At 39.4% G+C, this 72,089-nt stretch overlaps 3 protein-coding genes across 3 annotated transcripts in view; 2 read left to right on the top strand and 1 right to left on the bottom strand.

The window, feature by feature from the left end:
- Positions 1-1,427, bottom strand: part of LOC139717926 (alpha-1A adrenergic receptor-like) — a 7,427-nt gene extending 6,000 nt beyond the window's left edge. The window contains exon 1 of the mRNA XM_071629411.1: positions 452-1,427. Within this exon, the coding sequence (XP_071485512.1) occupies positions 452-1,427 (976 nt within the window). The remainder of the gene's footprint in view (positions 1-451) is intronic.
- A 40,390-nt stretch (positions 1,428-41,817) lies between these two features.
- LOC139717925 (galactose-3-O-sulfotransferase 2-like) lies at positions 41,818-64,426 on the top strand. The gene is made up of 3 exons (XM_071629410.1): positions 41,818-41,992; positions 59,636-60,458; positions 64,342-64,426. Exons 1-3 carry the CDS (start codon positions 41,818-41,820, stop codon positions 64,424-64,426), a joined length of 1,083 nt encoding a protein of 360 aa, XP_071485511.1.
- A 2,137-nt stretch (positions 64,427-66,563) lies between these two features.
- Positions 66,564-71,441, top strand: LOC139717924 (uncharacterized). The gene is made up of 2 exons (XM_071629409.1): positions 66,564-66,679; positions 67,448-71,441. The coding sequence occupies exons 1-2, from the start codon at positions 66,567-66,569 to the stop codon at positions 71,439-71,441; spliced, it is 4,107 nt and encodes a 1,368-aa protein (XP_071485510.1). The 5' UTR covers positions 66,564-66,566.
- The last annotated feature ends 648 nt before the right edge of the window (positions 71,442-72,089 follow it).

The raw sequence follows: 72,089 nt of genomic DNA, 5'->3' as shown, positions 1-72,089 counted from the left end.
ATTTCCAGAAACCTGTCGCACAAACGGTTAGAAAGCCGACTTCCAAAAACGCATTTGTACGAATACTTTCCTCGACGTTCGGAAATTTAGTCTTTTCGCAATGGAGAGTAATAATTTAAAACAGTAATACTAATTTGTATTTCAGTGCCTAGTCTCCGGCACACCAATGCATGGTGTCATTTCAGAAAACCATAAAAATAACAACATGCTTCATGAAAGGAGAAAAGTCTAGAATATAAAACTAATCGTTGATTTTCAAAGCTGGCCAGGGTTTGTTACAACATTAAACTTTTGTGTATTGTTTTTTTTTTCTTTTTGTTTTCTTAGCAAATATCCTTTCAATTTGATTCTATTTTAGAGTTTACAGGGCCTCAGCATTCGTCACTTTACGAGGGTTAGGTTGTGGTGGTAGTGGATCACAAGTTGGAAATGAAGAGAAAATCTCACTTACTGAGTGGAAGCAGGAAGAAGAAAGGGAACCAGCAGAGGAAGAAGACGCTAACCACGATCCCTAACGTTTTCGCGACTTTCTTCTCTCGGTTGAAAGTCACCGACCTCTGGGAAGCCGTCCTGGAGGATCGCATCAGGTTATTCGCAGAGTTCTGCCGTCGCACGAGCTGGTGACCCGGCGGCGTCTGCACACTTCCGCGATGCATCCGCAACACGATGCCATTGGGACTTCCCTTGTCCGAGCTGGAGGAGGGGGAACTGTGCAACTTCTCACCGTTTCTGCTCTTGTACTCACCGGACACGGTTTGGTAAATTCGAACGTAAAGCACTATGATGACAATCAGGGGAATATAAAAAGAGCCGGACACTGAGAAGAACACGTAATCTATGGAGTCCGAAAGGGGACATTCGTAGGGGTCATCTTTGACCGGCCGCCAACCGAACAGCGGTCCGACAGCGATGGCGAAGGACAGCACCCACACAAGCACGATTACCCAGAGCGCCCTCTTCGGCGTAACGATGAGTTTGTGCTTTAGGGGTCTCGTGACCCCAATATAGCGATCAATGCTTATAACGCAAAGACTGATGATCGACGCAGTGCAGCAGAGCACATCTACAGAGGCCCACACGTCGCAGAACTTTTGGCCAAACGGCCAATACCCGATCACCTGTAACGTTCCCGAGAATGGAAGCACGAGCGTTCCGAGGAACAAATCCGCAAAAGCTAGATTAAAAATAAAATAGTTTGTCACTGTTCTCAATTTTCTTTCCATGAGCACAGCTAGAAGCACGAGAATATTTCCAAATATCACCGCCATGATGATGATAAGCAGCAGCGCGCTGGATATGATGATCCGTGGTATATCGTAGATGGTGGAATTGCTGAAGGAGCTGGCATCGTACGACGGCAGGGAATCCGAGTAGTCGTCCCACGAGGGCGAAGTTAGCTGGGCTGTGTTGGCGAGGTTGGCGGTCATTGTTGGTTCACATTCCGGTGGGATGACCGATTAGCACATACTCCGTAGAATCATGCATTCAGAGTGCCCACCTGCAAAACCAAATAACAGAAATACCTTATGAAATGATATACCATCCGTTCAGTTTACATTAGCCACAATTTTACTCCATTGTAACGAAGATTTAATGATTAATAGCACTTGACATTGTGTAATAGAGGGAGGCCCTCCAGAAAAAATAACAACAATGACACCATAAGAAGGCTGGCTCAGATAGATTAGACTACGCTTGTATTGAACTTATTAAGTCTACCCCTCCCCATCTTTATTATCTTGCATGCATTATTTTCTATCAGTAAAAGTGTTTGCTTCAGGAGCGTAGGTGTGTGTGTTGTGGGTAATAAACTAGCATAGGATAGTGGAGGAAGGTTAAATAGGAAGAAATGGTTTTGGGTTGATTTTATTTAGACATGATCCGAGTGATGAATCGTTACTTTAGGCGTTGGTTAAACTGTACAATAATACCAACGTGAATCGTTTTTTTTTTTGTGTTTTTTTTTTTTGGTATATTTGAATGGAAGTGAAAAAAAATGGGAAAAAATAATGAGAAATAGAGATTATCTGTCTTACAATCCTACTTTTCTAAGCAGCTCTCAGCAGTCAAGCAGCAGCCCTAGAAGTTTTCTTTCAGGCTGATTTTTTTTCCCTTTCCATTCGTGTTAAATTGTATTCTGCCGTTGACAGTGAACGGTTTAAACGGAGTCGACCAATGGTATACGATAATGGGTGACGTGACAAATTGATCCTGCGACAATGGGTCAGCAATTACGGCAGGAGCAAATGTCATGGTACTACGATATAGTGGTATTCGCAGGTATATGATATTTTCTTTGGTCATTAATCTTATTGTAGGTTTCATGCATATCTAACTATAACAGATATCAAAATAACCACTTTAATATTATATAGTTATATATTTTCCTTATTCAGGTATGCGTTCTTGGAACTAATGTCTGTTGACAACCTATATATTGCACCTGTTTCATCCAATCCTACTTCTGTCGTCGGTGTTCATTCTGTCTACATCAATCTGTCGTTGGTATTCAAGAAAGCCTGGGGTTAAGTTCAGGCAAACTTTTGGGTTACCATGCCTAACCTTTAGAAGGAGGTACCGTATAATCTTTAAATGGGTTAATAAATTGCATGTCGCCCGAATCGGTGCGCTAAAGTGCAATTCTGCAACTCGTTCAATTGACTCTACTGAATTGAGTAAGATCTAATCCAAGGATAAGTTAAAAGTTTTATCGAAATCGTAGATAGCATATGAAAAGGATTACGCGGAATGTTAATTTTTTTTCTCTGTTTTCACCGAATTCATGAAAACTTCCATTAGCATGATTAGACAAAGGTAAAATCACTGCACAACTCTATTTTAATTGCACACAAACGCATTATTAAAATAACGTTTTTGTTAATAATTTGGCAAATGTTATACCTCCCCTAAAACAACAAATGTCATCAATTCTAGAGTATTTATGGGAATGTAAGTTCATGTAAAAAATAAGGACATCTCGCGAAGATTAATCTGCAGGTAAGTAGGAGAACTTTCGGGTGGCGACATCACCAGTGATCATTACTGAAAATTAGAGCATTTTTTGTTTAGATTTTTGTTTTGATTAGTGATATCTTATAAAGGAAAACAATAAATCCCATATACTTCATCCATTCATTTCATCTGATATGCTGTCTTCATTTAAAGCTATCATTTGATTATACAGCGGTGTTGAATTTCACTACAGTATACAAGGGGGTGGGGTTACCATTGACCCTTGACCAAATGTTTGATTCCGATAACATTGATTCAGCAACAAGAACTGGGTTTGGTGATCACGCATTTCTCTGTTTCCTTTTTGTATGTACAATATATTGTATATTGCAAATGGTGGGACCTACAATCTACAAGCATCGCTTTCTAGTGGGTCCCCCATCTCATTCCTCCAATTTATTCCTCACTAAAATACCTATCTCAAATCACAAATCACAAATGTAATCCCCCCTTTTTTTTTTTGCTTATGTTGATATTTCTTTACTTTCTTATACATTGTTCGCATATGTTATTGATTCTTTTCAGATGGAGAAAATAAAATGAACTTGAACTTGCACTTGAAATTGAACTTGACCCCCTGCCCACAGCACCCTTAGAAAAATAATCAAACGATCAAACACTACAAACAAACAAAAAGTTCCACGGCCCCAGTATAATCATTATATCCAGTATCTTGCGGTGACATGGGACAGTTCTTTTTTCGTGCATAATGGAGAGTGGGTGCATGAGAGTACCAAGAAAATTACTTACAGCTGTATTTCATCTTCGACTGAATGTTGACTCTCATGAGTGCAGTACAATACGTGGTCGGCATACAATAATACATAGCTCAACGGACATACAAACATACACACACAGGCTCACACACACACACACACACACACACACACACACACACACACACACACACACTATCAGGAACGTCTTTTACATCATTTTAGCCACTACAAATCGGTACTCTTTTTTGAAAGCTATACCACACAAACATCCTGTTAACAGTGATAGTGTGATAAAATATAGCCCATGAAAATTATGCGGAAGCATATCTGAAAGTTCATAATTTTTTTTTCAATTTCAATTTCAATAGTTTATTTATTTCCATCATCACAAAGAAAAGAAAAGAAAAAGTTGACATAATCCAAAGTGATACAATTTTTTTTTCATTTCTCTTACACTCGTCCGATAAAGGATTTTTTTTTCAATACAATATAAATTATACACGAATGATGTCGTAAAAAAGAAACAATGCACTTTGTCATGGCAACAAAAATAGTAAATAATCACAATGATGGAAAACAGTGTTCCACTAAAAAAGCCACGCTTGTAAAACGTGGAACACTGGAACAAAACAACAACAGCACCAATTTGAAATTCTGTAAATGATGTATAAAAGAATAGAAAGTTACCCTTTACCAGTTTAAGAAACAATTAGAATTATTCCCACGTCATATCAAGATAAAGTTTCTAGCTTGCAGACCCGCTCCCCACCCTCATCCAGAAAAAAAAGAATATTGAAGAAAAAATGACACCAAAGAACGCTCCTGACATAAGCAGACTGTCGAGAAAATATAAGCGATATTCAAGGCATCAAGGTTAGGCGAAAATTAAAGTTGCTTCGAGGGGCCAATTACGCCATGGCAGGAAGGCACATTTTCATGACGCAAATACTTCTCAGCAGCTTGGTTTGATTGAACTTCTTTTTTTTTTCAATGGTCCGCCAATATCCCTGATTACGAGCCGAGAGAAGCGGGAACGATATTTTGCCGATCAAGGTCACTAAGTGCATTTGCTAGCCTGGTTACAGCTTAACCCACGGAAATCCCTATCGTGTTCCCCCCACAATGTGATAAAACAACAGTGAAGAGTCTCTGGGAAACTAGTTTTTCCCATTGTCTGATGCGCGAAAGTAAAACCAGCACTTAAGGGCAATCCGCGGCGTTTCGCTGCATCCATCTTAATTGTCTACGCAAGTGGAGCTGCGCCCTGAAATATCGATCAGTGGGTACATCGAAGTAATCAGCAGAGCAATTTAAGACTTCGTCAAAAGCGTGCCGCATATATCCCGTGGCACGCCTGAAACACGTACCGTGTATACTGGAGGAGAACATGGCTCAACTGGTGGGATCTTCTCTAATATTACCGAACAGCTTGGGCCCATGATTTTAATGTGACCACATCTCCTCTTCTTCCCTTTCCTCTCAACCTATATTTTTCTATCTCCTCCGCCCAGCTTTCTGTCTCTTTCTATCTCCCTCTCTCCCTCCCTTTTCTCTGCATATATTTGTCTGTCTGTCTAGACATATCTATCTATCTACACGATCTATCTATCTATCGATCTGCGTATCCGTCACTGTAATATTATATCATGATTATCATGAAAAGACACAAGAGAATAACATAATTGTCTCTCTCTCTCTTTCTGCCTCTCTATTAAAATGTATTTGTAAGTGAGTCTCTATTTATGTTTTTTTCTCTCTCTCTAATAATGCATAAATATCTACTCACATAATCCTGTCCATGTATTATGTTTATCTATTTATCTCTCTGTTTGTCCATAGTTTATGGGTTCATAGTTTATTCTGTCTATTCAAGATATATACCTTCCACTCTCTAGTCCTTTATGTCGATCGCATACTATTATCCGTTTGCTTTAATTGTTATTTCTTTGTTCTGATCTCCCATCATCTACATTACATTCAATGCAACCACGGCCTAATGCTAAGCAGAACTATTCCTAAACATGTGCCTCTGCTAAGGTGCATTTTGATAATGGTGATAATGAAGTGGATATGTGTAAGCATGTCCATATGTTTATCTATTTATCTCTCTGCTTTGTCTATCACGATCATTGTTTTCTCTTTCTATTCCAGACAATCTACCTTCCACGCTTTAGTCATTTATGTCGATCGCATACTATTATCTTTTGCTTTATTGTTATTTCTTTGTTCTGATCTCCCATCATAATCATATTACATTGAATGCAACCACGGCATAATGCTAAGCAGACATATTCATAAACACGTGCCTCTGCGGACGTGCATTTTGATAATCGTGACAATGAAGTGGATATGCGTGTGTGCATTTGTGTCAGTGGCAGTGTGTGTGTGTGTGTGTGTGTGTGTGTGTATGTGTGTGCGTGTGTGCGTGTGTGTGTGTGTGTGTGTGTGTGTGTGTGTGTGTGTGTGTGTGTGTGTGTGTGTGTGTGAGTGAGTGAGTGTGCGCGCTACAGGCTGATCCAGATATTCACGACTTATTCAAGTTGATTGTCATCATTCAAACACAATCTGTTTTTGCGATATTTTGTTTTGTTTTGTCGCTTTTTTATTTTTTATTAGAGCAAAGGCAATGCCCTGGAAATCCATCCGTCCTGGCTTCTAGATCACTCACATCAATGCGTTTCAACGGCTCAAAAGCTGTTCTAATGTCCTGAGTGAATGACAACGTCCCCAGACTTTTCCCCCCTGGATAACAAAGCAGGCCGTTGTTTGTCTAATGCACATCGCTTCACATCTTAAGTGGATGAATGTCAAAAGCAGGCATCGCATCAGACGCGCCAATATTATGCGAGGCTGCCCTCTGGACAGATGCCGACAGCGCACCGCAGTAGTGTGAAAGGGTTCCCGAGATTGGCCCTAGGAGAAGCTAGACAATAAATCACAACTTCGATGCTTTTCCATAGGACACTCGGGACAACTGAAACAGAGCAAAAAAAAAAAAAAAAAAATCTTTAGACATTATGAAAACAACTCTCACATGCCCTTCAGCTACTACAGCTGTTTCTAAATGTGAAAGTGATACATAGGGCCTACAGACATTTCGTGCTGTCCGCATGTTACCTGCACAAAACCAGCAATACAAAAATAAATATAATTTCAAACTATTAAGCCCACTGCAGCTTTCAGTGAGTGCGTGGAATACGTGCATAGGACGGCACTCGTATTTTGAAGGTTATTTATCCAGCTGATAAGATATTGACATACACATGCACACACACACACTCACACACACACACACACTTACGCACACACGCACACATACACACACGCACACACACACACACACTATAATTCTTTATTACGAACTCTATCTTCAATACTGCAATTTCGAATGAACAAAAAAAAAAAGAACCTGTTTTCATTCAATGATTTACATGTTAATGTGACGAGAGGACGCAGGAAATAACAGATTGCCGCGTTTGGTTAATGATAAATATTTATACTAAAACATTCTCCTCAAAATGAATAAATAAAAGTAGCTATAGAACCGTCGGTTATAGGTTCTTCTTAGCTGAGGATTGTGTGCATTGCGGCACATTTTGTTTATAACTTGACCGCTCGCTTGAGATTCTTGCCACTTGTTCAGTAGGTGTTAACATGGACCTTGTCCACATCCGACTTGATGCCTTGCTAACTGGGGCATGCCGTAAACACCTTAATATTACAGGCACAAACAGAGTCACACTGCACTGTGTCCTGCACCTGGGCTCTTCCCAAGTCAAGCTCGAGAATATAAATCTCTTTGGCGGAGAGCCGACTTTAATAAACAACATCAACCCAATAACTACGTGATACACTCATTTTTATTAAACGATCAATCCCGAAGTGGGGAGCAGTGACGGAAAAGGTTATCAGTGCCAGCATCCGGGCGCATGACATTTATTTTGGCCATTCATTAAGAGAATCCTTCAAAGTGCATTCTCACAGCGACTTTTTCCCCCGACGGCGTGCCGGATCGGGGCATCTTTGTAACAACACGATGTTACAACGATTCGGTAGGTTTATACTGTCTTATCGTATTCCTTTGGGACGCACATCGATCGAACATTGTTGACCTGTTGGCATTTTATTGTACGAATTATAAGAAGATAATAACAAAATGAAGCCTAGGTGTGTCTATAAGTCATTTAAGGTAGCCTATTCAGTACGGGGTTTTGTTTTGTTTTTTCTCAAAGGAATCGCAACACCAAAATATGGCCGGGTACCTCTCTGCAACAATTAAATTTTCATTAGGATGTTCGCGCCAGACAAGATTCGAACCCATGATCTTCTGTTTGTTAACCCTCTGTTTTTCTTAAGCGTCGATTGGCGCATAAAGCCCTATGGCATTGTTCACATTGTCAAAAGTCCCTGGCGTAGAAAGAGTTAATACCTTTGTTTGCTTTCAGTGCCGAGTGGAGTAGACAACACCATAGTAAAAACTGTCAAAAGTCCTTGGGTACAGAAAGGGTTAAATCCATGGTCTTATCTAATATATTTACACTACTCTCCTCTGCATTTCATTGCCGCCACGGTTCTAAAACAACACGACCTCAAACGGCATGGAATTCTAATCAACAACTAGCTCAACTTGTTGTACATTGTAATGTATTCCCGTTGGGGTTACAAAATCATCAGCGTGAGACACAAGCTCCTTAACTTTTTAACGGACAAAAGAGACAAGAAGAAAAGAATAACGAAAGGGTAATTATCATCAGAGTATTATTCAAGCATAAGTGTGTGCCTTACAAACAGCCTTTGAAAATATCTTGATAAACGTAATTATATTAATTTTACGTGTTGCAATGTTACACAACGTAAATAAACATATTCATGAATAGACGAGGAGAATAAGGTATCATACGGACAAGACAGTAGACTATCCACATTCCACAGAATGAAAAAAACTCACATAAATTTTACCACGAAAGAGCTGTTTGTGAGAGCCAACCATGAATGTTTGATGACAAAACAGGGATATATATCTTACCGTCACCATGGTTACGATGGAAGATATTATAGAACCTCATACTGATATCACTGTGTTCTCAAACTCATATTACGTAGGCCGGAGACGACTAGACGAGAAATCGAAAGATATTTGTTTCAAATATCGGTTTATCTAAAATCATCTCATGATTCTAAACATTTATGACACGTGAATTTCTGGCATTTTATGATGAAATGCCAGATTGCCTGCGGAAACGGGTCTCGCAGACATTAATTTGAATGATCAAATATGAGAACGCTAAGTAAGTCTGATTGCCTCGTAATGCGGCAAAGCGTGAGAAATCGTCTTTAATAAACCTCGCAACCTGACATGCATATACTGACAGTTTCATCTCATGTTTCAGGGAGTATCCACTTTGCTGTTATTCTAGTTGTAGACATATTATGCAGAAGTTGTTCATAATGGTGATTTATCGATGCATGCCCCAGGTAGAGTCGTGCATTCCCGCCACCAGATCACAGATAGACAAGGCGAGAGAAGGAGACATTTCAGTGCGATTTAAAATCATAAATGAACCATCAATTTGTCGAACGATGTTACTTATTCCGAATGTTCGTTAATCCGAAAATGAAATGATGTTCGTTATTCTGTAACACATGAATTCCGTATACCTAGATGTTTGTTCATCCGAAAGTGGAAGAGGGTTCATTAATCTGATAATATTGGTATTGTTCGAAGAGTTCCTTACTCAGAAGGTTTGTTGATCCGAAAATGAAATACGGTTGGTTACTCTGATATTTCGTTAATCTGAAAATGAAATAAAATACGTGAATCAAAAATTGAAAGAAAGACATTTGCGTACTTCGCTGTACTTAGGAACCTCTGGAATAACGAACTTTATTTCGTTTTCGGATTAACACTTCTTCTGAATAGCGCACTTTCGGAAAAACGAGCTGCAACCATGTGGTCTATCCGTCGCTGCTCAACTACAGTTTTCAGCACCAATTCAAAGGGTCTAACAAAATTTGGTGTCTAGAAGGCAAGTAAACAGGTGATGTCTGATTCAGAAACGGCCGTTGTCGTTACTATACAACTGTATACGTGTATATGAAAGATGGTAAAATACCCCTCCCTTATAATTTTGGAAGGAATAAAAAAAAAAATCCCACCAAATTAATGTGCATGGTGCAGGTTGTATTTTCATAATTATGAGATGCATTCTTAACCCGTTACCAACGAGATTTGAAACTTTTTCAAAGTTTCAAGGAACATAGGGCCAATCCGGTTACAAAGACAATAATCAGATTATGTGTATCTGTTATCTGATGTACGTGTAAAGTGCCAAGACGTGTATCTTTGACAAATACTTCCCGTTTTCCTCTTCCCTTACTCCAATCCCGTCCCGGGGGAAAAAGACAGTGTGTGTGTGTGGGGGGGGGGGGGGGGAGGAGACAAAAGTGGACGTGCGTAAATTGATGCAGTGTGTTGTGGAAAATAAGAAAACAGGCGATTTTTTAAAATTATTTTTGTTGTTCTGAGATCATTACCCGAGGTTGTTGAATCTAGCACCAGTCGGATTAACCGTCAAAATGTCGTGGGAATGTCAGTTCGTCTACTTCATTGAAATGAGTGTCAGAGGCTGAACCTTGTTTTACCGTCCGCCAAGTGTTTTATGATTTTATGATGGTTTTATCCTATTTCAGGGGTGCCGAATTCTAATCTTGATGATGCAAATATCGCATCCTTGAGGGTTTTGAAATATTCAAATCGACGCCAAAATCTGAAATTTCTTTATTTTGTCTTATAAATGGTGAAATTCTTTTTATGAAGATTTTGCCTTTTGTTCTATGTGCTGAATCCGATTCTGAATGATGAACTCTTGTATCCCTGCAAGTTTTGAGATATTCAAGATGACGTAATTCACTTTTTTTCTGTTACACGCCATTATTCAACTACATGCATGTGTGTGTGTGTGTGTGTGTGCGTGTGTGTGCGCGTGTGTGTGTGCGTGTGTGTGTGCGTGTGTGTGTGTGTGTGTGTGTGTGTGTGTACATGTATGCGTGTGTGTGTGTGTGTGTGTGCGTGTGTGTATGCTTGTGTATAAGTGCGTATTACTAACTCACAGTGATAGAGGCGTGCTTAAGGCGCTTCATGACGAACATGTGGGAATCATGTTGCAGATGGTGGCGGCAGCGAGTGTAATACGATTATTATCACCCTCCACCGCCATGTCGCAAAAATCAAATATTCTCTTAGCAAGATTAGATTAGAGGGAAAAGCTTTTCCTTCCTTAAGTGACGAATAAGAGGAAGAAGAAGAAGTACAAATACAAGAAGAAGAAGAAGAAGAAGAAGAAGAAGGGGTGGAAAGGAAGAAGACAAAGCAGTCAACACTTTCTTCTTAGATGGAGTGTGGATAACCAGAATATTGCAGCATTTATCATTTCCTTTCGAGTATAAAAGGAAGTGACCGGGAAGGATCTGAAATCACTCTAATATATGCCTCGATGCCGCGTAACATTAGACCATTTGGACATGTAATCAAATAACATACAAACATGGTGTGGTTGACATGCATGTTCCGTTGGCAGGCTAGGAGAAAAGTAACAGTGACGATTTGAAACCACAAAGTACTCATGTTATAGAATCTGCGATATCGCACGCAGGTATGGGCATACATTTGCCCCTATCGAAGGCACTTGAGGAAGACATGAATATTATGCTCTTTTTTTCTATCAGCCTTGCGTGGAAAAAGGGAGACAATTATTCGTATACTCCAGCGTCATCCGGGCTGAAATAGGGAAAGGAAAGCAGATACCAAATGGAAGTATCATGAAATGACCGTGACACACATGGACAAGAGAAGAAAGAAAATAAGTATCTATGCAATCAGCACATTATAAGCTTAAATATATATACTGATATAGATAGACAGATAGATAGATAGATAGATAGATACATACATACATACATACATACATACATACATACATACATACATACAGCGCAGAACAGAGGTGAATATTATATTCCGTTTAGAAGGAACCACACACAACAAACACAACTTTTCCTCGATCTTTTCACCACATGTTTTGCGACTTCGGAAGCGCAGTCGTACTTGAGTTCGAACTCCGATATGCGACATCGTCCGTCGAAGTAGGGCGGGTAAAGGCGAAGTACACATGCCCACACATACACATACACACACACACACACACACACACACACTCACACTCACACACACACACACACACACACACAACACACACACACATACACACACACACACATACTATATTGAGCACACGCATACAGTACATAAACACATACTATACACCATAATCAATAGAATCTCTGTTACACGTGTTAACACACACACATAAAAAGAAAGGAAGTGTGTGTGCAAGGGCATTGAAAGGGGTCGCGCGTGCTGAGTGCGTGCCATTGGGATACAATTGCGACTTTGCTCTCGGCAGAAAAAAAGACTTATAAGTTACGGCATGGCTGTCGCAGCTCAATTGATACGGTATCATGACGAGTATTATGAAGTCAGATTTTGTATAAAGTGCAGAAAAAGGGAGGTGGGGAAATCTATAGAAAAGTGAAATATACACCCGCGTCTGTTTTTTTTTTCACAATCTTTATTGATAGTATAATAGCAATACTTACGTACCCATTTCCCCCTCATCCAGTCATCTACTAGTATCCATCCATCAATCCATCCATCCATCCATCCATCCTTACTTCACCCCACTCCTCTTCGGCGACAGGGGTATGTACTCTACGGTTCTTTCAGTTGCCACCGCCAAAACTGATTAAACGGCTCGAATGAACCTGTTGCCAATATCGGAGAGAAGAGTAATGTATCGCACCTAATTGTCGATGGACAAGGAGGGGGGGGGGGGGTGGGTGTCCAGTGGGATTTGATCAATTCGCAAGATGATGTCCGTGCAATAGAGGGGAAAGAGGGAACCCAATTTCGGGCCGCTGAAGAAGTTTTATATGCGAGCTCAAAACGTACCCAGAGCGGCCCTTGACCCAACAGCTGTTCAAACACCAGCTTCAAAGTAACAATGCTGACGACGAGCGTCGAGCCCTCTTCCTCCCTCAACTCAGGAGTCTCTTTATTTCTGGAAATTTTATGCAGTTTTATAGAATTCCCTTTCTGTTATCACCATCCACTCTGTCGTCGTCACAATCATTTTACAGAATGAAGAAAATTGTTGTCGTATGGTCCTTGTCTGTTTATAGCATGATGCATGACATCCGCATGATGACTAACGCAGTATATAGCATGTATGTGTTGTGCATACGTGTATAGACGTATGTGTGTGTGTGTGTGTGTGTGTGTGTGTGTGTGTGTGTGTGTGTGTGTGTATGCGAGCGGGAATGTCTGTATGTTTAGAAATCAACGATTCTGACAGAGCATATTCCGCCAAGAGTTTAGCCATAAACCTTTGGAAATCCTCCACCCCTTAAAAAACAAAAACTGAGAACAAAAGTACGAATAAGGATCAGATACAGCGATCACGTCCGAATATACGCCAATAATATGATTATGAAAGGCACATTATGCAATAACGACTATCTAACCTTCACAATTAAATTCCAAAAGACAATGTCCCTATTCCTTGGCACATCAGAATAGACGATACTTCGTTGTAGGTATAGAGTAAGGAATATTGCGAGTTAAAAACACACAACTCATGCTTATAAACTCTACTTTGTTTGGTTCAAGGTGGTATTTTTGGATGATATCATAGAATGAACCACATACTGCCCGTGTCAAAAGCTTTTTTTTATATAGTAACAAGACATTATTGCTCATATCAGCCAACACATGGCCGTCCAAGGAAAAACATCGTTTTGTACAAAGTCAATAAGAGATATTTTGTTATCTCATTATCATTCTTATTTGTCGTAACAAGGACAAAAACTCCCACATCACCGTGTTGATGCCATGGTGGATCCCAAGCAAAAGGCAAGGATTTTACGCACCTGTCTGCAGCTAATTTCCCGAGTAAGCTAGTGTGGCAGCTGCTAATTACTTCGGGTGGGGAGAGAATTATACCTGTTCGGATAATTACTCAAGAAAATTAGAAAAAGAGCATCACCAAAATTGTTAATGGCTATAGACAGCATTGACGGATGGTTGGGATACGGCAGGTGTTACTAACGATAACGGTGCACCGTGTGACATAAAAGCATATGTTTATCTGTATCGATATATCATTCTACATAATACATGTATTTATCTGTGTATGCATATACACGTAGAACTATATACATGTATTAATGACTTTGTCATGTTTTATCACACCTGTAACATATGTACCAAAGATGACTAAAGCCAACAGTGGATTATCATGATTATATCAGCATTTTAACACTGTCTGTTATATACACATTCATGTATACATGTTTATTATGATAATATATAAACTTGTCATGTCTTTTTTTCATCCTTAAGCGTATACTTAAAGATTTTCACGTAGTTTGATGAAATGGAACGCAGTGTGTACATGCAAAGTTCAGGAATTGAATACATTTAAGAGTTCAATACAACCACACAGATTAGCGATAAATGTAATGGGATAGAAGTTACACTTATGATCTTAAGTTGATTCAGGTCTTTGTTCTTTCTTATTTCTTCCAATCATGACTCCTCTTTGTACTGAACGCGTGATGTCTTTATACAATCAATAAAGTGACAGTCATCATGGTCGCACAGCAAAAAAAAAACTACAAAAATCTATCTAAAAATAAGCGACAATGCGGACAAAACCCCGAAGAATATCTTAACTGCATTTTTTTTTTTGTATTAGCCACAGCAAATGTTCATATTTCCATTTGACACTACGTATATGACTGTATATACCAATTTACAAACAGAAGTTTTAAAAGTACAAGGGGTTACGTGAGTTGATATGATATAGGCCTATGTATTATCTTCACTTCAGTTTGACACTTATTGATTTTTCCACTCGAAAGTATATATGAGCGTATCATGCTCGCAGCATGTCACGTGACCGATGTTGCGCTGCACTTTCGTAGATGCACCCTTCGAAAAAGTACAGCTCTTCTTAAATGTGACGACAAACCTTGTTGATGGGCTCTTGTCCCTGTGTTTAATCATCATGCCTTGCTTTAATGTAGAACACATATATTCTTTCGGATGGAAAGTGATATTATTTTGACAACTCATGTGTTTTAGTGAAAATGCCCCGTATAACAGTAGTGCACAAGCTCCAATATCTAGTCAGAATTTTCCACTGTTTTGGGGAAATACATTCAGTTTGTTGGTAGCGAAGTAAATTTTTTTTTTTCTGAAAATGTGCTCTTGTCTTGAACTGGGCTAAGAACGAATCAATGCCAATGTATTTATAGTCCTATTTCCTTATCGTCCAGGCTTTTACGAAGGTTTAAATTTGCCTTATTCCTACAAACGTTAGATCTCTCCCTTGATGTGCAGTAATCCAAGAAAGATTTATCAAACTTTCAAGAGAATATACTGCTGAAATGTATCTCGCACAGATATCTTGAAAGGATAGACATTTTGATTTCGTTCTGACTTGCCTCTTTCCACTATGAGAATATTTTCTCCTGATTCCTTTTGCGACTTTGTCGAAATTTTAAAATGAAGAAATCTATGGATCCGAAACCTTGCGGGCAAAAGAGAGGAAATATGTGCATATTTTCATATGCGAATGGAAAATTGATCTTTATGAATACACTCTGAAGTTATTTTAGCCGGTACTGTCCCAGTATGAATCCTGACTGCGACATAAACCGCCTTCCATTCGGAGCATTAGATTGAATATCTTCTCTAGGTAAGAGTTGAAGGATATATGCCTTGACCGGAAAAATAGTCACTGCACTTTCATCAAAAGTTCACCGAAGATACAAATATATATTGTTTGTAACGTAAGAGCACTGGCTTTCATGAGTTAAGCTACGAAAATGTTCGGTAAAGATGACAATAAGTGACCACACAAAAGCTGACTCAAGGGAGCAATTCCAAATGTTTCGACATGTACTGCACAAAAATATTTACACTTTTGACATTGTATCTACTGCTGCTCGGACATCAAGCAACAAGAAAAACAAATCAACAACTCCATAGTGGAGCCACTACACTAAAATTATGTTAACGAACAATGAGTGTAGAATAGAAACTTACAGTCTGGCTTCACAATGAAAGAATTGAGATAAAATGTGAAATGATTGGAAATACCTATCCATACCTCTATACCTATCACATTATACGCCCTCAAAAAAGAAGGGAAAAAAGAGCGGGAAGGTGGAGAAGAAGAAGAAAAAAAAAGAATCCTTTGAAAGTAATAGAAAATGGAATCTTCCCAATACACTCAGTATGTCTCACATGATACCATAATTAATGAAAACGTGCCCTCGCACCATAAAGAAGAGATAGAGATACAAAGAAAACAATGAATAAGTTGTGCCCAGTTTATTAGAGCCACACTCAAAATTTTATCAAAAGTTGCATGGAACTATGATGTTAAACTTTCTTTTTCAAAATATTACCAAACACTTTGATGTCTTATATGCAAAGGACCTATAGAGAAAACAGCCTGTTTGTAGGATTCATTTCTTCCCCTGTGGGGCAACCGATCGCCTAAAATAGAGTGACTAGACGCCTTGAAGTTGAATATGAAATTTCACGAAGAAAGCAAGTGCCTGGGCAATAATCCTAGATGGATTGCAGTCTCAATGTGTTGTTACAGCTCAGTGATTCATCTGGGCCAGGCTTGCTACCCGTCTTCCTTTATCAGTTCATCGTAAAACAGTGGGCATATTTTTTTGTGTCCTTGTTTGATTTCTTTTTGACTTCACAGAACTGTCCCAGACGTGATATCTTGCCTACACTGAAGAAAAGTGGGCGCTTTATCTTCCGAGATTCGCAGGAGAAGGTGCTATGGTACCGTCGCTTTTTCTCGCGATGATTAACCCACAGACTACCAACTGTTGGAGGGGTCCCTGCAAAGTGCACGGGGGATTTCACAATCTCGTGAGGACGGGGTTAAAGCGGAGTAGCTGTCAAGTGCCATCAAGAAAGACCTAAACGTGGATGTCTTGAGGGGGGCAACGACTCAAGCTGCTTTATAACTGCCTCGGGGGTTTGTCAATCCCCGTGATCCTTTGAAATAGCGCCAACCGTCGCTGCACTTGAAAATTTTCCTCTCAGCGATCTCCCCGATTTCCGCTTGGAATCTGTCGGTTTTAATTACAGTGCGGACTTCTTGCACATGGATGGACATCGAGGTATACTGCCCTGAGATAGCTTTTAATGTTAAACTACTGTTGAGACCCATTCCATCGAGTAGTTTGTCTATTGGTGTCCGTTTGCATAGTTCACGAGAGAACATAATAGCTCAACTCTCGTGAAAAAGTTAATCCGTAATTCCATTTGTCACGTGGATGGAGACGACTTTTTAACATACAAGTAGCATTATACACAATTTCATACACTGTAAAAACATCGGTGTTAGATTTAACACCACGGGTGTTTATTCTAACACCGATCAAACTTCAATAAAGGACCACACCCACAGGTGTTGAAAATGCACTGTGATGGTGTTGAAAAGTGTTCACCTGACACTTTGTGGTGTTAATTTGACACTGTTCCTGGTGTTATTTTGACACTGTACTGGTGTTAATTCAAAAATGACACCACATGGTGTTGATTTGATATTTGTTGGTGTTAATATCAATGGTTTAACACCCGTCCAGCTTCAATAAGAGACCACACCAGCTGGTGTTACTGTGGTGTAAATTTATTTTCACATTTTTTCAAAAATCTAATATTTTAATGTAAAATTCTTGATCGTCTTGTTTAAATTAAAAATCAACATGAAGTGGAGTTACTAAGAAACTCTTCAAAAAACAGTTTAAAATTTGGAAATGACACCCGGAGGTGTTAATTTAACACCAGAAATTAGCACCAAAAATTTAACACCAGCTCGGTGTTCACTATTTCACACCGTACTTTTTGCAGTGTACAATTCCCCCCATCATATCACAACATTGAAACTTGTAATCTAGATAGTCAACACTTCGGACAAACACAATCGAGAGATACATATTTTTGTTTTTGATTTTGATCCTGTTGCTGTTTTCACAGCTTTTTTCATTGTCCTTTTGCTGTTTTTCACAGCTTTTTTCATTGTCCTTTGGATATTTCAAAAAGAGAATAACCTTGTAATATGCCTCGTTATATCTTAGCTGTGTTGTCGTTGTTGTTGTACTATTTTTAATTTGTTTCACTTTTAGAATAGTTGTGTAGGTTCTGACATAATTATTATAATAAACATCACAATTTTTTTTTCTGATGATGTCTGGGAATCACAACAAAGCATTGGTACAAGTAAAAGTGACCACTGCATAATATGACCTGAAATAACGTAACAAACATGATAAGGGAACGCGACTATACTACATATAACGCAACGCTAAACAAAACATGTCAGGATCTTTCATTGAAGTTGAAGTTGAAGTTGATATATTTCATTTCCAACAAACAAATATTTAGAAATACAATGAAACTCTCGTATATACAAATGTCAGGAAATCAGTACCACAATGCGATGAACAGAACATGAACATTGCAAAAGAGATACACGTAAATTATCAACAGATATACAACTAACTGTTACGTCACTGTGGTAAAGGCAGAAACAAAATTGCTGGAAATGGAGGGCACTGCTAAAAAGCAGAGCTTGTAGAATGCAGTCCCCTCATCAAAAAAAAAAAAAAAAAAGAAGATGAAAAAAAATCTAATTGCCAAAAAGAAAATACAATTTTCCTAAGCGGTAGTAAAAAAAAAAGAAAAAAGACAGAGTAATACACACATAAAGTTTTAAAGGACGCACATTAAGATACACAAGGCGGCTCTCTTGTAAGGAAAAATTGATGAGAGGATAGAAAGATAGTAAGATAGTTGTGTAAGTAAACACGTCAAAAAAAATTGACGACGTGAGAAGAAAAGAAACAAACATCAGACGATACGAGGGAAATTAACGAATCAGCATCAGACATGTCACTAAAATAAATACAAATGAGTAATTCATATTGCAAATTAAAAACTAAATGGGGAAGAACAACGAGAGAGAGAGAAAAAAAGGAAATATCTTCTTCAGGAAAAAGGTAACTACGTAACCTGATTCCTCTTTCAAATTTGTCCTGAAAGGAAGAGTATGAAAAACTTTGAAAGGATTACAGCATGCTCTGGCGTCGATTTGCAGCGTTATCTACCCATAGATTTCGCCTCTGATGTTAAATCTCCGCTTCATCCCACTTGTGTAGGCGTGCAAAATGTGGTTTCGAATGCAAAGTTCACCCCAATCATTCCATGTCCAGGAATATCTTAACTACTCCTATCAGTTTCTGCCTCTTTGAAAGTATCGCTGACACCAAAAACAATCAATTCGGAACCTGGGAAGGAAATAAGACTAAATCAATTTCAAAACATGAGGACAGTGCGCCACCAACGCAATTTCCAGGTAAATAAAAAGTCAACTCTCTCGTCTATCAGTGTCAAAATAATATCTATGATTCCGTATCTATAACTCCGTAACTATAATTCAAATATCCTAGAATTAGCATTTTATGTAGATGTTGGCTTCTCTTTTCTCAGCACTCGATCGATCAGAAGGCACAGCTTATCATAGCCACTCTACATCTGAAAAAAAAAACCAAATCTTTTTCGCCCCACTGTAAACTGCATTCCGCGGCCCTGTCCTGACTGATATCCACGCAAAATAAGGTTAACACCGACCTCAAGAAAAATCTCAAACTGGGTGTCCGTTGATTGGAGCACCCAAGAGACCAGAGAGTAAACGCCCAAGTGTTGATGGACTGTCCATCACACACGAGTTAATGGTGTCGCTGATTCGCGTTGAGTTCAATTGGCTGTCTAGGGGACAGACCATGGTTTTCCCTGTCGCGATACTCTCTACACAGTTTGTATTTATTTATTTCTTTTGGGTAGGGGATGCTTGATAATAAAAAATACTTTATAGGAGAGGATTACTTGAGGACGGATCAGACGAGCTTCTTTCATGAAGTTAAATCCATGTACAGCTTACTCTGTCAGAAATTCCATTTTCGGAAACACGAGTGGGAAGGTATCCTAGAAAGTGAGGGTTGACATTTCAGTTTACAGACGAGTCGTATTGTCGGATTGTACTCGACTGCGTTACGCAAAAGAACTTAATTCCTCATGAGTTATTAGTCAGGACAAAAATCCTGACTGTTTACACACTGTGGACTATATTTGTCTCCTCGTAAATGGACGAATTCACTGAACGGACGCTCGTTTGTTAACACATTCAATAAAACGGATGCTTTCCCAAGTGTTTCAACCATACTGGTGACTTGGTCTACGCAAGTTCATACTATTGTTTGAACATGACTGATGATTCTGTGATTTAGTTTCTACTTCTGGCAAGCTTATGCATTATGTCGTTTTGAAAACGAGCGAAGCGCTTAACTACCGAGAAAAAGAAAGGTAATTAAGTTGTATCCGCGTGCACATTAGTAAACATCGAATTGGCTTATTATAAAAGGAAAATCACCGTATCCCGATCGACGACAGAGGGTTGATTTTCAACTGATAAAACATCACGATGGATGATAATCTGACATGTAAATAATGGTCTGGTCATTTATTTGATTTTACTTAATTTTTCCCAGATTCGCCCTCTCGTCTGCTTTTGATGCAGGAAGCGCACATTGCATTAAATCTACGACATTGTAAACCACATTCAGGCAAGGAAATTTGCGGCATTGCAGTTCAATAGGTTGCTTTCTTTATTTAACTATATGATCATTAATATAATTGATACTAATAGTGTTAATCAACACTTTCACTGGGCACATGAGGTATAAAGCTATTCTTTTTTTTAAGGTGAATTTTCTCTCCCACTTGTGATCATTATCTGTCTGACGAGAAATTGGAACTTGAAGAAATATCAACTGCAGAATCACGAGGATATTTGTTTCCCAAAGTTTAGACCTTAAATCTGTTTACATGCCCAATGAAATAAAAAAAAAATCGACGAGTTTTGTGTACAGTCGGAAGGTCTTCTAACGGCAAAGTGACTTGTGCATGGAGGTAATTAGATTGATTTGCAATTAATTGAATGAGAGATGCCACTCTCAGATCAAGTCCTACGAATAGAATAATTTCACAAACATTTGGAACTATTGGAAGGGAAAATACAAGGATCAGTGAACTCAAACGAAAGAAACCTTTGTTGGTTTCAAGATGAGAGAGTTGGCATAATATTACATGTATGTCGATTTGATTCGGCCAATCCTACGTAGCACCTCATAATGACACTACGATCTAAACGTAGCCGAAATTCTGAATGGTTATGATTCTCTTTAAAAATTTTAACCTGTGGTCACCAGCAAAATATCATGATGACCAGGATGCTTCACTCACTCCCTTATTATCTATTCTAGATTATCATCAGACATCTTTAAGTGGTTGAAATAAGAATCTTTTCCTAGATAGTGTGACACGCACATACATAGAACATGATTGCTTTCTATGTAAAGTTTCTTCAACTCAATACATGGAAATAAACATAATACACAAATACACACATTTGGTTAGTTCCTATGAACTGACCTGTCTGTACACTTTCCTGTTAAAATGTGTGGAAAAGTTGCAAATTCAAATTGGGTTGTCATGGCACAACAAGAGAGATTACTCAAAGCACACCGTTCCTTTCCAAGGCTTCCATTACCCGTGTTAAGTCGTAAGATTGTGGCAAAATATACTCCAGTCACGTGGCATAATTATGTCCTCGCTCTCCTCAAAATCTCGCAAGTCCTGCTTGCAACTGGACGTCACACTATAATAGTAAGAAACACATACTCTCGAATGTCGCGTACTATCAATTCTGTCATATCACCCCAAAAGGCACTGCACAGCAGAGGACGTATTTCACGCTGTTTTCTTGCAAGTTACCAAACGTTTCACAATATACAAAAAAAAGAAGCTCAGCTTAATCAGAAAGAAAACAAAAATCCGATTACGTCCTGACGTTTTACACCGTGTCGAATCCAAGTCACTCTAAAAGCGGATGAATTCATATGAAATCTCAAGCACCAAAAACACTGGGTTTTTTTTTAATTTGATTCCGGGGTTTTCTTTTAATCTCGTCTTGGTTTTTCTTTTTTCCCCACCGAGATTATTCCTAACATGAATAAAAGATTTCCTTTTTCTTACGGCAAGAACACAGTAGGTATACTCCATGAATTCAATTTCAATGTCAAAATTGAAAGCTTGCATTGTACATGTTCAGGTGAAAATCGGATGAAAGCGCGGTGGGTATGATGTCAATGATTTGGTTGGGATGGGCTTGAGCACGCGCGGCATGGGATAACCAGCCAGGATGTCGGCCGGGCTCTCGCCCCCAGTCAACGAAGACTGCATGGCGCTCCATCTGCTCAATGCCAGAGCCGAAGACGGCGCTGCGTCCATGGGCGATAGCGGGGGCAGCGTTGGACCTCTGCCGAAAACTCCTGGGGTGCCGTTCGATGTCGGTTCGCAGACATGCGAGGGGCAGCCGGCCAGACTCTGCAGGTGGCAAACGCACACGTTGCCGCCGCACGATACGGGGAAAGCGTGCCGATGACGGTCGTCGATTGTCGTGCCCGGCAGGGATAGTGGCAAGTGCGGGCGATAAGGCAAGTTTAGATTTAGAAACGGAGAAGAGGATGAGGTAGTCGGGTACAAGAACGGATTCTTCTCAGCTCCAAAAGGGCGCCCGAGTCCGAAGTCAAAGTCGAATCGTCCCGGCGATAACGGCGACGGGATAGGGAGTTTCAGCTGCCCGAAAAGACTTAGACCGGGATGATGAACGAACGATCGCGGCTGGCTGTCCATGCCGCCGTGATCGGTGGGTCGAATTTTGTGATTGTCGCTTTTCCCCTTCGGCTCCTGCCAGAAGGAGGCTGGTAGTCGTCGCTTTCTCAATGGTACGCTGTTCAGCCTCGTACCATCATCGTCATGGGAATCGTCTGGCATGATATTTCTGCTTTCATCGCTCTTTTCCGACCCCCTTTCACTCCCACTATTGCTATCGCACTCCGATGGCTGTCGCTCTTCATCTCTGCTTTGTTTACAATCCTTTTCCCGCAGCGAATCGACGTACCTGAACAGATCCAGACTTTTGAGCTCGTTTTCGCGGCGGTTTGCCGGCTCGTCGTTCATTTCCTGGCGCCCATCTCTTGGTCTGAGTTCGACATCTTTAGAACTGCTGTCGAATCTAAATTGGCGCTCAGACGATGGCTCGGACGGTGGTTGGTGTCGTTCATATTGCGGGAGAAAAACGTCTCGTGTATTGCGCGGTGGAGGAGCGTCACTTTTGTCAGCGTCTATGTCGTCACGGACATAGCTTTCCCGCTTGTGATGCTGGGGGCTCTGTCCGTGCTGATGATGAGGTTGATGAAGATAGCGCTTGTAGTGATGAGAAAGCATGCTCTCAGGTGAAAATCGTCGAATGGGTGACGGATCGTTTCTCACGACGTCTTGGCTGCCTGAATTTTTCTCCGAAGATAATGAGGTCGGAGAAAGCTGTTTACGTTGTCGATGTAAGTAGTTTCCCTGATCGAGGGCCGCCTTGATGTCGCAGGATGCGTGGTGGACGAACTGCAAAAGGGTCCGCGCGTCCTCCCCGCCGTGAGATTGGGATGCAGCGGGCCGTCGGGAAGGCGGAAGAAACACCTCCGTCGCCGCTAGTCCTTGAGGGGAGGGACCAGCTGGATCGGAACGGTGCGACAACTCGAGATTGCGCCGAAACTCTGCCGCCGCTGTCCCGTGACGATGTTCCTCTCCCTGCGTCATTTCTGGAGTGCTCGGAGGGAACGACTCTGTGTAATGGCTCACTGTTCTATCTTGTCACCGACGCATCAATATTTTTTCTTCTCCTAATGACTCCGAAACACACAGTCACAAATACGCCGAACACTATTCCGAGAAGTAATTCCACTGCACACTGCACAGTCGCGAAATGATTATTGAGGGCGAATCGCTGTCACGGTGTATACCCGGCGGTGCGAACGGAAAAAACTGCTGCAGTGCGATGCGAAACAATTCCTGGCTTCCCATTGGTTAAAAGGTCATCGCCTGAACTAACAACCTTATTTTTTCCCCTATTTGCTGCTGAGCGCGGATGTTGGTAAGTGTTGTGCAAAGCGCGTGTGGCGGTTAACCTCCCAAATCCTCAGCGAATGCCGGACGCTGGTTCTCCGGTTTTGTAATAGGCTCTGCTCTGACATGGGCTCTGGAAGAGGAGCTGCTCAATCGCTCTCCTATAAGAGAGGCGCACTTTTTGTCATGCTGCTTCTTTGCTTTAACACTCGCGAGCGATCAATCGCTCGAATACCTCCGACATTCATCACTTCTGCTGCCATGTATACATGTGCAGCGCTTGTCAAATGGCATTTAGGCTCACAACGGCAGACGACATCTGACAACGTTTGTGACTGTCCTCATCTCGTATCGCTACTGCGGCTCTAAAACGAAAATCCAGACGAGCTTCCCAGCGCGAGAAGGCAGAGGATTGAGATAGAATATCAATCAGGTCTATCATCATTATTGTAGTTGTAAATCTTTTCATCATCACTATCCAAATTATCATAATTGGTGTTGCTGCTGCTACCATTGGTATCAGTCTAACTGATGTTATTGGTCTTCCTGATATCCTTATCATCATGATATCTCTGAATTTAGGGTGGGTACTAGAGAGAGGAACTTGAATAGAGACTGCTGGACGGAGACTTTGCCAGAAAGACGGACAAACATGCGAGCAAACATAAAATTCTTGCTGTTAGCAAAATTTTAATAGTAATTTATATGTACAATCAAGGCGTGGAGGAAGAGTCGGAAATGTGTGAGGGGGTTTGTTCAGCCGTCAACTTGAGGAGACGTTAGATTGTTCTTACAATCATTAGCATGGGGTTGCTGTTGATCTACTGTATTTAGTCAGTTGAGATCAAGAATATCATCTGTGAACGTACTGCAGAACAGACAGTACTCTCTTTTTTTGCTGTTTTTGTATTACTTACTTTTATGATTTGATTTATTTCTTTTGTTTACAGTTTTGAGGTATGTTGTCTGGTTTGGTTTGTTCTTTCTCTTGTTATGTTCTGTTTTGGGTAGGTGGGATTCTAAAATTGGGTTTCCTTCGTCAGGTTTCATCTCAGTTTTGTTTTTTTTCCTGTTTTTCAAGCTTATGGTGCATTTGCATGCTCTACTGCAGGCTCTTATACAGACAATGTTTTAATATCAATGCGAGCACCTTGAATTTCCTTGATTGAATGATGACGTCCAAAAAGCAACATGATAATGATTAAAAGTGAGATGTTCCAAACTAAAGTTATGAAGTATATTTTAGGTCGAAATTCATTCATTTTTCTCACTCTCATCCTAACCTTTTGATTCCGGTCGAAAAAAGACAGAGTTCATCGCTGAATGTGTTTAAGAGAAAACTTGAGATTGCATGTTTTAAATCAGTATGCCGAAATTGTGTGATAAACTGTTCTCTTATAAAACATGTCAGTGTGTGTGTGTGTGCGCGCGCGCGTATGTATGTGTGTATTAATTCATAAAGAAATGTATTCAATCAATATTTTGATATTTTATTTATGAAATGTTATGGGGACAGGACTTTTATATAAGGTATAGCCTTTCTGTCTGTCTCCGAACACTTTCAAATGTATTGTATATTCGTAATGTTATACTGATGTTTATTGTGATTACTCTTTTCTTGTTATAGTATGGTGTTGTCAATTTTCTGTATTTTTCCTCTGTTTTTACTGAAAGTGTTGAATAAATCTGAATCTGAATCTGAAAAAAAAAAACTCCCGCTGCCATACGATAAATGATAAAATATCATTCAAACTATTGTGGTCTACGTATATACGTAGGCTACAAAGTAGTCAACAAAAGAACACCAAAGTACACTGAAGATTGCCTTGTTCGACATGTTCATTCAAGGTTCAGTTCAGTTCAGTTCAGTCCGATTTTGTTTCTGCATTTTTTTTTTCAAGGAAATCATATATGAAAATGACAAGTGTATCTGACAACAGAATAGAAAAACAAAACTTTTTACATTTATAGTATGATGATCACAACAAACTTTAAAGTTTAAACACAGCGACAATGAGATCAAAAGGAATCGACACTACACTAATTGTTTCCAGGTAAAGAGGAAGAAAAAATGCACGAGCCTACCAAATTCTAAGCAAGTGCTTGATGGTGATGGCAGCCTCAAGGAGTCTCAAGGAGTAAGTAGGAAACATGATTATACATGTATAATACAGATTGGGCATTTTCCCATTGAACTGTGCACCCATCTATAGAGTGCAGCTTCCTGTTCTACTGCTCTAGACAGGGCTCCCTTCGCATCTGAATATTCACTAACAGTCGAACCAATCAAACACAGAGTTCGAAACATATCTATACTAAAACACCATGCAACCATTAAATCTACACCGCCACTATGACCCAGTTGATCTGTTTCTAGCTTGACTCCAATGCTGACCCAATGGCGACATCTCAAAGCGCTTTGTATTCAGTGGAAAATGCTCTTGTAAACATCAACTATTCAGGGAAGCTTATTGCAGACTGCGCAAACTTCTCTGATTGTATTTTATGTTTTTGCTTCTTGTATATGTGGATTTTAAAAAATGACATTTTCTCCGTTTTTTTCTTCACAGTGTTGAAAAGTTGTAAATAACATGATTATGCAACCTTATTCTCTGTTACCAAAGAAAGTGAAATGTTTGTGTTCTTTTCGAAAAATGAAATAAAGTTTGAATTGAATTGAATTGAATTGAATTGAATTGAAATAATTGTGCAGTTTCCCCATCAGGCGCAAATCGCTTTATAAATCTTATCACAATTTCCTTGACGCCATTTAAAAAAAAAAGGAAATTGTAAACCATGAATGTAATTAAGGAATTTTCTGCTATGAGCATTGATGCTTTGTAATTATGTTTTGATATTTAGAAAACATGATATACGATGGATTCTGACGTAAGGCAATATCGGAGAGAGATACGTTACCCGGCAGTATTATTTCATGTTTCTGTGAGAATGCAAAGCTATAATTACTAGGTGGTTCCTCATACATAACATCATATTGTATGCCTCCAGATATGATATACCAATGGTGTAACAACAAGCATCCAACCTGTTTAAGATATTCTACGAGGACGCTCCATAGCAGACGTATTAAAGAATTACGGTATACGAAGAAAACTGATACCTTACCTCGGAATGATTGTGTATTATGGCACAGCTCGGCCTGTAATTGTAATCTATGCATCATGTAATGGTTTTAACTCTTGCAGAAAGAGCAGCTGTCTCTACCTTGTCGCCACTCTAAGTCTCTCGATTCATTCATTCCGAAGACGGAAAGAGAAATCGGACTTGTTAGACGCGAGCTCAAAAATCCGCCTTAGAAAGAAAAAAAAAAAGGACGCGAAGTCCCAAATATCCTGCCGCTTTGAACGATTCGGATTCATGTAAGAGAGTTAGAAGAAGCTTACGCAAAGCTACTTACTCGATCCTGCAGGACGAAAAAAAAAAAGAGAGAGAGGATGTGTGATTTTGTAGGTATGTAGCCAGTCATGTATGTATTCACATGTTTCGGTGTGCTCCGGTGGCTCTGATTACGGAATACAGAAGAAATCTCTTGCAACTGTTGGCGAATGACCTTCCTAATCGACGTGGTTCCAAATAATAGTCTTCACGAGGTTTATTGCTTTAGTCCCTGTTGATGTGCATCATTATGTATAATGATGATAGCAATGAAAATTATATTCATAATGATAATGATAATAATAATAATAATAATAATGATAATAATGATAATAATAATAATAATAATAATAATAATAATAATAATAATGATAATAATAATAGTAATAATAATAATAATAATAATAATATTAATAATAATAATAACGATAAGAAGAAGAAGAGGAAATACGATGGGGTACCAAGATGTTGAAATTAAGGGAGATAATGATATTAGTCACCGCCGCACTACCCTCTCCCCGCACACATAATATATGTCAAGACTGTTGAATCTCACGAATGTTTTGGGTCTATGCGTGCATATTGTAATTATTTGTTTGGTTATTTGTTCGTTTGTTTAGAGCACGATATGTTTTGGACATTTATACTTGTTGTTGAAAATGAAAATGAAAAAATGCAATGAAATGAAATGAAATGAAATGAAATGAAATGAAATGAAGTACACACATGAGACATACATTGAAGTAATCAAGCACCTGATCATACTTGAAACAGACAATAATCGCTGTTGTAGTTTGGTGGGTTTGTTTGTTTGTTTTGTCTGTATACAAGCAAGTTGGAGGAGGTGATGAGGTCATCATTTCTTTTCTCTCTCTTTGGTTTTGAACAGAAAACTTTTACTCAAATTCTGTTTCCCTTTCCACCCTTAAAGTCCACACTACTTGTTTATATAACTTGCTTAATCATTCCATCTCAGAAAGGGGGGTTAGTATTTAAAGAGCTTGCAAGCAAAAGGCTTTAAATCCATTGAAAAATTATGGATTTAAGCTCTTCATTTATGTATAGGTCAGTCGGAACTTTGTGTCATGATGACGTCATCACCTCTGCCTAACCTGAGTGTTATGCGAGTATACATACCCACGTACTGTATGCAGGCATGGGAGACACAAGATCCCATGACTTTCTCCTTTTAGGCCCAATTCTATCGAAACCTCCACCATCCAATTCCTTTGGTTTTTAGATTACTCTATTCATTAATGCCAACTTGAACAAGACGTAGGATTGTGCACTTTGAAGACATTTCCGTGAATTTGGTGTTTATTTCAGACAGTTCTGTACGTTTCTGGCCCTATATGCAAATATGACTGAAATCCAAAAGTCAGTCAATCTTTCGAGATACTAATCTCAACAGTCAGCACCATCTCGAGAATTGTCACTATCATTATCGTCATCATCATCATTATCATCATGTGTTTATTACTGTCACAGCTTCTGTTGGTTGGTTGGTACCCACGCTTAACAAGCTTGCGGTATGTTCCAACGTATTTCGCTAAAGCATTTTTATTTTGATAAAAATTCTTACACATCGACCATGTACCTATGGTTTATGTTAGTAATGTTTTATTGTGTATCCAAGCTGGACATTATGTATCAGCAATATTTTGTTACATTTCATGCATTTATCATTGAGAAATACGAAAATAAAATGAAATGTTATAATAGTTATTACTGTCACTTCAACATCATCCTAATATTTTCCTATCGATTTTCTTCATATGGTACATTCATCATCATCATCATCATCATCATCATCATCATCATCATCTTTATTTATTCTTCGCCCCCCCCCCCATATGACTAAAGGTATATTTCACCCAATTTGTAATGTAATGTAATTTGACTCCATCTTTTACAAAATCACACGAAATAAACACACACACACACACACACATGCAGAAACGATCCACTCTGGCTTCTAGTGGCACAAAATCGTTGAAAATAAAATGAGCAAAAGTCTTTGATAAGCAGCAATATAAAGAGAGATCGAGAAACAAACGACACAGGCGATATTCGCGGGAACGGGAACAGAAAAAGTTACATGGGACACGGCTAGGCAATAATAATTTGGAGCGTCATTTATATATAATGTTATGATTGCACGCTAATGCTACATAATCATTTATGATTGCTCTGAACACCACTCTCGCCGTGACCTATAGCAAGAAGTTATAAAGGTCTTTGCACACAAGAGGCCCTTGACTTAAATATAATTTTTTATTATATCCCTTTGTGGCTGAACCTTATTTTGAGAGTGCACACATTTTCATGTCTCGATAACGGAAGTGAAGAGCCATCTGCCGTAAATGATGACTTCCGGACCGGAAATTTTTAGGGGTGTATATCATGATGTTTGCAATGTTCTGACGCGCCCAGTTGTCCCGTTGAGTCTTTCTCGTCACGTGTTCGTGGTTAGAACTAAAATAGGTGTGAAAACTTGCACATTTTATTTTTTTTTTCAATCAACACGAGCAACATGAAACCATGGAACGCGGATTCCTGGGGAAGGGGCACAGGGGTAGGCAACAAAAACAGAGAAGAAATTGAGGCTAAGATGTGTTGTAGTAACATCATTTATTTTCTTTTTGATTAATCATGTGATTCCGTAGGTGGTGCGGTTAGTTCCCCTTTTAATATAAGGGATCGCGTACGTGTGTCCGTGTACATGTGTTCTTCCATAATCAGTGTACATTATTTTTGCCCACACGTGTATTATGTATGCTATTATTACGATGGTCAACTGTGTGATACCGCAAACTTGTAAGATCGCACTCTGGTGGTGTGGTTTTTCTTGTTCTTTTTTTTTAAGATTTGCAAGTGTGAAAGGCTTACCTGACCTCTACTGTCAAGTGCACAAATATAGCTTGAAACCATGCTATCAAAACGTTGGTTTACCGCTGGTTATATTTAGTTACTTTTTAGCTCTCCGTTTATACTCTTTATCTTTTCATTTATCTTTCCTTTAAAAAAGACAAATAGGCAAATTAGTTTCTGAAAATGCAGTCATATTTAATACTATCATTATACTTTTCAGGGCTGTCTTCATTATCGTCATTGTCTTCATCATCTACACCACTCGTCATCTGAGAATAACTCATCAAAATTTTCGCCATTATCACCACAGCCATTGTCATTATGGTTATCAATATTTAAGCATTTTTTTATCGTCGTTGTCTGCGGCCAGTAATCATTATGGTTGATGTCATCGTCGTAATCATTATCGTCATCTAAGTTACCGGCATTTTGCAGTGATTCTTCATTAGATTTTACGTCCTGTTCACCATCGTAATCGTTAGCTATTATTGTTATCATCAATTACCTGTCAATTACTGCTTCGATTCCCGCTTTCAATTCCCGCTGGTTCCTTTTCTTTTTTCTGTCATGTTTGGTAGATCAGCAAAATTCACTTGTACAGAAGGCAGACAAATTAAAGAAAACTCACACCTCATATCATATTTGCTGAATATTCTCTTGTTCTCAATCAACATCATTTACATAATCGTCATCATTATTATCGTCATCTTCATTATCGACATCGTCAATGCCATCTTCGTGACCAAAGGCATCATCGTCATCGTCGACATCGGCATTGTCGATCACGGTATCATTGGTTGCTTCGCTGTATATCTCCAACGCCGATTTCTTCCTCCTCACGTACGCATTCCAGTCATCTATTTCTCAACCCCCTCTACCACCATCACCTCTGATAGAGAGTTATATATTGCTCTCTTCTGTATCCTCCAAGCGTTCTTTTTTTAGATGAGTACAACACGCCACCATCGCACACCAATCTGTTTAATGGCGTAAATGAGGTAAAGGTAAAAAAAAAATTATCTTGACATACATCAAATAATTATAAAGGTCTCACACGTGAGATTATCCTTCAACAAAGATATGCGTTGTACAAGGAAGAACCTTGACTTTTTATAGTTCATGTTGACTTACTTGGAAAAGAAACTATAATTAGATATATATATATATATAGTAAAATATTACGATAATACAATAGTACAATAGACTGTGCAGCTAAGTCACCAATAAAGTAACTTTCCAACCTTCAACAGTGTATACTGTACTACATGAGCTCCTACAAAGTTGAGCATTGTCCGCCATTGCAGTCCATACTTTGCCCACGTGCTATATATATGTATATATATATATATATATATATATACATTCATATATATATATATATATATATATATATATATATATGTGTGTGTGTGTGCATGTGTGTGTGTGTGGTTGTGTGTGTGTGTGTGTGTGTGTGTGTGTTATACGTAAAGCAAGAAACAACGATTTGTTCACTAAAAAAGTGTGTTTTTCGTGTGCATCTCCAGCCAACAGAAGTATACTCAATCGAAATCTAAGTGTTTTCAGCCTCCAGAGTTAGTTGATTGAAATGTTATCATAATGCATCAAGGGCAAGGAGACATTACATAATTATGTGTATATATATATATATATATACATATACACACATATATATATTTATATATATATATATATATATATTCAATTCAATTCAATTCAAACTTCATTTCATTTTTCGAAAAGAACATAAACATTTCCCTTTCTTTGGTAACAGAGAATGAGGTTACATAATATGATCAAAACAAAGTAAATTGAGAAAACATAATTGTGGAACCTTGGGGTAACAAATATGTTGTAATGGAAATTGACTGAAGTGATATAAACGATATAACATTACACAAAACATAAATATATATATATATATATATATATATATATATATACATTTGTTCACAACAATCATCATTTAATGTGTCCTCATTTGGACTGTAAGCTTGGATTTGAAATAATTCTGTAGTTCTACATTTTCTACTTCTTTTCTTTATTTCTTTCTCTTGGACATATGCAAAATTTTTCCCAATTTGAATATGGAATTCCAGACAAGTCAATAGTGAGTTTGATAAGAAAGAGTGGAAATTTTATATGCACAACAGTGATATTTAGGTTTATTGACGTTGGCAATGATATCCAAATTCCTACACATTTCAATTTTCATAAACGCAATGCCAAGTCAAACGCTTTAAAGCCACCTCCCCCCCCCCCCCAATATGTTCCAGCCTGTTGAGGGTATAACGAATTTTTGGTGTTGTTGTTTCTGCTTTCATTAAAAACGACTTGCTCTTTGAGATGCTTGATAATTCACGGAGTATATAGGATAGAGTAACAAATGATTTGCATCTAGTCATACATATGGCGCTCCGGTTCGAGTTCGGTTGTGGACTGAAAATAGGGTTGGCGATTGGCAGTATGCGCTTTAACTACACTCGCAACCGGCACGAGCGAACGTTGACCTGCTGTTATGCCAGTGAATGTAGCGAAGCATCTGTTTGCGCAAACACTGTCGCTTTTGACATCATGTGAATGACAGGAGATATTAGTATTAAAAAAAGCGCTTTATACATTTCTTGGCAGATGCACCTTTACTCACTACAAGCGAAGCATCGCGAGGCTTGAGCGATACGTCACAGTTTAGTAAATCCCCTTCCAAGGCCCTCTCTGCGGTGAGCAGGAAGCTGCTTTTAAATGGATATTTAAAAATGCGTAATTTTAGATTTTCTAGCAAACTGTCTTAAAATCTATAACGGATATGGAAAAAGAAGGAGAAAAGAGGGAATTACTCCGCGCCTTTTTTTTTTCTTTTTAAAATTGAAGAGCTTACTGGAATTAGCCTCCGCGCATATATAGGCAAAAACAAAATGGACGTCGGTTGCATTTACTGCTTTAAGCTCGTAATGTTTCGTCTCATCATTGCTTATTAGCTGGCGTTGTTTTTTTAATTATATTTCCGACATCCGACATCCGATAGTCTACATAATCATAATCATAATCATAATCATAATCATAATCATAAGTTTGTCATCTTCAATCACGGAATCGCTCACTGTGACCAGTATCGTGACCGCTATCATCCTTCGTTGATTTTATTTTCATCTGCATTTAAATTTCTATTTTTATTACCATGAATACTATTCGTAGCGTTGATCTTCCGGTCAGACAGTATAAATGAAAGACAAATGTTTTAAAATCCCGTGTATACATATTGAACTTTACATAATAATTACAGGTACAGAATGTTCCTAAATCACTGATCAGCGTGCACTATATGCTTTGCATCTGAAAATTGAGACAATGTGTAGTGGAATTTAACCCACAGAAAAGCAGATGTTGTGGGATAGGTCCCTAGAAAAGAAGTCAACATACTCATTTTAATGATATTCTTCATTTGAATTTCATTTAACATTAGGCTTATTTTCACAATGAAACTGTTAGTCTGAACAAAACTAAGCAGCTGTATTCTTCTCACTTGTGCTCCTGAATCAGTTTTTTCACATTCAATGATATAGCAAATTCTACCACGTATACAAAAGTAATGTAAAATTCTGCATAAATCTCATAATACAAAAAAGCTATCTTGATCAACTTGATCAAACTAATCAACATCTGCTCCATTACACAAACCACACACTACAGCATTTTCACCTTCAGTAAACTCAATTAACAAATTAATCGAACGAAATTCATCACTTCTTTAAATCCTATCATCCAACTGCCTCCCATATGTAATTTTGTTATACAAACAAGAATAATCACATGTGCGTATTCTTACAGTATTTACCAAAACAAATCGTATCCCTACTCATACAAACACAAGCACACAAACACTCACACACATACACACACACACACACACACACACACACACGAACGCAAGGACATGAACAAGCGTGTGTGCAGTGCCCACACCAACACACATAATAGCTCATAATTATGTGAACCTATTCAAAAAACATGCCGAGAATTAATTAGTGCTACTATTTTTGAATAATTGTTCTATTTTATGCTGTCACCATTTAAAGTACTGTTAAAGTAATTCATGTCTAAGATTACGTATTATTGTATAAAAGTCGGGAGTTCATAGTAATGCAGGATCCAAAGAATTCAAAAGTTTTGGGGCCATTGTAGATGAAAGCATTGTGCAATACAAATATTTTAGTGTGGTTTGGATAAATTATACATGTCACACTGTCTAGTTGAACATTGCATTTCTTTATCTTATAGACTTCAAAACGTTCACTTATACAGTTATTCAGTTCAGTTGTTCATTTTGTGCATCAGACAGTCAAAGATTCAATGTTCGTTAAATACAAATCGTCAATAAGGGATTGTAAGAATACAATTTCTACCACGAAAAAAAAAAGTATGAGAAAGTAATTTTAACTGTAAATGCATCTTGAAGGCATTATTTACCATTTGGATGAAACGAAAACCCAGCTTGGTGCTTCAAGATAGTTCTAAAATGTGAGTTATGGATAGAAAGAACCAATATAAAAATGTTGATCAGTATAATCAATATAATGTTAAGTATTGTTGAATATACAATATGTAAACAATAGTTATAATAAAATTGGTTCTTATGGTTTATTAACAAGAATATTGATATCTCCTTATTTTTTAGGTTTTTTTTTTGCAAAATGTTAATAAGGTAGAATGTTTTATGATACAACTGACCTGTTGATATGCATCAAATGTGATAACTCGAACATTTTTTTTTAATCACTGCTCCCAATGGTTAACAGTACTTTTAACAATTCTCTTTTGATCACTGATATCTTATCAATAACGATCCTGTCTGAGATTCGCCATGAAAGTATTCCGTATACTCAATAGGTTAATATTGTTGATGAATATATGATATACTGCGTTGATAATGTTTTGAAATTATAAGGGACATACTAATACCGCCATCTTTTATTCTCTCTCTTAAGATTTATTCAGAACCAAGATGAAATAATTATGAATAAAAAAGAAAGATCGCGTTTAGTTACTTATTACGAGATCAAATCGTTTTCCGCTTCATATTGGACAACACATTTCTGTCACTTTCAAAATTTCTTCCCAAAACTTTAACGACTATAAAATGATGACTTCTTTGAAAACTCCGCCCCTAAAAAACCTGGGGGATAGCGCGCTCAGGTTTTTGCAACAGCACATCAACGAGGAATTAAATGATGACAGGAGATTATGTGATCAAAGACATTCAGCACCCGCCTTTATAGCACACGCTTCGAATCTTTTCACAAAGCCGCTTGCATATTATGACATTTATTTGAGCAGTAAAATGTGTAGCTCAAGCTGTATCCGGACTTGCTATGAAGTTATAAATAAGCACGTTCTCAAACATCACGTTGTTCTCAAGGGAAGCTTGTGCTAATCATCCTATTATGTTAATGCGTAGTATCAATCATTATTGGAAAATAACGCCTTGTTTTGGGTGGAGGGGTTTTCTTTTTGCGTTTAGTTTTTTTTTTTTAGCCCCAGCCTTAACCGGTCAAATATAATTCAATTAAGAGTTGACAAATCAATGAATTAGCCTATGTCCTCTTGCATTCATTTATCGATCTTTTGCTCATAAATGTCTTTACATTATTATAGTGTTAAGTTATACAACCCTCCCCCAAGTTTCAGGAATATGGGGCATGATGTAGGCTACCACAAATCTTATTTTACTGATTAAAAACAAAAACAAAAACAAAATAGAACTCGTGTAGATATATCCAAATATCCTAATACGTTCGTGTATAGCAAACTACTTTCTGCACGAAATAATAAAGTCAAAATGAGTTATTTAGGAGCGTATCCGGGCAATTACCCCCGAGGGCGAATACCCGGCGGCTAAATACTGGTAAGTGGAAACGTTAGAGTAAAGATTAGGGTTATGGTTAGGTTTCGGATTAGGAGTTTGGGTTAGGGTTAGGATTATGTTCAGGATTAGGATTAGGATTAAGGCCAGGGGAAGGGTCCGGGATAATTGCCCAGGGGGTAATTGCCCTAAACCCATTTAGGAGACCTCTGAACTGACCAAACACTCTCGTATGCTGATCTCTTCAAGTTTCAATTTTGTCTTCACAGCGTATATCTTCTTATACCAAATGTTTGCTTCCTTTCCATCCAAATCAAATAATGGACGAATGAGAAGGGTGTTTACTTTCAATTAGAAATCATGCATCATAAAGACTTTTCCGGACCAGAAACGCCTTCACAAGTACACACACCCACACACACACACACCCTCACACACACATACTGATACATACATCCCTGCATACACATTCACACTCACCCTCAAACAATCAAACGAAAAACCGACCCAAGAAATATCTTCCAAAACGTTGAGCACATGCCAGGACAGGGTATCGTGGTCATTTGAATGCCACGTTAGTCACCGAACGCGGCGTCCTCCAAAGAGGCATGTTGCAGAAGAGACGCACCTGTTGATCGGAAGGAGACACTGCACCTAATAACCCTTCCAATGCTTTGAGCGCCGATTGCCACAGGAAACCCCACGGCGTTGTACTCACTGTCCAAAGTCCCTGGCACTTAAAAGGGTTAAAGAAATCGATTCCAATGCGTTCTCACGTTTCTTCCACACACGGTCATCATCCTCGTCATCATATCCTGCGCAGTGTAGTTGATTAAGCGTCTGGACATGTCGAGGGGGCCCTTGGAACTGTCACTCAGGTATAATCTCTTCAAGAACATGACTCGTATCCAGTCACATGGAGTCGTCAAGAACTTGACACGGAATGAAACCGCCCTAAGGTTGCCCAACAAAAACAGAATGCGTCACCCGTTTTAATTGATGCACCACCAAAGTTTAATCCCTCACGAGGTCTAATTACAAAGACTGCCTCTCCTGTCAGAGAAAGCAACAACAAAAGTGAAATTACAAGGATTCTTCCGAGGACTGCAAACATTTCATCCTTTGGCTCACCTGTCTGAATCATTAATTTGGAGTGCCAAACATTTACGTGGAACCCTTTAACATGATCAGCCTCCAGGGTCTTGGATACTGGTATTAAAGGGCTGGTTGTCTATAACATTTCCAAAAGATAAGTTTGTATCGATACATGGTACTTGAAGCAGGAATGATATGGGGCTTTTAAAGTTGATTTACCACTGTACTGATTCATCAAGGGAAATTACCGGGTATTGAAATGCTTCTTGACCGCGGTCGTCACCATCTATATTATTTTCATACTTCGAAATCAAGGAAAGTGAAAAATCAAAGATCTTGTTAATATCGATGAGATATAAAATCATGCCTGGATCAATTTACTCAACATTCCTTCAATTTATCAAAAAGAGATTTAAAAAAATGCGTTTGGAACCTATGCTGATTTTTACAGGTTACCTATAGTCATCGTTTAGGATTCTTCTCTAGTGGAAACCAGAAGCAATTGTCTCAGTAATACCTTGCTGCTCTCAAGACCACCTTTAAACTTAGAAAAAGATTTCGATGACATGGTACATGTGTAAATGTTAGTGTACATTTCAGCATGATTTAATTGCCCTTTCTCCGTCTGTCATTTCAGGAACCTTTCAATAATCAGTAGCTGTCTTCTTTGATTTCACTTTTCTGGAATTCTTGACTTTCTTGTGAGATGTAATAAAGACCTAACTTTAAAGTCGACAGTTATACGGACTAAAAATTTATCATGTGACTGGAAGAAGTCTAGACTTGCTTTGTATTGTGAATTTATTGACATGATTGTGCTTGCGTCAGTTTATGACCTTACTTAAGTATCTTGTACTTAATCGAACAGCTATTTGTGTATCAAACTTCTTTATCGAGCAACTATTCATGTTCCTGCATGTATCAAACTTCAGACTGCCGTATAACCAGTTTGTATAGAAAATAGCTCTCTTTTTGCAGTTGTGCGAGAATCCCGAAATAAAATTGGATAACAAAGACAACGAGTGGATGATGCAGGTGCGTGCTTTATAAAACAAATAATGCACGCTTATTCAATAAGGCGTTGATAGTTAGAAGCACGCCTGGCTCTCAAATAACATACTAGCTGTTCCAATAATCGATTCTACCTTGATAAATAGGTATCCACGTAGCCATGGTATTACATATTTTGCATACGATCAAATTCTCACAAAATTCTAATGTCACGATCGGTACTGATCGTTAGTCACTGACGAACACTTGTCAAAACTCGAAGACTCGCGGATTGGCAACCCAAGGCTGAGAGGAAGCAGATAATAGAGTCGGTTCTTGTCGGGCTCTTCTTGTTAGGAGGTGACCTCAGGTAAAATTGACAAAGAAAGCTGGGTGGAATCATCGCGAAATTTGCAGCGGCTTGTTTTGCCTCGACTATTGACTCTATCAATTACCGCGTAAAATAGTTTGTTGTGGGGGAAAACGTCGTTCACAGAAGGCAATGAGCTTCCAATCGAACTACTACTTTGTACAAACCGTGTATAGCCCTTTTTGTTGACACGTGTGATTTCCGAAATAAGTTGAAATTCCTCTTGTATCAATGATTACTTTTCTTTTTTTTTTTAGTTCTGGTGGCTGTATCCACGGTGATAGTGATACTCTAAATTGATTATTTACTTATTGCTTGATTAATTATTGCCCCCCCCCCCAAAAAAAAAACCTGCGCCGTGCAGGTATATCTAAACACTTCTCATGCTTGTCTTGAACGTAAACCGGGTTTCGTTTCATTTGGTTGGTTTAGTGTGGTTTCATTTCTGTATTAATTCTTTCTCTTAAAACTGTTTATTAAATCATAACATACGAAAGAAACGGTGTGGCGTACTACTCTCTAAAAAAAATCGAGTGAAAATTTTCACTCTAAAAAGAGTGAATACAAAAAAGAGTGAATTTCGAGTGAAATTGGAGTGAATTTTGAGTGAAAATGTTCATTTTCACTCATTTTGGAGTGACGTCAGGGATCACTCCAAAATCTTAGAGTGATCCCTGACGTCACTCCAAAATGAGTGAAAATTAGCATTTTCACTCAAAATTCACTCCAATTTCACTCGAAATTCACTCTTTTTTGTATTCACTCTTTTTAGAGTGAAATTTTTCACTCGATTTTTTTTTAGAGAGTTAATCACAAGAGCGAGAAAACAACCAAAAGAGATCCCCATCATAGGCAGATCTTTATTTCGATGGGCCCCAACAATTAATCACAGAGAATAAGCAATGAAACGTCAATTACAATACCGGACAGGCGACAAATTTTGCTGCAATGATTTTTTGTCTGATTTGTCTGTGTAAGTATTGAAGTATGCTATGTCCAAAAAATATAATCGGATTTTTGCATTGATAACTTCCAATATAACTAAACTGTCTGAATGCTATTACACGATCCAAAAATATAACATCTTACCTATATTTTGCAGAAAATCCCATTTAATTTGATTAAGTTGACACAGAGAAATGTGAATCGTTGTGAAGTATGTCGTGAATGTAATTCTTCCAAGTTTAGCACTTGGATGCTCTTGGAACTGCATATTAATGTGTGAACACAATGGACAGAACTTGGAGGGAAGGGATTCCTGACATGCTCTACAAAAATCCTCATTTCTCTTTGACCACTGAAACAAATCGGATGAGGTTTTCTGCAAGATGTGGGTAATAAGTTATAATTTCACACCCTGAAATTGTATCTGGATTGATTCACTATTTTTAAAGTTATCATTGCGGAGAGTCCAGTTGTAATTTTCATTGGAACATACGGTGCAGTACAAGTGTAGAAAATGGGAGGATTACGCCGACCTCTCATGATTGGCCTCAGGTGACTAGCAATGGTCAGCAAACCTTATCAACGAGGCACATCGTGCCATAAGCTTGAATGAATGAATGAATGAATGAATGAATGAATGAATGAATGAATGAATGAATGAAGGAATGAATGAATGAATGAATGAATGAATGAATGAATAAATAAATAATTCAATAAATGAATGAATGAATGAATGAATGAATGAATGAATGAAAGAATGAATGAATGAATGAATGAATGAATGAATAAATGAATGAATGAATGAATGAATGAATGAATGAACTACAAGTGTAGATCCCAGATAGATGCATGTTTTTCGCGTAAACTTGGCGCCTGTGTGGCTGTGACGGTGCATGTATAATACGACAGTTGTCTTGATGTATTTAATCTTGATAAGGAGAAGAAGGGTATGGATGTCTCAAATCGGTGTAACATTTTTATCGCAGTTAAGGAGTGACCAAAACTTGCAAAACTTATGCGCAAAACAGAAGTGTTAGCTGGGTAAATATATTTCGACAGATACTTTTTCAGATCTGCTTCAAAAGACAACAGACACCTTTTTTCGACAACATCAGATGTGCCCTTGCCTTAAAGGAATCGTATAGTTTTGGTTGAGACCTAATTTCAGGTTTCTAACATTGTTTGGTGAGATAATGAGAAACCTCTTATGAAATATGAAAAAGCATGTAATTCCATGAGGAATTCAAAGTTTATTTGACGAAAATTGTTTTTGAAATGGCTGAGATATCCAAAACAGAGTGCTTCTAATAAGTGTGGGACCCACACTTCATTATGATCTCTTTGTTTTACTTTGTTTTTTTTGGATGTTTCAGTCATTCCAAACCCGCTTTTCATCAAATAAACTTTGAATTCCTCTTTAAGATGGTATGCTATGTACTATTTCCTAAGTGTTTTCTTGGTATCTCGCAAAAAGTTAAAAGCCAAATTTTCATCTCCACCAATACTGCACTGTCCCTTTAAACCATAACGCTTCTGCAACATTAGATTTTCTTCTCCTTTTTTTTTTAAAGTTATAAGCTACCTTTAATCACACTATAGAGAAGTACTTCTCGAGTTGATCTGGTAAAGGGTGCCAGATTTCCAGGCCGTAATGCTGGATTGAATTTTTGTTCAACACAGTTTTGGGGTTGACGAAGTGATATACCTTGAACAACGAGTTGGATATGTATACGCCGTGGAACAATGAGCAAAGTTGATTTGTTGTGTATTTGTACATGGATTTACCCGACTGTAAATATCAATGTATTCATTTGGATCTTTAGTGTTTAAGTGATGGCGCATTTTGAAAATCTTAACAATGAGATTAGATTATAATATACTTGCAGTAATACATTTTCCCCATTACAATATTCAAATACAAGCGGCATGTGGGGTATAGTTTTAGAGACTGTTACATTGTGTACGTAGAATGTCGAATTAACGTTATTTGAATTAAACGGTTTTTATTCTTTCGCAACATCATGGCAAATTTGGATTTTCTTTTTTGATTACGTGACTGAGGGCTCTTTCAATCGGATGTTTTGAGGAAAAATATCTCTCGAGATAACGTTGCATCACTTTGAGCCTATATGCAGGTGAATGAGCCAGAATTCAATGCACTTTCCTAGAGCACTTATCGATCAAAGTTGTCTGTCTGATTTGATTTGATTTGATGTATCACTAATCACTCGGAGAGGCCTGAGCGGGTTATTTGATGCTTGTAGTGACGTCCCAGTATAGCTTCCAAACGGTATAATATCCCCCGCATATAGGCTGTTTGTCCGTGAACTCTGCACTTCTCCGCCCGCACCACTGCGCCTATACGACAACAGCGCCGGGGTTGAGTCCGATGTCGTCAGCTGAAAAAGGTTATCCCAGTGGTATGGTGGCGGGAACCCCTCGACGGCTACGCTCAGGTGTCCCCCGCGGAATGCAACCAATGTCGAATTGTCTCCCCTCTCGACGAGCCGAGGATTCCGCTGCCGGCTCGGCCCGCCTTTTATCTCGGCCATACGACACCAGAGGTCTCGTGAAGCGATGAGCCGTACGATAACACGTCACGTCATATGGCGTATTATTGTCGGAGTTTTCATGGGAGGGTGTTTCATTCTTTCTTTCTTTCTTCCTTTCTTTCTTTTTCTTTCTTCCTTTCTTTTCCTTCCCTATTTATTATGCCAGCTAGACACAAGCTATCCTGAGATAAATAGATAGATTGAAAGGCAAGTTTGATTGTGTGTACTATGTATATTTGTATTAAAGGTTTTTGCTGCAATTCACTACCCACCCTATTTATGTTATTGATAAAATATGAAATCAACCACACAGAATGGTAGAGATATCATGTAATTCTGAACTGAAATAAGAATGTATAACATGTTGGTTTATTTATTTCCTATTTTAGCGCTTTGGGGTTGTTGTGTTTTTTGTTTGTTTGTTTCTTTTGATTTTTATAGAACAGTGAAATTAGTTTCAATTACATTGCCAATTGGACGAGGTGATGCTATTTTCATCTCAGAAGTGGAATTGTACTTTAAGCTTGGAGCGGGGGCGCTCAACCCAATCCTCACCCCATCCGTGCAGAGCAGCGGCGGCGTGGCATCTGTCGTAGGGTTGCGGGTTGCTTTTCCACCCCCTCGCTTTTGTTTTTGATTGTTTGTTGTGTTTTAAATGTTTGTTATTGCGTCTTCTTCCCTCGATTGTCATCATCAATGATGCTTCACGGGTCGAACGGGGTGCACGACAGCAATGACTGTTAATTGAATTAAGATCGAGGGAAATTTTGTCTGGCGTTGTGGCATAGTTTTGAGGCTACATGGCGGTCGCCGAGGCACCACACCATACGCTTTCCGGAGGAGATACGGAGGGGAGTACATAGCATCATTCATGTTAGAGGAACTCCCTTCGACGGCCGGGAGCGGTTAGCCGCGATTTCAGTCGCTCTGACTTGACGTGTTTGACCATAACAAGGGTGGTGACACCAATCAAGTACTTTATCTGATAAAGCTACTTTAATCTTCCTTACTGCATCAGAACCGAAGTAATGTTTCGGCTCGCAGTAATCAATCGTGGCAATTACACAGATGTTTGTTATGATGAAAATAGTTTGTTTATACGAAGATCACTTAAACTACCACTGCTGCTACTAGTATTATTGTTGCTGAAAATAATATTGCTATAGGCATTTCCTTCATTTTATTTATCTTCACTTCATTTACTCTTCGAACGTGATAAAACATATAAGAAATGTGGAAACGAAAATGGTGATATTCATTTTAATGATTCTTACGACGAGGTTGTTTTTATTGCAACTTATTGACAAATTGCCCTTCATCGACGTAAATACAAACGCAATTATCCAGTGTTAAGAGTAATAGTCTTGATAAAAATCGTGGCAATCGTGGGCAATCTTCTGATTGCTACACAGGCGTCATATCCAACAAACGATTAACCGAGCTTCAGCCCGATGACCAGTGATGGTTCTGATCCCTTGTAGCCAGAGGGTACTATTCAAATGAATTGCGTCGAGTTCTTTACGAACTTCTTTAAAAGAAGATAAAATGGAAGTAATCATAAATGTTCATTCAAACCTGTCGAACAGTTTATTGCATACTTCATTTTGTTACAAATGTCTCTCAGAGAAAAAAAAACAGATTGAGCTTAGTAACACAAATAAAAAAACAACAAGTAGAATTGCATTCAATGCAATGATATCACTGGAGTTGAAACGGGAATGTCGTTGGTATTTGACTGTCAGTCTCGAAGAGCGCTTCACGTGTTTTCCAGCTGCTTTGGAAGCGACACATTCTCGACTGGTATATTCCTGTCTCCATGACAACTGGTATAAAGAGGGGGATCACAGCGGCTTGAAACGCTCAGGGAAAGATGAAGAAGTTGACACTCTTTATGAATCATTTGCGTCTTTGTGGACAGATTGCTTCTACAGAGAATAGCGTGCAAGTATTTGTTGCCTAATTTCAGGAGGTTTAAAGAGATTTGACTTACCACTGCTCTTTGGAATACTGACCGGAGCGAAAAGGAAGTATAGCAAGGCCCAGAGGAGAAGGGACATTCACCGCGAGTTCAAACACCTCTCAAATTTTGCTCAACCTAACCCTTTTGCTCTTCAACAAAGTAATAAGAAAGAACGAGGTAGAGCTGATGCTGGCGATAATGTTTTCCCCTTTTCTGTCACCTGATGCAAACCAGGGGTATTGTTGAATGAAAACAAGAGGAGAGTTCAGGTTTGAGTTTCTTTTAGTTTGTCTCCCTCTACAAATGAAAATTTGTTAAGATCGCAACTGCTGATCTGTAGATTAACAAACATGTCGGGAAAAAAAAAATTACAGATCAGCAGTTGCGATCTTAACAAATGAGGGAGACAAACTGAAGAAACTCAAACCTGAGCCTTCACCCCTCTGAATAATATCTTTCTTTCAAGAGGCGAGTTGTTCTGTTTCCTTGCAGAATTTTTTTTTAAACTTTAGTATTTAAAGATCGCATTCTTTCTTCCTTGAATGCGACGGGAATAGTTACCAATAGTTAGCGATGTTAGCTATGGAACTTGATATTGCAGATATTTTCCAGGATCCAAGCTCAAAAATATGCTAATGTCATTCATTACATGGTAATAGCATGGACCTACAAGGTCCATGGTAATAGTAGTTTGTGTTTTGTGCGTATGGTTTTCGTACTTAATGAACCATGTACTCGCAAAAAATGAGATCTAAACTTGCATATATGGCACAGTTTCTTACATAATGTGCCGTCAGGAAACTTATCCGCAGTCTTAAGCAATCTCATTTCATGACCTGAAACGGGTTGTTCTGTGTGAAACACGTTGTCAAGAAGAACGAAACTGTACATTGAGTGGTTTCTTATTATAACAGATCTGAGTCATGGGGGGGGGGGGGCCTGGCTGCAACAAGTTTCACGAGTCTTCGGACACACGATGGTGACGCGTCATCTTGACAGCAAAGATTACACGCAGGATAATTATTATGACATTGCGACAATAAATGAAATACAAATACGAGGAAACAGGGAGTTTTCTTATGGCTCTCTTTTACTTGTGAATGTCAGTGCTGTGACCGTCTGCGCCCGGTGTGCCGTCTGGTGTACATTTCGTGCGTTTTCCTCGTCGCGTGATGCATACTTCTTCCAGGACCTTGTTGCCCGTGGCAACGGCGTGTTGTTGCTAATGGAGGCACGCCAAAGAGCCTATCGGAATGTAGCATGAGAGTCGATATTTTCAACGCAACAAACTGACGGGAAGGCTCTTTTTTTTTTGGGGGGGGGGGGGGGTTCTTTCTGGTAAAGGTATACTATTCTTCTTGAAAATGACAAGGTGACAGAATTTCCGCATACTATCTGCACCGCTCAAATGATATTTCTTTATCTTCTTTCTCTCCGATCTCTCTCTATCCCTCTTTTTTCTCTCTCTCTCTCTTTCTCACTAGCTTGGCATATTGAACATGGAATTGCTATATTACGAAATGACGCTATTGTAATGTATACAGAGATTACTAAGCCACTTTTGCATATATTTCATATAAATGTGCAACTTTAACACGACAGTATGTATCATATATAAAATTGTATATATAGAATTAACGTGTCTATATTATGGATATATTCTTTTCTATCTGAGTGAGATTACCGGAGGATGACCTTTCTGTATATGATTACCGGATGAAAAGTCATCAGCTGAGAATCGATTCCACGAATTCCATGAAGTTTGTAATGAGGATTACTTCTACTGGCTCTCTTCCAGCGAATTAACCGTCACTTTCGATGAACTTGCCAAGAGTGAAGGTCTTTTTTTTTCTTTCTCCGTTTTTTGTTTTTTTTAACTCTGCGATCATTACGCGGAAGGTCTCTGTTTCATATCATAATATGGGCATCATAACTATACATACGTATATTATAAAGATGGAAAACTTCGAGAACGAGAAAAAAAGTGACAATGTATAAGCCCTAAGAAATCATGAAGAAAACGACAAATAAGGACAACAACCTATGACATAGATAAACTACTCAGTGGCGTAACGTCACGCATGTTTTTAGAGAGGGAAATAAAAGGATGTCAGGTTCGTCGCGTGAGAAGCTCCGAAAGGGCACGAATGAAATTAATTACTTACTATCACAACGTTCACAATAAAGCGGAATCGTTTCACGCTTTTACTTTGCGCGCGTAAAATGCATCGCGATAACCTTGAACCTGTACAAGCGAGTTCATCGCGTGCGTATCAGTTACTTTAACAGACACCTTTATGACACATATGATTAACTTTCCCATATCAGGATGATCTGCTTGATACATTTTGTGGCTTGAGTATAAAGCATGTTCGCGCGTGCTTTCATGACAGAAGAAAACAAAAATAAAAATAAACAAAACAAACTCATTACCGAAAATAAAAAGGTCTCCAACTTCAAGTATTTATACCTGTGGCTAAAATGACACTCTGACGAAAGCATTGGATACACGCACAAAGAATAATAGCCTGTAGCAAACCATTCTTCATGAAAATTTAATTTACTGAAGTTCTTCCTGAGACAATCAGGCAGGATGAAACCAAGTTCCTTTTGAAACCTTCCTCAAAAGAAAGATCCAAAATCAGAAGCAAAACGGTGCAAAAAAGGAACAAAATAATAGAAATGTTGTGTTTTCCTTAATGAGTAGTATTACTAGGAGAATTCGAACACAAATAGAAGCACGTTTGATGGGCACTGAGGGAGTACATTCCGAAGCAATATAATTCGCACTTCGCGTGTGCGGCTTTACATGCACGTGTCTTGGTTAATTTCTTTATTAGGTGATCCGAGTATCCTCTCGGATCACCTTCTGTTTTTGTACGGATTCTTTCTTCTTCTTCTTCTTCTTCTTCTTCTTCTTCTTCTTATTTCTCCTCAAAAGTTGTGTAGAGGTTAGCTCAGAAAGTCCTCTGCCTATCAATTTCAAACTTATACCATATATGTATCATGTCCCAAAGACGACAGATCTAGTTATGTCTGATTTCGTTTGTTTGCTTACTTGCTTGCTTGTTTGTTGTGTTCTGTTGTTGTTGGTGTGGATTTTTGTGTTGTTGTTGTTGTCGTCGTCGTCGTCGTCGTCTTCGTCGTTGTTGTTGGCTGGCAGGTGTAGGCTGGGGAGTAGGTTTCTTAATTTTTAAAGCAAACGATAGCCCCCGTTCCACTATCACGATCTGGACCCCGGCAAAAGCGTACGGGGATCGGAAGCATCGTAGTTGCAACGTTTGGAAGTCGGGGTTGGAGCGGGAAGAAACTTTGAACCTGTTCAAAATTTCTTCCCGATCTCCCCAATCAAAATTGACCTATTTTGAATCGTATGGCAAGCGGTGAGAGCGTAGTGACAGCGTAAACACCGCGGGATGAGCGTAACAAGGTCTTTCTGAGCGTAATAACATCGGCACAAGAACGGGAAGTAATCCAAAGCCCCTGTCCCACTATGCCGTTCTCGCTACGATTTGACGATTTTCTCAGATCGGGAAGGATCGGGTAAAACCTGAGCCGATCTGGACACAGTACGATGTTAGAACGCTCTATGTACGCTGCAGTTACGACTACCACGTGTTTTCTACGCTCTTACTATACGATGATGGGGAATGAGGCATTACAATCTCTGCCGCTGCAGTTACGCTTTAGAACGATGTAGCTACGCTGTCAGTGCGATGTTGCCGATGTTATCCGATCGATGCACGCTGTATCTACGCTCTGAACGATCTACACGATCTTGTCACGCTGTCACCCCGTTCAGAGAGCTGAAAAGTGCACGATGTGCCCCGATGTGCCCCGATTCGACTGTCGATCTGCAGTCAGTCAACTTATTAGCATGCAGAACCGAAGAAATATACTGTGGACCTCGAAGAGGCTCCTCAACTCACGGTTCTTTTGCAGCAATGCATTGTTATAAACAAAGTGGTGCTGATTTTCCAAGGCTTTTTCTTGATGTCCTTGCTTTTATAGTCCGTCTTCCTCCAGTTGTAGATGATTTCTTTCTTTTAACAAAACGTAACCAAAATGACAAAGGAGCGATATACTATAACATACTTATCATAAGACATTTATGTTTGCATATGAAATGAATCTATATGAGCCTTGTTTTTTGATTCTCACGTACATTGTAGATATTCCACCAGTCCAATTGCCCACTTACTGCTATGCGGCTTTGCTCTTTTAACCCATCATATGTGGGGAAATGTTGATGCAGAAATGCTCATCTTATCATCATTAAATCGGCAACTCTTGATTTTACTGCATTACATCTTAAATTGGAGAAAGTTTTGATGAAAGTGGTTAAGTTCATCAAATCCGCACAACAGTAGAAGGAGACTTTAATCTTCAAAAGTGTGTTGCAATTTAAGAATCAGATAAACATCTTGCGGTTAAAAGGCCTTTAACGAATTCTACAAAACAAAGAATGTCATGTTACATGTGATATATATATTTCTTTATTTTTTTCTCAATTCATTTCAACTACATTATTTTCATTGCAAGATCAGCAAGTGAATGCTGTTTCACATCAAGGACCTGTATATAAGCCAAAAATCCCCTCCAAATAATATGAATATAAAATCATATATAAAAACTAATAAAATGAATAAAGGCCCAGCTGAAATTAGTGATTTATGCCTTTTATAACCAGGTGTTGAAAAATCAAAACAAAAAGAGCGATGTGAATTAAACAATATTAATTACAAACGAATTAAACAAAAATGATAAAAAGATAACAGCACGAAACTATAGAAAATGTGGTTACTAGGGCTTGATGAGTAAAACAAAGGATATATATATATATATATATATATATATATATATATATATATAAGTCCTTGGTTAAACAAAGGACATAGGTTCCTACACGCAAGCAGAGTCAGATCTGCAACAATTTGATGAATTTATGTGATCGATATTCCATCGGGTAGTCCGCGCCCTTTCGGGTGACCTCGGTGTAAACGAACCGAGGTTCAATGTTTACAGGTATTACCGTCGGCGCGCCAATGTATGGTGTTACAACAAAAAACACGCATTTTTGGGGGTGTCGTTCAAAATGCCGAGGCGACAACAGTCCCAGTGTATTCCACAAACGACATGTTTTACTATGTTTTATTTCGGTTATCATTTTTTTTCTCTGTCTCTCATAGTGGCCCTGCTTATTAGAAGACAGTTACTCAAACTCAATGCATTCAAAACGCTTTAACTGTTTCTTGCGATTTAGACGGAGTTGATGTAAACTTGTCCACGGAATCATTGAGGGCATGCTTTACTTGTGGTATTGACAGCAGTCGAACAACTATTCCCCCCCCCAAAAAAAAAAATAAAAATAAATAAATAAATAAATAAAAATGACAGTTATGAGGATCTCTATCATGGGTTTTTAATGCGAGTACTGTTTGTGCTTGAAACACGTGTATTGACTATCTAAACGATGCACGGAGTTGCCGTTATTTATTTTTTTAATGACAAGAGAAGCCAAGACGAAAAATGAAAACTGCTAGAAGGTGATTTATAGTGAAAAAAGGCGAAAAGTGGAGCAAATAAGAAACGAGAATACAAGAACAGCACAAAAGAAGAAGACTATTATGAGGAAGGAGGAAACATAAAGATAAAAAGTTTATGAAGAAAAAAATGGCTAAGATTATTTCTTCATGTTTTTTACGCTCACGAAAGTTCAGAGTGGCACAAGTGCTTGAAACCGCAAAACAGTTACATCTTCCCACAGTCAAATCGAAAATCGTAGATTTTTCAAACTCACACATCATTAATTCTGACATTCATAAATCAAAATTTTCATTTCATTTAATTTTCTGAAAGTGTGTGTTTGTGCATATGTGTGTGTGCGTGAGTGCTACATGTGGCTATGTGTGTGTAGGTGTTTAGTTGCGCGCGCGTTCTTGAACGCTACAAACAAAGTATGGCCTATATTATGCTGAGTAGCTTTTGATGGAGAGAAAAAACTGACATTGAACTTCAAAAATTGAGGAGTCAGCTCAATTAATGATAAAAGCGATGTTGATTAGTTCACTACACAACATGACATTCACGAGGCCCGTCAAAATAATGTTCATCTGACTACGTGGTAACATCGAATGAAAAGCTGCACCGTGTTGCACCAGGGCAAGGGGAGATTTCAGTGGCCCGACAACCTCACCCCCGGGGAACGTCGGCTCTGTCAACACTCCTCGCCCGATCCGAGAGCTCGCGGATTACTTCAGACAAATCACAACAAGATATTACACCTGACTCGTGTTTCAACTTGCGAAATATGGCGGGACATTTACCTCGACCAGGGGGTCATGGGGACTGCCCGCCCCTTTTCTTTCTGTTCAAACCACCCAGGAATCATGACTGTATCAAAGTCTACGCACTATAGTATATAAATAGTGTATATTTCGCGAGAGATATTGTGCAAGAACTTATCTCTGTCTGCCTCGTATGAATAAATAAATATATATTTATTCATTTCGTCTATTGATCTATTTACTTACTTATATTCATTCATTGTTTATCTATCTGTCTATCTATCTATCTATCTCCTTCGTTTTATCTACAGGAATTCCAACAGCTTTTTTTGTATCTCCCTCTCTCTCCCTTCCCTCTCTCTTTCCCTATATATCTTTGAAGACAGAACTTTGACGTTGTAGTGATACGAATAAATTAGAGGGGGTGCAAACGTTATTTTTTCAAATAATCATAATATCATACGATAGCGAAGCTCACTATATTTGTTTTGATTAAAGGGCATTTATTCCTGTATTTTCTTCTTGAACATTCGATTCATATTTACGGTCACTTCGATTGAGTTTCACTGTAGGGTATATTGTTGTATCCCGTCTCTTCAGAAAATGGGGTCGGATGACAAGCAAGTTGATATATAGTGCTCGTTGATTTCGTCATCGATGACATCATTCCGTCCAAGTTTTTTGCATCTTTTTCCCTCTACTTTTTCTCTTTGTTCTCCCTTTGCTTTCACATCTTTTCAACAATTTTTTCCTTCATTTTTCATATCCCCATCTTCTTGTCTTTTTAACTCTTTTTCTTACTTCTTTTTCTTTACTTCTTTTTCATTCTGTTATCATATTCCCATTGTAGCATTTATTAAAATATGTCAGGTATTTTCTCTTCCTCGCATCTCCCTTCAGAACATGTCATCTCCCCTTTAGAACATGTCATCTCCCACGACCGGTTTTACCCGCTTCTACAGCGCCTGAACCCAGTTTCCCTTTGTCCGAAAAACACATCTACCCTCGCAGGGGCTATACGAACACCGAGTCAGCTCTCCAGAGAACGTGGACGCGAAAACTTTCCTTCCGAATTTCCCAGCGCACAATATGCGATTCTATCTCGCTCGGTCGGACATCACTAGAATTGCAGTCATAACTTCCATGATCTCCGATAAATAGGGTAAATATTTGAGGAAATTCTGAAGGGATATGGTTGTCGGCTGCCCGAAATTCCAGTGATCGTTGGAGAAGTTTTGCTTGTAATACATGCCGCTGGTGGCGGCCGTGGATTACAGAGGTGACAACTGACGCGCAGAAGTGAGCCCTCGCCGACCAACCTGGGGCAATCGACGACTGAGTTCGCAGACTGAGTGCGCGCGCTAGAAAGAACGAATACAACACAATCACCTTTTCTGTAGTCCCCAATTAGCCAGTTCGGGGTTAGCTCATGGGCACATGGGTACAAATGACCTTTCTTCTTTCTCAGTTCATTAGGCACTCCACTAGTTTCAAGCGACAGAAGGCATAAGCTCGCCCAACGTAACAATTTATGGAATTCATAGGTCATGTTCAAACAAAGGATGAACTTGTGTAGAACAGGTGACCAGAATGATCCTTCCATTGGCATTTTGGAAAGCATCCATTTCATTATTTTGCATTGAATGTATTCACAATCTCTTTGAATCTCAGTGAATTTAAAAACCAACATGCTCTGCTGGTACGATTGACCTTTTTCTGGTCATGCTCAAAGTGGAAACCCGAACTGGCTTATTCACCCATGCGTACACTTACTAGTACTCGTTTTGTTTTTTCTTCCCCCGATAACAAGATCAAATCGCAGATCCAAACTCAAACCCTCCTCACGTCGTTCAAAGTATCGCCCTGTCAGATGATATTGGTTCTTAATCTATGAGAAATGTCATTTCAACTTGACAATTTCCGGAAATTTTCCAAGAGTGACGAACAGGTATCAGAGCATTTCCTATTAAAAAACAACAGCGCACAAATGATAGAGCCCCTCGCTGTGATGTGTGCATGTGTAATATCTTCACATCGTTTTTTTTTTCTCAAATCCTCGCAGATCAATGTTTCTTTTTTCCGAGTTTGTCTTTCTATTTCAGCGCGTTCTATTCCTGGAACAAGTATGTAACGACCCTTCACAAAGTGCGACTAACCGCCCCAGAACCGAGGCCTGAAATTGTCATTGGCATCGTTAAGGATGCTACCTTATCAAAGCGCAATCGAAAAACTTGACGCTGATTATAACCAATCCTTGAATAGTTCGGTTGCACGCACACTAAAGGTTCTAGTAATAGGAAAGTAACAACTCAAACAAAACTAAACAGATAAATACTACTCCAAGTTTCATACCTCGAGCCAGCCCGAGCCCCATCATCGCTTTATCTTACCGAGATGCAAAATTTAAATCTGGAAAAATGCTATAAAAATAAGCCATGTTAGCCTATAAAGAAATTCAGGTGTCGTTGATGAGGGTGGATTCCTTTACAAACTCATCTCATTTGGAGGCCAGACACGCTTTTTGTTTCAGGTTTAGGAGGACTACGTTTTTGTTTGTAGTAGATTCACAAAACACGTGAAATTTTGGTGTGAAGAATCAAGTCTTTAGATTCTTTCAAGAGCCTCTGAGCGGAATTTGAGCAGAAAAAAAAAAAACCAACCTCCCTTACACATTCTAGAATTGGAGTGAAATAAGTTGGTCTGATTACATAATGAAACGTGAATGATACTGCAACTTTCGTGTATTTTACATGTCTTTTATTTCAACTCTTGTGTCTCTTGATAATCATTCACATGTGTTAGACTTTGATCTACGTTTCATTTAACTTTATTCCAATTTTCAATTTCAATTTCATTTCTTTCTGCCACTTATTCTTTCAAGAATACGATGTACAAAGGAAAATGCGACAGTACAGAGATTTGGTGAAAGTCTAAAAAAAAAAAATCAGTTTTACCAACAAATTCGGGAAATCAATCAGATACTTAATACAGTAAATGGTTGCATATTTCTCTCCAATGATAATTTCATGTTCCATGTTACAGGGGCCGTCACAAACACTTGTCTACGTGCACAGAAGATGCTTTATGAGCTGATAGCCAATTCCTCATGACAAAGCGACTCAAAAGCTAATCTCTAGGATTTACTTATTGAAGAAGGGAAACAGGGTGCGGGGTGGGGGGGGGGGGGAATTCTCGAATGACCAGGACCCTGTTTTATGAAAAGTTATAATTAATTATATAGTTGATTTCCACCACATGTCTACGGCAACCTGTGAGGGGTAAGGAATTAAATTTATAATCGATTATATCTTTTGATAAACGGGACCCTGGTGTGATTTTGTTCAAGAAAAAAGAAAATGATTAGTATGATTATGCTTAAAACGAACAAGATATGCGTTTCTATTGTAGTTGTAAATACTACACTTTAGTTCATGATATATTTTCTGAATGTGTTTATTAAAAAAACAAAACTTATATCATCATTAATTTTCCTTTAATTTCTTAAAATGGTTTTTAAAAAAATATGAATTGCCCAAGATAGTGAGGTATAGCATTCCATACATCAGGTCCGTTGTTCCCTGATGATTAGGACGCCATTAGAATTCTTGCGTTATTTAAATGAATGTTATTGCGGGTGCGTGTTGGATAGACTCAATCTATAGGGAGTATACTGTATTACCCAAATAAAAAGTCAGTTGGGATGTCTTGAAAAATTAGGCTTCCTTTCTAAAAAAATAATGAAATATTAAACGAATTTGAAGTAAATCGGATGAGGTGAAGTTATCACCTCATTATTCCTCTTTGGGCTTTCATTTTTCGTAGTTAAACAAAGATTCTAATGATTAAGTCGGGATTATTTCTCTTTAATTGGATTGCTCAAATTATTGAATGATCAAAACATCTTCATGTCGAGAACAATTCGAGATTTATAATAAGATGACATTAGTATTTCATTTGATTTGCGTATGTCATTTGATTTTGAACGATATCTTTGGGTTGTGAAATATTGGGGTCATCCCACGAGACCAACATCTACTAGTCATATACAGCCCGTGTATATGAATTCGACAATATAGACAAAAATAAGGCTCATGAGTTCGACACTAGTAGGTAAAAACAGCCCACTAGTTCGATATTACAACACTGGGCTTAATGTGTCGGTCTTGTGGGCCTTGTTTGCTTAGTGTCGAACTCATGGGCTTTATGACTCGTGGGCTGTATAACTTGTGGGCTGTATACAAATGACCCGTGGGCTGTATGGTTCGTGAGTGCCGAATTCGTAACGTGCATCACGCGAAACCAAGTAAAACAGTTTCTCATTTCCATTGTTCCAATGATACCTTATCTTTTCTTTTACATTAAAGTCAAACAAAGTCTGGGGTAGAATCTCCATTATTTTAGCGAAAAGGTGGAATGTTATCAAGAACATTATCCCGTTTCACCATTCTGAGGAAAGACAGAGAACACGATAATTGTTAGATTCGCGAGCTCATTCAGAGTATTCATACAAATCGATGTTTCCTTCTCCAATTTTTATCTGACATGATCCGCTATTGCAAGATACATAAATCTCTTGTTACAAGTGAAATAATCCTATAATGAAATAATCAGGACAAAACGTCAAAAAGATCTTGGCTCCTTTCTTATTTTTTTTTTTCATCTGAAGCTATGCTCAAAACTGTAGATGGCGCTCTTCATAGCGTCGTTGAGTTCGCTCAATATACTTTACTTTGGACATCGATTTCGAGGAGTTTTTGAAGTACCATATTATCTGTAGCGAACTCAATGTACTGGTATGCAGCTGTTGCCTTTAGAAATGTTTTTTTGATTCGATATAATTACCTGAACGTGCAACTCCATTAATCTACATGGACATAATTACATACAAATATGAATACAGATTGTTTCATATCTCGCCCTGTATGTCCACAATTACCTCACCGTTTAGTACACATTGTTTGCGTCGTTGTATGGGCGTATTATAGATTTTGTATAGATTTAATTTACTGCGACATAGGGATAACTCGTCGTTCTTCATGCATATGACATATTTAAGTACAATGTACTTTTAAGTAGATATGCAAGCCTTTCAAAAAAAAAATCGAGACGGGATGCAATTCAAAGGGTGCACGCATAGAAGGTGGGAAGCACCTCCCTGGTGCACGTCACGAACTCGACAGGCACGAGTCATACAGCCCACGAATCATACAGCCCACAAGCCATGTAGTCCATGAGTTCGACACCAGGCAAATAAGGCCCATGAGTCGGAGGCTACGCAAAAAGAAAAAGGCTTACGAGACCGACACAATAATCCACAAGATATTATGTCGGTCTCGTGGGCCTTGTTTCGGACTCATGGGCCTGTTTTGCCAAGACATATCAGTGGCTCGTGGACCTTGTTAGTCTATACTGACGGACTCATGATGGGCCTTATTTGCCTAATCGCTCATGTGGATTGGGTTTTTACGCCTATTTACTTCTGATCCCTTCAAACACCCGTTTAGGGAATCATATCAACACGCTTTCTTTAAAATCTCACACATGTAAATAATCGTTATTTAGATACACATACTTCAGACAAGGAGTCTTTACAGGGAGAGTACAGATTTACTGTTACAGGCTTGCGCATGACTTGCGTATGTATTACAAAGTATTCCAACTAGCTATACTTGCATCCAGGGGAGACAACACAAACACACACACACACACACACACACACACACACACACACACACACACACACACTCACTGAGGAAAATAAAATGACGTCACCCACACCAGCTCGGGGTCTGCCACGAACGACACAAAGAGCTACTACGTGTCAAACCAGAGTGGTGGTAGGTGATCGCGAGCACAATCGAGTTTTGTTTTCTTGCTAATTGCACGAGCTTCATGTGCAAATGTCGTTTATCCCACATAACTAAAACTGAGTGAGAACTGCACAGGGAGATATGGAATCGAAAAAGGTGAGGTCAGTTTTATTACAACTGAGTCTGGGTTTGCTGATTTCTTTATTTACTTATTTTCTTTTTTTTTTTTTTGGGGGGGGGGGACTTTAGAGTCATTACTCATCACTGTATTTAGTTGAGTAGCGTTGTCATATGTGCATCTATCTGTGCGATGAATGTCATTGCACTGTGCAACGTGTTTGCTGGTCTTGTTTTGGACTCGATTTTGGAGTCCCCATCCATGATTTTGTGTCGTGTCTGTGGGTCCGTGCGTTGTAAGTCTTGTCAATGTCCTGTATATTGTCTGTCTGAAATTTACAGATGACGTGTATAGTATGATCTAGAGCGTCAATCATTGCTCAGTATGATGTGGTGCCTCCGGTAACCATGTGAATGTGAATGATTAGAATTATATGAACACCTGAAAAATATTTCTTTGAATGTCTGTGTTCGAGACAATCATCTTGTACTCTCCTTCAGCCGGCGCCACAGTCGTGTATAAATCTGAAAGAGCTATTGCTTCGATGGCGGTTAAAGAGGATTGAGAAGTGTCACTGTAGGGCCAAGGTCATATTTCAAGGGTCATAAAGTGCGCCTTATTTATTCAAACAGCTGAAGTGCTTCAAAATAATAACTAAAAAGAAAACATAAATACGCAGTAACGAAAACCAGTGCCGAAATGGTGTAAGTGCTTGCTTATTCGTGGATTTCAATTTCTCAACGTTGAACGTTTATGTGTGAAAATCATGAAATGAACTATAGTTAGCTTTTTGAATTGAGTGTTGATCTCTGTGATCATTCAAATTTGCTCGAAATTGAACGAATGCAAAGCTGACTAAACTCCTAAACTTACAAACCGCCAAGTTCTTCTTGTTTTTTCTTGAATACTTCTCTTCACATTTTCTAATTTCAGCAATGCACAAAAATGCATACTCTGCTGAACACACACACACACACACGCACACACACACACACACACACACACACAATTATTTCATTCAGAAGTACAAAGCGAGTGGCAATATGCTATCCACCCCACCTCCCCCCCCCAAAAAAAAAAAAAAAAAAAAATCACCACTGGCATACCACTGTAAGCAAAGGTAGGGTCAAGTTTTTTACCCGTGAAAATATGGCTTAATTGCTGCAATCGTCAACCATGATTGTCAGGTTCATAAGGAGAGCAAGAACAGACATCCAGATTTAATAACTTTGAAGAAAATCAAACTTAGAGTTAGGAAAAAAAGTTTCACTTATTTCCAATGAAGAGTATTTTTTTCCCGCAATTACTTAGGTAAAGATGTACGTCATTAACTTATGATTCGCCCATGCAATTTTTGGAAATATATATCAAGAATCACTAATTTTGATCACTGATTTATCAACTACAACCACTTCTCCTTTATGAAAGAAATTCAAGAGTTGGGTTATTGTTTTACGCAACAAAAGTATGCGAAGGAAGCATGCCATCCTCTTTGATAAGAAAGGACATCAATTAGTGTTGATTAAAGGGACGCAGTCCTCACGAAATTTAAAAATATATGTTGTTGTTGGTACCTCCAATGAACTACTTTCATCAAAAACAAGCTTTCAAATCACCAAATAAGCTCGTACATTTCGGTTAAAAAAGTGTGACTCTGCAAATGAGCAAGTCTTGGCGGAGAGTCATGTATACGTCATCGATGCACAACTCTTTCCAGCGGTGTTCTGCTCGTCATCCCTAGTTATTCATAAATACATGTTTACTATTTATTTTTATATTAATTGTATATATAAATAAGCTTGAAATATTTTGTTTGAAATAATAAAACCACATATTGTCACATTTTATGAAAAAATAAGATATGATTATTTTGAACACTTAAACTGGTTTTCTGAGGCACGGCTGTCAACTTGAGAGTAGGGCATCAATGACGTTGCACCTTTTGGCAGGCTCTTACACGATCGCTTGCAGGAATTATTTTTTTAAAATCGCGTACGGAGACAATTTTTGATGTCCACGCGTATAAATTGGTGAAAGGTTATTTTTTTACTCTTCTTAATTATCAGTACAGTGAAAATCTCAGGACTGCTTCCCTTTAAACGATTATAGATTATTGGTAATACATGTATATAGATAGTTAATGGAAAAGTCCTGAGGCCGTGTCATATTCACCGAATATGATTTGCGTAGGTGCCCGCTTCTAGCATCACCGTTCCGTAAGCACATGTGAAACTTAGTTCAGGCCGGATTTGATGAAACGTTGAACTGGCGCTACCATCCTTTCTACTTGATTCTACTCTGCCAACGTGCTCACCGTGTGGAAATGCAATACAACGACATTGAGGCAGTAATAAACGGCCCCCGCGATAGTAACCCGGAAGAAAGACCGAGGCATATTGTTTATGTGGAAGAAATTTAAGCAGAAAATTATGAAAATTAGGACCATACGTATTCAAATTCAAATTTGAATTCAAGTTGTGTTTTAATTTTTTATTCATCTAACGCACGCAACAAGCACTTTTCTTGTTTGTTTGTTTGTTTGTTTTTTGTAAAGCACTGGAGTAATGTCGGTTCGCCATACATTGAGAGATGTACAGGGTAAATAAATATAGCAAAACACAATAACGAAACATTGCAATACACTGTACGGTAAAACTGTAATGAATATATTAAACTAAAATGAAATATATATATATATATATATATATATATATATATATACATATATATTATAATGTACGAAATATGAAGGGAGCCGCGGTAAAGTCAATGGTTGTACCATCTTGATGGCTTTTCTGAGAAAGAAACAATCAGCACAAGAACAGTTTTGGGAGGCTAATATACTAAAGAGACAAGGCTGACGTGAAAACAGGAAGATATGATACACAGACTGGCAGGATAACAACACAACAGAAGAGACAAGTTATTACAGCGGAGACAACAACCTGCAGAAGTATAATTGAGTGGGACTTTAGATAGTTGAGAAAAGTTGTGAGAATTAAGAGATGGAAACTAGAGGAAATTAGTCCAATCTGAGGAAATAGACCATATCATTATTATATCGACCATTTATAATAGACCATGTGCCAACCCACTCCTCTATCATGCAGTCAGATTAATTCAGTGCATTCCCGTTATAACGAAATTCCGGTTGCAACGAAGTAAAAATTCAGGCCCCAGCATTATCTGCTTTGTATCTTGTTCGTTTATAACGAAAATTCGATATAACGAAAGATAATTGCCGGTCCCGAGGACTTCGTCATAACGGGAGTCGACTGTGGAGAAGATGATTACCTGTTGTAAAGACATGTAAAGGCATTTACATGATATCATCCTTCAATTTTCTCCTTTCTTGATTTTCTTCCCAGCTATTTTTTATTGTGTGTGCCCTGACGTCATCATTTCTAGTGTCCTGGTATACTGTAACACCACAAGTCGCGGCCCCGATAGGTCTTCGAAGAATTCTTCTGTATCGGTCAGGGCAATCGGAGCCTTTTGATCCCACGGAACCCCAACAAGTGGATCCAATTACCACCCTGGTTTTCATTAAGACGCACAAGACCGGAAGTACGACTGTGGGAAACATTCTCAACCGATACGCCTACTCCAGAAATCTCTCCTTCCTAATGTACAGATATGACAGGAACAAAGTTGGACAATTCTTGCAGCACATTCCGAGTAGTCAGAGGGAATTGCTGCCACCACTAGGAGTTAAGGTCGGTGACTACGACAACTACACCAACTACGACTTCATGACGGCACATTCCCGTTTCCTTCCCAGTCTGGGGTTCTTCAAGCGTTTCATGAAGCCCGGCGCGAGGTTCGTCACCATTTTCCGCGATCCGGTAGAGCAGTGGGAGTCCACTTTCTTCTTCTTCAAGTGCGATCGCTGGTTTCGCGGAGCGAATGGTTCGCAAAAGATCGACGCTTTCTTCAGGAACGCCATGGCGAGTCTGCGGAGGTCGAAGGGCCAGTGTTCGTTTTACCTGAGGAACGGCATGTGGTTTGACATGACCGACAACGAAGCAATTCACACCGATCGGAGGACGATAAACGAAACTCTAAGAACGCTCGACAAAGAGCTCGATCTCGTTCTGATCCTCGAATACCTTGATGAATCCCTAATACTTCTGAAGGAGCTCATGCATTGGAGCTTCTCGGATATCTTGTATATCCGATTCAACCAACGCGTCGTCAAGTCTATGGTAAACGAGCGACAGCGAGCCCTGATTCGAGACTGGAACATGGCGGACGTTTTACTCTACGAGCACTTCAACCAGACTCTTTGGAAACGTATTGCCGAGTACGGAAGCCAATTCCAGAATGATTTGACACATTTCCGCTCGATGTTAAGCATGTATACAGAAGACTGTAAATTCGGGAACTACACTGAAGGGTTCAGAAAAGTTTATCGCCTCACTCCTATGAATAACTCATCGAGCCTCTGTCACGATCTTTCAGAAATGGATTACAAAGTTCCGGTAAAGCGCCAAAGCATAGGGATCAAATTAGGAGTGAAATATCGATAAACTCAGTCGTTCACATTAAATCCTAGGACATTTTTTGCTTCAAATATTACCATCTTGTCGTCATATAATCTATTATACCCTGGATGTCACTATTTATCTCATATTAGAGTAAACAAAAGCCCTGTTTCCTGAGAGAGGTATAACGTAAAGAGCTCTTTAATTTTCTAGAAAAGTAAAAATTTGTTAAATTTTCTCGATATTTTCTCTATGTCACTGTCCATTATGACGTCATGAAATCTAGTAGTCTCCTTATCCATAACGATGATGGCATCGAAACTTCAAAAAAAAATCTAATTATGTAATTGATTGTCTGACTTGATTTTCCTCGAACTTTCACTGATGTATTCTACTGATATTGCTGCTTACACTCAATCCGTGTTTATAGTTGGGTTTTGGTCTCCCTTAGAATAAAGATATTCATATATAATTCATATATATTACAAATATATCAGAAAGAACTATACGTAGAAATTGCTCATTTGAGTGAGAAGCAGCTTCTGAACTTTGCTCCCTTTTTAAAGAATTGCTGGAAGCCTTTTAAAATTTTGCCCATTTGAACATGATTGTGAACATGTGATTAAGCGCTATAAATAAGTGTCATTCATTATTATTATTATTATTATCATTATTATTATTATTATCATTATTATTATAAGAATAAGAATAATAATTATTATTATCAACTAAGTTGAATTATCTCATAGAGTTGGTCTGAAATTCCTGTATAATAGTTAAATCCAGTCCATTCTTTACAAAGTGCCACATGTCAACGCTTCTATATCGAGTCATAGGAAACAACAACCAAGATGAAAGTTCAGGTTAGATACATGGCCACGCGTAAGTGCACTCCTACGATATGTTTGCACATTATACTCCACGCCCCAGGTACCTACTTCGCAGCGCTGATAATCCGGTATACCCACTAATGCAAATTCAGAGTGTAAGCATCTGAGCATGTAACTCATTCGCACGACCATGCACTAATTTAAAGATTTGCTCCCATTGACATAAATGTTGTTTTCTTGTGCAAATTTTGCCAAACTTGAAGGTGGGAGTCACACTTTAGCTGCAACTGAACACAAATCCGATGAATGCTTTGATATATTATGTCGATAATGTAACACCCGTCACCTGTCACGCTCGTGGATATACAGTATGATGGCTTATATTGCTGTGAATGTAATTATGGTAGCGATGTGCATTATGTTGAGTGAATTTGTTTTTCTCCTGTCCCAATTTTTATTACCCATTGCTAACAATTGCTAACTATTGCAATCATCTTGCTTCGCGAAATATAAAACCTAGATGGAACGGTCTATTTGCAAGTTCATATAGTTCCGGGGGAAACCTGATGCCACTATAACACCGACGAGGGTGATTGGTATTGATGTGTAATTCGCTGAATAAGTTTTTTTTTCATCCCTTTCTTTCTTTCTTTCTTTCTTTTTTTCTATCTTTCATTATTTTTTTCTATCTTTCTTTCTTTCTTTCTCCTTGCTGTTTCTCGCTGATAGTGTGGTTGGTTTCTGTGCGCGCGTTTTATCTTTCTAACATTTCATTTTATGTTATTTCTTTTCCAATACAATTGCAAAACGTTAATAAAGACATTTGAATACACTTTAGTACATAAAAGCAATACAAAGTCGTAATCAAGGAAATACTATAAGAATTGAAATGCAATAAGTGTTATCTCTTTTATGACAATTACAAAATCAGAATTGATTGGAAATGGAAGGGACTGTGCTAAAAAAAAACCAGAGCTTATCGTTTGCAGTCTCCTCACAACTAATAACTAATATGGAAATAGATGCAGGAAACGTAGCAGCCCAATGTTATGGACTTATCCTCCGCGTTTCATACATGAGATTATAACATTTTAGTTAAGAGCCTGGTACATCTTGGTGTTCGGGGATAAACACTTGAATTGTTCCGATCATAATATTTGCCTTGCCATCAGGAAGGCTTGTTGTCGTTAGAATGCATAATAACGTAACGCAATTCGCTTGTTGCTACACGAATCTACGTACTGGAGCTGTAACAAAACCATGCAAGGGAAGGAAGCAACACAGGAATACTCATGGCAGGTGTGAAAAATGCAAAGGTGAATAAACTTTAAGTGGAGATGATGTTGCATGGACAGATGGATGTTTGCTTACAAGAGGAAACAAATTCACTTTCATTATTTCACGCTGATATCATCTGCGTTAACCATTAACTGTTAACAATTAACATCAACTCTCAATAATCAAACATATTTCAAACTTTGTTTTGTTCCCGGGTTTGTTTTTTTCGACATCTGATTCCTAATGAGAACATTGGATTACTGTAGACGATGATACATAAACGTGACAGGTCGGGTCAAAATCGATCAATAACAGAATATTCCCGTAATCGAAACTCATGGAAATTTTGCAATAAGTGAACTTAGGCATATGTAATTCTGTGATCGGAACACTGGGCACTAAAATAAGTGAACTCTTGTCATTCTGTATCAAATTGTTGCAGAAGAATCTCGAAGTACGGCAGCTTGTTATAAAGCTGGTAAATTGGTTACAGTTCTTCCGAATGTTCGTTAATACGAAAAGGAAAATAATGTTAGTTATTCTGAAGGTTTTTGAATCCGAAAATAGAATAAGGTTCATGATAATCTGGAAAGTGAAAAAGCCTCGTTGTTCAGAAGATCCGTTTATCCGAAAAAAAAAAATATAAGGTTCGTAATTCCGAAAGATCATTAGTACGAACATTGTTTTCTGATTAACGAGCCTTATTTCATTATCGGATTAGCGAACCTTCGGAATAAGGAACCTTGTTTCATTTGCGTACTAACGAACCTTTGGAATGTTCGGATTTGTAACGTATCCTGTTTCATTTCCTGATCAACGAACATCTAGGTAAATCGATCTGGAATGAAATAGAAAAACAGATAAAATGACGGTTCAAGAGCACAGATAAAATTTAGTCTGGAAAATATTATTTTTGGTTTTAAAGAAAGAAGAAACGACGCTTTAAACTGTGTTGTGATTCTGATTAAGCAAAAATTATTGGACAAAAGTTAAAGAATAAATTTCCTTGGTTTAAGCTTGTAACCAGGCGGCTGGTAACGAGAATAGAATTTTAAATGTTTAACATGTTCCCCTTCCCGCATTTTGAATCACGTGTGAACGGGATTCTAGAACCTTCCCTTTCGCCGGTCACGTGACCACACGTCGTCGTGAACTGCCTTTATGAAGCCCTTATTTTATGGTAATTGGTCTGGTATTAAATTGTTTAAAATATGCAAATATCCCCCCACCGGAAGTCAAGAACACCACTCGGCGACTTATCGCAGTTCGTCCGACGTCAGTATCACCTTAACCATTCCTCGTCTCTTGCCTCCTGTTTTACAGGTAAAATCACACTTTTCGTATTACTTATTTATGAATTGATTATGCAAGTTACCTTTGTAAGACTTCGTAGATGGTTTTGAACCCAGTCTTTCATGCCTGTGTTTGATAGTAAGCCCGGTATTTAGTTTAGTTCTCAAAAGTTGACGAGTGTCTTGATAATTTTCGTCGACTAGCTATATGTCGTGTATCAACTCGCCGCAGAACGCCAGTTCTGCGACAGCTATGTGTAGTGAGGTCTTAGCAATTTTATTGTTTTTGTGTGAAGTTACAGGCCAAGACTAACTATCGTAAACAGGTCTGAAATGGTCAGTCTAGGCAAACCCAAGGAGGAGATAAAGCCCTCCATCCTCAGCTAATGTAAACATTCCATAATAACCCCCTTGTTTTAACTCAGTGAAGGTGGTTGGTATACTGGGGAGGAGCCCCTTTTCTGTGCACTTCTGTATAGAGAAAGGCATTGCAGCAGAGGAAACCGTATAAGAAAGTTCTATACAGCATTCACTTGATGATCTCTGTGTTTCAAAGCCCGAATTCGGTAAGAACTGACATTTAATGCCTTTATTGTTACACAGTACATGCACTTTGTAGTCACTGTATACTCCATGTGTGCTTTCTATGTTGTAAGAAAGTTAGTTAGATGATGCAAACTATGTAAGATATTGGTAGACAAAGGAGTTGTGATTCAGGTGGATGTATATGCTCCCATGAGTGCTTGTCTTTGTTTGTGTATGAGTAGTGCATGCATATGAGTGGCGAGATCAGGTGAGTGCTGTTGCTGTGTTTATTGTAGTGCTCAAACTTTCTATAAGTAATTAGCATAGATGTCAGTGATTATTATGCACATGATTTAGCATCGTTTATAATCACAGATTTTAGAGTGGAATAACACTGAAATAAACAGGTGATATTCAATATCCTCAGTCATTTTCATGTTTGTAATATATTAGTAACATATAAAAGTACATAGAGGTTACTCATCCTTTGTGGCATGTGAGAGAGTAATTATAGTAACATGCACTCTGTGTAGTCAGGTTATTAGTAATTGAGAGTGACAAACCTAATGTGATGAAAGGTGTAACATTCTGTATTTACAGGTGATATAATGATATTATTTGATATACAAATAAACACATTATCTCACAAACAGATGAAGGAAGTTAGTTCAAGAAATGAGAGGAATATATACATATATGTATAATACATCAGCATTAGTGGGTATTCAAATCCCAATGGGAAATCAAAACAGTTTGGATGATTATATTATATCTCAGTAAATTAGTTGGGAGAGTCAGAGTTATATAACATTTGATTAGGGTGCATTCAGATGGTTATTTGATAGCATATATCCATCTTGTTATAATGTTTAATAAGTACAGTGAAGTTAAATTCATGGTAATAATGCTGTTTATGATAACAAAGCCAGAAAGCTGTGACATAAATAAGATAAATTATTTGATAGTTTATTTTGGTTATTATTTTATGGAAATATAGAGTTAAATTTGAATTATCAGTGTACGTTCACACATGATGAAGTTAACATTTAATATAGATTGATATGTGCAGATTTTAGTATTACAGTTTTATTACCTTGTTACAAGAGGGTAAACAAGTATGAATATGCGAGTCTGTATCACATCTATTTCAGATTATTATCTCCACTCCACTCCACTCAAGGTCGATGACAAGTTGGAATCAAGGATTAAACAGGATTTAGTCGTATATCTGTGTTTCCAGTGTCGTCTGTTGAATCTTATGGCGAATAATAATACAGGGTATATAACAGAGAACGAAACTCCTCAGCAAACGAGGTCTTCGTGAGCCTGAGGCAGCCACAATAATAATCGAATAATAATCGAAAGGCAATCTAGCGAAGCAAGAACAGTAATTGCAATACAGTGCAGAGGTCTGCACTTCCCCTGTTCGTGTCAAACTTGTGTTGCTATCCATTGCAACAAAATGTCTGCATCACCCTCAGATAGAAGTGAAGCAGCGATGAGTGACATCAGCTGCGTCAGTTCCGTTTCGAAAGCTTCAATCAAGAGCGAGAAGTTTGAGCTCAAAAAGAAAGAAGCAGCCCTGAAGGCCAGGTTGGCTTTTGCAGAAAAGGAAAGACAAGTCAAGCTTCAACAATTGGAAGAAAAAAGGAGGAAAATGAATGAGGAAATGGAGGCAGAAATGCTGAGACTGAAAGGGGAGGAAATGCTGCAGAAGTTGCAATTGGAGAGAGAAATTGCAGAAAATGAAGCAGTCCAGAAAGTGGTTGATGAGATGGGTGATATGCTCGGGATGGATCAGTCTGAGTTGCCAGGAGAGCAGCAATTTGGGAAAGAAAATGATCTGAGAAAGTTCTTGGATCATGCACAGTCAGAACAGCATCAAGTGCCATCTCAACAGAACCCGCCTTCACATGTTCAAGTGGAAACAGCGCATGTATATGCAGAGAAGCAACCCGAATCAGAGCAAACAGCGACTGCGTTGGATCGAATCTCCAGTACAATGGAAAGATGTATGTTGCACATGGCAGATGCAAGCAGGCAACAAGGTGCCATCAGTCTTCAGCTGGCTGCATCTGGTCAATTGCCAAAAATAACAGTTCCAGTTTTTACCGGAGATCCTCTCCAATTTCCGATGTGGAATAATGCATTTGATGCTCTGATCGATTCGAAACCGGTAGATCCCACAACGAAGTTAAATTACCTTGGACAATATGTGAGGGGAGAACCAAAGGATGTGGTCGACCATTACCTTCTCCTTGGAACTGATGATGCATACCAGAGGGCCAGATCTGTGCTGAAGGAGCGGTATGGAGACAGCACGCTAGTAAGCTGCTCCTACATGAACCGTCTGGAAAGGTGGCCCAAACTTAATGCCAGGGATGGTAAAGCTTTGAGAGAGTTCTCTGATTTTCTGGACAAGGTCACTGCAGCCAAGGTCATGGTCCCCAACCTAGGCATTCTGGACTACCCACAAGAGAACGCCAAGCTCTTGGCTAAGTTGCCGCATTATTTGGATTCGAAGTGGCGGGACGTAGTACTGAAGAAAAAATCACAAGGTGGAAAATGCTGCTATCCCACATTCACAGAATTTGCAAATTTTGTGAGAGAGGCAGCTGAGAAGGCCAACATGCCTGAGCTAGAGAGCCCGAGACATGATGTGCAGGCAAAACCTGCATCTGGTAGAACCACAAGCAGCAACTCTGGGCGAACATTCTCCACATCTGGAACAACAAGCCGACCAAACACAAAGCATGGGCAATACTCTTCATGCCCATACTGCAACCAGGCACATCACTTAGATGATTGTCAAGAATTTCAGAAGGTTTCATACAAGTCCAAGAAGGCCTTCTTCTTGAAAAAGGGATTATGCATGGGATGTGCAAAAACAGATGCCCATCGAGTGAAGGATTGCACAGAGAGAAAGAAATGCAAGGTGTGTGAGGGAACCCACCTAGCCTGTCTCCATCGGGATGTGAAACCGCAGGGCTCAACCAATTGCACAACCGTGTGTTCCTTGCCAGACCAGGATGGTCGGGAGCACTGTATGATAGTTCCGGTCTGGGTGAGGCACAGAAGTAATCCTGGAAAGGAAGTGCTACAGTACGCCATCTTGGACGATCAGTCGAACGTTGGGTTCATTTCTGAGGGACTGCGACAAAAGCTTGACATTGAAGGACCAGACACAACACTCCAACTGACCACTATGCACCACAGTGCACAAGTGAGGAGTAAGAAAATCAGTGGTCTCGAGGTGCTGGACTTCAATAAAGAGCACACCATCAAGCTACCAGACTGCTTCACCAGAGATGAGGTCCCTGCAAGGCGCTCCCAGATCCCAAAGGGCCAGGTGCTGAGACGTTGGACTCATCTTGCACCCATAGCAGACCACCTGATGCCGTATAACCCTGCAGTGGAGGTGTCTCTACTCATTGGAAACAATTGCCCCAGAGCCATCAGGCCAAGGGAGATCATCTGTGGTGGAGAGGACGACCCCTATGCGCAGAGATCTCTCCTTGGCTGGGGAGTTGTTGGGAGTGTCTGTCTGACAGCAACCAGTGATGAAGGAGTCTGTAATAGGATGACAGTGACAGAGAAACATCCTAGGTTCACCTTTTCCAGCAAGGTAAAAGAGGTTTTCAGTGCTGAGAAGGTCCTCCAGGTCCTTGAACAAGACTTCAAGGAGACAGACTCTAAGGGAGAGCCCTACTCAGTGGAAGAGACCAAGTTCATGGAGATCCTGGAGAAGGGTGTTCAAAGATGTGAGGACGGGCACTACGAAATGCCATTGCCACTCAAGGCTCAGGAGCCAAATCTCCCAGTCAACAAGCCCCTCGCAATCAAGAGATGGAACCAGTTGTCAGCCAGACTGAGGAAGAACCAACAGTTCTGCGATGATTACCGAGCATTCATGGATGATGTCATCCAAAACTATGCAGAGAGAGTGCCAACAGAGCGTCTAGGAGTCCAGAAGAGAGTGAACTACATACCTCACACAGGTGTGTACCATCCAAGAAAGAACAAAATCCGTGTGGTGTTCGACTGCTCAGCAAAATATCAAGGTGTGTCCTTAAACGGCAATTTGCTGCAGGGACCAAATATGATGAATAGCCTTCTGGGTGTGCTTTGCAGGTTCCGCAAAGACTACATCGCTGTGACTGCAGACGTGAAAAGCATGTTTCACCAGTTCTACGTCACTCCTGAAGACAGAGACCTGTTGCGATTTCTCTGGTGGGAAGATGGGAACCCAGAGCGGCCTGTGGTAGAGTACCGCATGAAAGTTCATCTTTTTGGCGCAGCAAGTTCCCCAGGAGTAGCGACATTTGGGTTGCGACGTGCGGCAGATGATGGTGAAGGAGAATTCGGATTCTCAGCAGCCGACTACATCAGGACAGACTTCTATGTAGACGATGGCCTTAGATCTGAGCCAGATGTTCCTTCAGCGATCCAGCTCCTGAAAAACAGCCAGGGACTTTGTGAGAAGGCAGGGTTACGTCTTCACAAGATAGCCTCAAACAGCCAGGAAGTGTTGGAGAGCTTCCCACTAGAGGATAGAGCCATCAACACAGAGAGCCTTAACCTTGACAAAGGCCCCCAGACAATAGAGAGAGTCCTTGGAATTGTATGGTGCATCGCGAATGACATCTTTGGCTTCAAGATTGAGCTCAAAGAACGCCCCTTCACCAGGCGTGGCGTTCTTTCAGTGGTCAGCTCAATTTATGACCCGTGTGGCTACCTGAGCCCTGTCATGTTGAAGGGAAAGCAGATTTTACAAGAGCTCTGCCGGAGGAACCTCGACTGGGATTGCCCGATGCCAGATGACCTTCAACCGTGCTGGGAAAGGTGGCTGACTGATGTACATGAGCTAGAGAAGCTCAGGATACCCAGGTGTTTCAAACCAAGCGGTTTCGGGGAGATCCAGGCTGTGGAACTTCATCATTTCTCCGATGCGAGTCAAACAGGATATGGGCAGTGCTCATACATCCGACTTGTGGACAATCATGGGAAGACACACTGTACACTAGTGCTTGGTAAGTCCAGAGTGACCCCCTTGAGACCCATTACAATTCCAAGGCTGGAGTTGGCAGCAGCAACAGTTTCTGCAAAGACGAGCTCATTCCTAAGATCCGAGTTGAAGTATGCTGACATGAAGGAGTTCTTCTGGACAGACAGCCAGGTTGTACTCGGCTATATCAAGAACGAAGCTAGGCGGTTTCACGTGTACGTGGCCAACAGGGTACAGCTCATCAGGGACCATACCAATCCTGACTCATGGTTCTACGTAGACACTACTCAGAATCCTGCAGACAAGGCATCTCGAGGCATGACAGCTCAGCAACTCACTTCCAGCGACATCTGGTTCAGAGGGCCCAACTTCTTGTGGAAGGAAGGAGTGTTCCAGCCGACCGCAGAAGATTCCTGCACCATCGATGACGATGACCCCGAAGTGAAACGTGCAACTGCCCTGAAAACACAGCTGGAAGAGAGAATGGGCCACTTGGAGTCAAGTCGCCTTGAGTGCTTCTCTACTTGGCACTCAGCCAAGCGAGCAATCGCACACTGCCTGCAGTTGAAGGAGAAGTTGAAAGGGAGACACGATCGAAAGATGACCACTGGAACAAGGGAAACAAGAATTCCACCCATAACAGTGGCTGAGATGCAAGAAGCGGAAAGAGTTATCCTAAGGAGTGTACAGCATGAGCACTTCCATGAAGAACTGCAGGTACTGAGAGGTCTAGGGAACACTGGTGATGTGGTGGACAGAGGCCAAGTCCGCACAAGAAATGCAGCAATCAAGAAAACCAGTGCCTTGTTCAGGCTGGACCCATTCCTGGACAGTGAGGGAATCATCAGAGTTGGTGGTCGGATAGATCGCGCCAACATGTCCAAGGATGTCAGACATCCCATCATCCTTCCTCGTAAGTGTCACATTAGCACACTGTTGATTCGTGACTGTCACCAGAGAACCCAGCACATGGGCAGAGGAATCACCCACAATGAGCTGCGGCAGAAGGGATATTGGGTGATAGGAGGCACATCAGCAGTGTCACAATGCATTTCCTCTTGTGTGATCTGTAGAAGGCTTCGAGGTCAGCTGTCCCAGCAGAAGATGGCAGAGCTGCCAGAGGAAAGGGTAGAACCCTCACCACCATTCTCCTACTGTGCAGTTGATTACTTTGGGCCATTCCTGATCAAGGAACGACGCAGTGAAGTAAAGAGGTATGGGGTGCTGTTCACGTGCATGTCGTCCAGGAGTGTGCACCTGGAGACGGCAAATAGCCTCAGCAGCAGTGCCTTCATCAATGCGCTGCGACGCTTTATGAACAGGCGTGGATCTGTGAGGGTGTTGCGGTCTGACCAGGCTACAACCTTTGTTGGGGCACGTAATGAGCTGAGGGAAGCCTTGTCAGAGATGGACCAGGAGAGGGTGCGAGAGTATCTGTTGGAAAACGGATGTGACTGGGTGCCATTTAAGATGAATGTGCCCCATGCTTCCAATATGGGAGGAGTATGGGAGAGACAGATTCAGTCAGTACGTAGAGCACTTGAACCCTTGCTAAAGTCAGCTGGTAGTCAACTGGATGACGAAGCATTCAGGACCTTCATGACGGAAGCTGAAGCTATCATCAATTCTCGGCCTTTGACAACAAGTAACTTGTGCGACAGCGAAGCTCCAGAGCCGTTAACGCCACACCATCTGCTGACAGCCAAGCCAAAAATAATTCTCCCACCCCCAGGAGTCTTCCAGCGGGAGGACATCTACTCACGGAAGTGGTGGAGACGTGTGCAACACATCTCCAATGAATTCTGGATGCGATGGAGGAAGGAGTATCTCCAAGGGCTGTATTACAAGTACGCTAGCGAACTGCTTTCCTAAAGTTTCATACGGTCAATCCGGAGGGTAGAGTAAGGCGTTGGATAGACTAACATTGGGTCTGACCAACGTGCATCATTCCAAAGGTATGTGAGTGATAGTGGAAGTAGTTGTCCACAGTTGGGACTGACCACCCCCCCCCCCCCTGTTCATGTTGTAAATCTTGCCTAAAGTACCGTATGCCGCGCCGAGAGAGAGGGAGAGAGAGATGGACAGACAGAGAGGAAGAGTGGGAGAGAGGGACGAAGAGGATCACAGCCGTTGCCAAGGGTTACTCGTAGAGAACAACGGGCTCGCCTGGTACCTCCCTGGCCTATGTAATTCTTTGTTTGACTTCAGAAGTCGAATCCGACTCGGTTCGCGTTCAATTTACGTTGTTTTCATTTTCAAGGGGAAACAAGTTTTGAGTTATCGCGTCGCCGTAATCGTAGTAAAATGTATAATGTGGCTGTCTAGCGAATTTACTGTTATGGTACAATAAAATGTTGCATCGATGACATGTTTAACGTGACGGCCTATTTGCAGTTGTATAGTTATGTTGCATGTTTATGTCGATGGTTTGGACGTATCAGTCTATCATAAGATGTTTAAGCACGACCCCCCCCTTCCTATTTGTTCGTATTAGTGACAACTGATAAACCTCCGTTTATT

The sequence above is a fragment of the Diadema antillarum genome, unplaced genomic scaffold (assembly GCF_040938485.1).
Source record: "Diadema antillarum isolate AM-2024a unplaced genomic scaffold, OU_Dant_1.0 scf00000086, whole genome shotgun sequence".
Classification (NCBI taxonomy): Eukaryota; Metazoa; Echinodermata; class Echinoidea; order Diadematoida; family Diadematidae; genus Diadema; species Diadema antillarum.
The sequence above is the reverse complement of the archived record's forward strand: the minus strand, read 5'-3'. Positions and strand labels throughout refer to the sequence as shown.

Coding starts and splice junctions, on each gene's coding strand:
- LOC139717925 (XM_071629410.1), top strand. CDS start 41,818: ATGTCGTCAGCTGAAAAAGGTTATCCCAGTGGTATGGTGGCGGGAACC. Junction 41,993..59,635: donor TCGGCCATACGACACCAGAG/GTCTCGTGAAGC, acceptor TGTATCGGTCAG/GGCAATCGGAGCCTTTTGAT. Junction 60,459..64,341: donor CTTTGGAAACGTATTGCCGA/GTACGGAAGCCA, acceptor GTGAAGTTACAG/GCCAAGACTAACTATCGTAA.
- LOC139717924 (XM_071629409.1), top strand. CDS start 66,567: ATGGAAAGATGTATGTTGCACATGGCAGATGCAAGCAGGCAACAAGGT. Junction 66,680..67,447: donor ACAGTTCCAGTTTTTACCGG/AGATCCTCTCCA, acceptor CATGGGATGTGC/AAAAACAGATGCCCATCGAG.